This window comes from Bidens hawaiensis, unplaced genomic scaffold (genome assembly GCF_021521415.1).
Source record: "Bidens hawaiensis isolate Kalapana, Puna unplaced genomic scaffold, B.hawaiensis_p1.1 tig00054822_1, whole genome shotgun sequence".
Classification (NCBI taxonomy): Eukaryota; Viridiplantae; Streptophyta; class Magnoliopsida; order Asterales; family Asteraceae; genus Bidens; species Bidens hawaiensis.
The window spans coordinates 4691-76779 of NW_027506304.1; the positions used below are offsets into that span (position 1 = coordinate 4691).

At 34.9% G+C, this 72089-nt stretch overlaps 2 protein-coding genes, 1 non-coding gene and 3 pseudogenes across 5 annotated transcripts; 3 read left to right on the forward strand and 3 right to left on the reverse strand.

The window, feature by feature from the left end:
* Positions 1-16825: 16825 nt before the first annotated feature.
* On the forward strand, positions 16826-21384 carry LOC143617441 (putative nucleoredoxin 2; annotated as a pseudogene). The gene is made up of 3 exons (XR_013150833.1): positions 16826-17131; positions 19765-20260; positions 20444-21384. The product of XR_013150833.1 is annotated as a putative nucleoredoxin 2 (transcript).
* A 2546-nt stretch (positions 21385-23930) lies between these two features.
* LOC143617444 (NEP1-interacting protein 2-like) lies at positions 23931-25484 on the reverse strand. The gene is made up of 5 exons (XM_077090000.1): positions 25357-25484; positions 25064-25248; positions 24879-24950; positions 24611-24715; positions 23931-24092 (listed from the first exon to the last, which is right to left on the reverse strand). The coding sequence occupies exons 1-5, from the start codon at positions 25478-25480 to the stop codon at positions 23970-23972; spliced, it is 609 nt and encodes a 202-aa protein (XP_076946115.1). The 5' UTR covers positions 25481-25484; the 3' UTR covers positions 23931-23969.
* An 825-nt stretch (positions 25485-26309) lies between these two features.
* Positions 26310-26521, forward strand: LOC143617446 (small nucleolar RNA U3). Its single transcript, XR_013150836.1, has one exon. It is a non-coding gene; the product is annotated as a small nucleolar RNA U3 (small nucleolar RNA).
* A 1737-nt stretch (positions 26522-28258) lies between these two features.
* Positions 28259-34431, forward strand: LOC143617439 (calcium-dependent protein kinase 29-like; annotated as a pseudogene). The gene is made up of 8 exons (XR_013150832.1): positions 28259-29204; positions 32463-32606; positions 32837-32989; positions 33177-33292; positions 33493-33663; positions 33864-33991; positions 34072-34171; positions 34287-34431. The product of XR_013150832.1 is annotated as a calcium-dependent protein kinase 29-like (transcript).
* Positions 34432-34465: 34 nt separating this feature from the next.
* LOC143617437 (uncharacterized) lies at positions 34466-42682 on the reverse strand. The gene is made up of 19 exons (XM_077089998.1): positions 42392-42682; positions 40445-40554; positions 40204-40359; positions 40071-40136; positions 39891-39980; positions 39502-39786; positions 39323-39420; positions 38554-38589; positions 38350-38470; positions 38026-38262; positions 37867-37962; positions 37314-37379; positions 37199-37237; positions 36993-37127; positions 36341-36702; positions 36149-36242; positions 35208-35369; positions 35003-35111; positions 34466-34941 (listed from the first exon to the last, which is right to left on the reverse strand). Exons 2-18 carry the CDS (start codon positions 40541-40543, stop codon positions 35013-35015), a joined length of 2241 nt encoding a protein of 746 aa, XP_076946113.1. The 5' UTR covers positions 40544-40554; positions 42392-42682; the 3' UTR covers positions 34466-34941; positions 35003-35012.
* Positions 42683-52386: 9704 nt separating this feature from the next.
* On the reverse strand, positions 52387-55526 carry LOC143617440 (receptor-like protein EIX2; annotated as a pseudogene).
* Positions 55527-72089: the final 16563 nt, after the last annotated feature.

A 72089-nucleotide genomic window follows, 5' to 3' on the forward strand; every position in this document is an offset into this window, starting at 1 on the left:
CAAAATTGATAATAATGAAAAAAAGGAAAATTTGTGCCGGTGTGACTTGTGATCAGGGTGTCCTAGTTTAAATAATGATCATTTTATATTGTGATGGTTTAATTTAAGGGAAAATTTCTAGACCAAAACCACAGTGAAAAAATCAAAATAACAAAAAAAATTTGAAAATTCCATAAATGTCATAGAAAGTTTGGACGGGGCAACACATATGAAAAATATCCGACGGGATTTCGTCCACGAATTAGATTCCGCCACCTGTAAAGTTTCTGACATTTCCAAACAAAAAGTTTTAAATCACGACTTGGCCGGTCATTTTCACCCTTTAAAGTTTCTTTGGGAAAACCGTCTTAGCCAACTGTTTTCCCATGGTTTTTTCCAGCCTAGTCCATATTCCAATAATCATTATCATCAATCTCATGAAGATGAGGAAGAAGAAGAAGGACATGGGGTTGCTAATGATGATTATTGGAATATAGGCATGACCGGAAGAAACCATGGGAAAACAGTCGGCCAAGAAGGTTTTCACCAAGAAACTTTAAGGTGTGAAAATGGCCGGCCAAGACGAAATTTAAAACTTTTTGTTATGAAATGACAGAAACTTTACATGTGGGTGAATCTAACTCGTGGACGAAATGCCATCGGATCTTTTCCATATGTGTCGCCCTCGTCCAAATTTCCTATGACATTTATGGAATTTTCAAAATTTTTGGTCTATTTTGATTTTCTCACTCTAGTTTTGATCCATTTTGAGAATTTCCTTTAATTTAAACTTTTATTACATGTGTAAATACACTTATGACTTTGTGGAAACGTTACATTATGACTTTGTGGAAACGTTACATGACCTGGTTTTAAATTTGTGCGTGTATTGTTATGCGCATATGAGACTAGTTCACTTGATAGAGGCACATGTTTCTCAAATGAGGGGTCTCGGTTTCAAACATGAACAAATGAGTAGTTTATAATTATTGGTGTAAATAAAAGTTGTAAATTTGCTGTTTAAAAATAAAAATTACAAAGGCGTCTATAACTTTACCCTTGTAGCTTCACTAAAGAAACATGTTTTATCTTTAAATTTTGACCATCTTTCAAAACTCCTCACTTCCCATTCTCAAAATTCATCTAAACATATAGAAAACGAATAATGACTATATTTGAGATTTAGAATAACATCTCAAACTTTTTCTCTGTTTTAGATAATAAGATGTAAAACTCCAAGTGGAATTGTAATATACTTACTATACTTTTGCTATAGAAAAAAGTTTTACTCCGTAGTAAACTAGAAACCTTGTAGCATTTATTAGTTAGTTTAGGTTGTCTTTTTTTTTAGTCGTTCAAAAGGTCTACACATGTTGGTTAATTGTATTATGGGAGGCAGTTCGGTTATTTCTACACATGTTGGTCAACTGTATTTTGGGAGGCAATTCGGCAATGCCCGTAGCAAACAAGTTGAAACATCAAAGGTGCCGAGATTGTTTTGACGATAGAGATTGTTCGCATTGAAGAAACAATTAGTAAAACATACAAATTAACAATCAACAACCGGAAACAACAAATGACATAAAAGAAAATGTTTATAGAACTAATAATATCCTCATTTCACATTTTTATTGTAAAAAAGTAATGTCTAAAAATTTAATTCAAAAGATTATTCCCAACCCAATAGCAGTAAACCTTTTTAACTCATGTTTTGTTTCAAAATATACTAACTCGATCTTTCAAATTAACTACAATAATTTATTTAAATCTTTAAAATTTAAAAGTTCTTTTTTAAAGCATATAACCGACCTGACGAGTGTCATTTTATGGACCAAACTCTCGACCGAATCAAATTATAGCTTCTGTTTGACTCGAAGGAGTGTGGCTTTGAGTTTGATTGTTTGAAGATGCTATTCCGGATTGTGGGTCACGTACGGTCCCGTTATGTGGACTACATTATGCCGACCCTTTATTTGTGTAAGTGGCTTTAAGGGCGGCATATTTGTATTCGAGATAGGTATAAGTTCGGTATATAAAAAATAACGATATAGAAAATTACTAAAAATGTACCGGTATCAAAAATGATTTGGTATGGTACCGGTATTAAAGACAAAATTTCAGTAAAATAATAATATCATACTTATCCCAAAACCTCAAAATGTTGCTACTAGATTGAAACCCGGTACTATATGTTCATCCCTGTATCCAGGAAGGATACGTTATGTATCTATCTTATATGTAGTTGTTTATTCATATGCATTTATTAAAAGATTTATAGTGTTAGTTAATCTGTTAATGCTTACTGTGAATTCATCCAACTTGCATATATATACAAATTATACAAGTACTTATTACATATCTAAATTATGTTTTCACGAAACTGAATAATTAAATTTTAATTGTAAATTCAAATTAAAACACTCAACCATATAAGTCCCTCCTACTTTTAGTTTTTCGGTGAGAGATGTTTTAGATCTTTACAAATCCATCAAGCTAGGAGTGGACAAGAAGGAGGCGTTTCATGGAACTGTGATAAATGCTTTTTGGAGAATTTAAAAGACAAGAAACGAAAAAGTGTTTGAAGGTAAAGAGCTCAAGATTGCGGAGATTATAGGAGATATAAAGTTGCTTGGCTTTTTGTGATACACATATAGGTTGAAAAAGAGACAGATAGATTGATCAGGTTATAATTTGGAGTTAATGTAATCTTTCTTTGTATTGGTGGCCTACCTCCGGCCTGTGGAGGTTGTAACAACGTGAAAATTTCGAGTTCAAAGTATCAACTTTCCAAAGTCTAGGGACTAAAATTGTCAAATTCTAAACTTGAAGGTTAAAAATAAAAAATCTGATTTCTTGTCCTATCGTGCTACGCGATGGACAAAAGGAGAAGCCCATCGCGTAACGCGATGGAGCTTCTGACACGTTGTGACACGTCGCACACGGTGGCACTAGGGGCTGCCACATGGAGCGGCGCCTGCCACGTGTCAACGCGTGGCAGGTCTACGCTGTTCGTCAGCAGACCTATATCGCGGTACGCGATAGGTCTGCTCAGGGACCCATTGCGTACCGCGATGGGAACCAAATTTTCGTCTATAAATAGCAGCCATGGGGTGTTCATATTTTCCATCCCAAACACAGCTCTCACTTCTCTCTAGTCTCTCTCTAAAATCCCGACGAAACATATAAACGATTTCCTCGTAAAATGTGCCCCGATCCCTCGTTTGTGTACAACGTATCCTCGAAGTGCGTGCCACCCTCCACCCACATACCAAAACGGTGTTTGTTGTAATGGCGATGAATCTCGATAAGCGTGTCATCGAGTGTTGAAGTTTGGCGTTATCGTTTGGCAACCAAAGAGATCAAGCGGCGTTGTAGTGCTGCTCAAGTCCCTAGAGTTTCGATACGCCACTAAGGTTAGGCGTAATAATGAATACAATATAATTCAATATTATATTCAAGGATTAAGCCTTAAGTCGAGGTTATACTCGATACCTCGATAAAAGAAAAGAAAACATAACAAAGAAATGAATGAAAGAATGAGTATTGAATATTATGGTTGCATATATATATATATATATGTGTGTAAGTATATATGTATATATTCTTTGTTATGAAAATATTATTTAATGAATAAAGAGTATTCTTAAATAATAAAAGAAAAATATTACGTTTCTTAGAAAAGAAGAAACGTCGGGTTTTTATTATAAACTAAACGTTTATAATTTACTTTTAAACTAAAGGTTTTTAAGTAAAAGAAAATGAACTAAAGGTTCATCGAGGATTGAGATAAGACTAAAGGTCTTAAGCCGGATCGTGTATCCGACTAACAAATATTTATACTCGTACTATAGGTGCGAGATAAAGAAAGGGAAAGACCCTTGGACGGTGAGTGAAGCCGATCCTAAAGAGACAAGGTGAATACGCTCCCAAACTTTTAAACTTGTATTCAAATGAGTCAAACTTGTTATATGAAATTGTTTACAAGGAACTATGTGTTCCTAAAACCGTTATAACTATGGGCATAAACCTAGCCCTCAGGCTGTGGTATACATATGTCTGGATCCTTACATAGGTGGTACTATGCGATGTATGGGCATGATCTCACCACCCTTGGTCGTAGGACGCTCTCCTGCAGGGAGTACGACCTTATGTGTATACTTACAAGTACTTAATTAAGTCGAACGTTGCGGTGTTTGCTGAGGTGACCTAGAGTAGGCTCTAGTTTATAATGTGTTATTTGACTTTGCTATTCCTAAGCCACGTTGGGCCGAGGCAGGCGTAGTCTCGAGGGGTAATAAAGTAAAAGAAGTTATTTTGCGTCAACGTGTTCACCAGCATTCGTTGCTGACGTATTTTCTTACATTTTGCAGGTGAACAAGTTTAGAACTTGGAGTGACGAAGTGCTAATATATCCGATGGCTCGGATTTTATTTTGTATAAACATAAATGGTGGTTTGTAAACATAAACAAGTAATCTTTTGTTAACAACTCTAAACGGGTGTTTTATAATCTCGTCTTTGAATGTATATATAAAAGTTATGTTTTGATCATTGAAGTTTTATAAGTTTTCCGCAAACTAACGCAACTCTGATTTATTTACAATATTGGTACCAACTAATGGGTCACGCTCCTAGACCTAAGATTGGGGTGTGACAGGTTGGTATCAGAGCCATCGATCTTAGCGAATTGGGTATCATAAAACAATACCCAAGCTTCGATCCAAGTATAGGAAATAATTGTTTATGTGTTTAGGGATAAGATAGGCTAGTAACCTTTCTTTTCCTCTCTACATTCTAAACCACCCATAATATTAGATGTCATTCAAAGCTCATATCGAAGAATTTGTACGCAAGGCCAAGGAAGCCGGAATTGCCGAACCCTACCCCGAAGACAACATGAGCGAGGGTTATTATGAAGCATACTTCAACCAAGACGTGGAACATGACTTGACCAAACCTGTGTACTATCCCGAAAGCAGGCACTACCCAATAGATGTTCCCGATAGTCCACCGAAACAAGGAATTGAGCCAGCAAGACACTCAAGCTATCATCCATCAGCAATACCGATGTATAATCCCTTCGAAATACCGACGTACCATCCAACAGAGATCCCCACTTACCAACCCTCGGAAATACCACAATATTATCCAACCGGATACCTGCCAAACTCTCAACCATCCTCCGAGTGGATGAAATATCTCTCTGAACAACAAGAATGGCATACCGGAAGCTCCACCTTAAAAGAAGTTAGTTCCCAACCAAACATTGATGAAGGACCGTCCCGTAGACCCAAGATGAGAATAATGATGTATACTGAGACTTTCCAGATGCCACCAATAAACGATGAAACCACACAACCCATGGAGGAAGATGAACCAGAAGAGGAGGAACCGGAAGAGGAAGAGGAACCAGAAGAGGAGAAAGATCCCGAAGAAGAAGAAGAAACTGAGGAAGAGTCTGAAGAAGAACCGGAAGAAGAGCATCCTGAGAATCCCAACGAAATGGCAAGCCCAATGGAAGGATCACTCACTTCCCAAAACGCAAGCTATGGTTCTGTGGATCTGTATGTCCAGCACCTTGAGAAACTGAGGAATCAAGCTTCATCAAGCTTCCCACCATTCCAAGGAGAAATTCCTTTAATTCAAGAGCAAGCCGACGAGATCCGAGAGCAGAATCAAGCTGCCTAGACCTACCTCTAACTTTCATTTGACATGGACTATGTTCCGTATCTAGAGCCAAGAAATCACTACGAGATGGTGACACTGGGTTACTGCGACCCACCTACGCAGTATGGATACCCCAACATAATCCCACAATCGTATAAAGAACATCTGGATCGTGCACTGCACGAAACCGACGATTGGAGGAAGAAGGTAGATGAGGAAGAGAAGAAAAAGAAGAAAGTTGGAGAAACACTCCTTCGTAAGTGCAACAAACTAACGAAGGTTGTGAAGAAGTTCTTGAAGAACTGAAGATGGTGGAATAGGATGTGAGGTTATCTGTCCTGTATGTTATGTGTATAAATAAAGAACGTTTGAAGCGTTCTTATGTAATGAAGGGCGAACTATATATATCGTTGAAACGATATGTATAATTATGTGTAATATGAAATATATATATCCTTGTGATATATATAAATGTGAATAAATAAAAGTGTGTGTTTGATAAAAGAAATGTTGTTAAAATTTCAGACTTAATTGAAAAATAAAAAGAGGAATATGTCTGAACAAAGTAACAACAATTATGCTTGTAGAGAGAAAGAGATAAAAGATAAGAAAAAGGCCCCGTAAATGAGAACGAGCGAGATGAAGAAATTCCTGAAAAATACATTAATAAAATCCAAAAGATGATTAAGCAAGCCATTAGGGAAGAAACCGAGTTTAGATCTCAATCTAGACAAACCAAACATTTCCGAACTGTTAATCATTCCGTTCATCCTTCGAAATCCGTGAAATCCCGTATGAAACCCTCTCATGAGGAAGGTAGTTTTCATGAGTCTAACGCCGATGGTGGAGTTAGACGTGAGTTCAAGAAACTCAAAATAAGTGGTTGTTCGTTAAAGGATTTTAAATACTATGGACCAAAAGAGTTCCATGGTGACAAGGGAGCTATCACAACCGTGAGATGGCTCGAGGAGATAGAGACCATCGTTATCACGAGCAAGTGTTCTGAGGAGGATAAGATTCAATATTCTGCCCTAATGTTCAAGGGGGAAGCACACGAGTAGTTGAATGCGTTGCTGATGAGTAAGGGAAGAGATGTGATGTACGGCCTGACGTGGGAAGAGTTTAAGGCCATGGTGATGGGAAATTTTTGTCCTATGCATGAGACCGATCAGATCCAAACAAAATTCCTCAATCATAAAGTCATAGGGACAAACCTCCGAGAGTACAATACCAAGTTTCTTGAATACTGTCGCCTTGCTCCCCAGCTGGTTAACCTAGAGTCCAGCAAAGTTACAAGATACATATGGGGATTGCCGCGGGAAATCCGCGACATGGTGAGGTCGCACTTGCCTCAAACCACTGACTCTCAATGGAGTTGGCTGGTTACTTGATGGGCGGCATGGTCCGCAACAAAGAAGAGGACAAGAAGGTGACACCAACAGCTACTCAAGGAAAGACTGGAGGAGGTTCTAACTTCAGAAGCAAGGGCGTAAACCAAAGCAACTCTACGCCATGTAAGACTTGTAGGAGGTACCACAAGGGTCGATGTAATTTCGCCCCGTCTCCTAAAGTGTGTGAATCCTGTAATCGTACGGGACATGATGCTGCCAATTGTTGGAAGAAGAAGATGACTTGCTTTAATTGCAAGGAAATGGGCCATTTGAGTTTTTAGTGCCCAAAGAACAAACCCGCTGCTGGTGGTGCGGGTGGAAGTGGCCAAAATAAGAAAGGAAATGCTTGAGTCTTCGTGCTCGAGACAAAAAGGGCCGCTGACATGCCGGAAAGCATAACTGGTACGTTTCTAGTCAACGACACCTATGCTAGAGTTTTGTTTGATTCGGGTGCCAATCTAAGTTTTATAGATTATAGTTTATGTAAAACGAACCATTAATTAAATTAGATAAAACCCTAAGCGTCGAGACTGCTAGTGGCGAAATCGTTAAGATCTCCGAAGCCCTTGAAAACGGAAAAATACTTCTAGCTGGTTATATTCTGCCTATTTGTTTGTTACCCATGAGTCTGGCTGGTTTTGATATTGTACTTGGCATGCATTGGTTATCCAATAACCATGCTCGTATCATCTGCAATAGCAAAACTGTTGAACTTCAAGCCCCCGATAAACGAACAATTCGAATAGAAGGGGACAAAGACGCTGGCCAAGTTAGCATAATTTCTATGATTAGGGCTAACAAATGTTTGAATCAAGGATGCCTCGCATTCATGGACTACGCCACTGAAGAATCAAAGCCAAAAGAAATCAAAGACGTCCCTATTGTTTCTAACTTTTCTGATGTCTTTCCTAATGAACTTCCAGGAATCTCTCCCGATCGTGAAGTAGAATTTAGGATTGATCTTATTCCTGGTACTGCTCCGATCGCCAAAGCTCCGTATCGTTTAGTGCCAACCAAAATGAAGGAGTTGAAGAAACGGCTCGATGAACTTTTGGAGAAAGGTTTCATTCGACCAAGTTCGTCACCTTGGGGACCGCCAATTCTATTTGTCAAAAAGAAGGATGGTTCCATGAGAATGTGTATCGATTATCGTGCATTGAACAAAGTCACAATCAAAAACCGATATCCACTCCCTCGCATCGATGATCTTTTCGACCAACTTGAAGGTGCTAGATATTTTTCTAAAATTAATCTTCGTTCCGGCTATCACCAACTCAAAGTCCAATCCGAAGATATTCCAAAGACCGCGTTTCGAACAAGGTATGGACATTATGAGTTCACGGACATGCCGTTCGGACTTACTAATGCTCCAGCTGCATTCATGGACATGATGAACCGTATATGCAAACCTTACTTGGATAAATTTGTTATCGTATTCATCGACGACATACTTATTCACTCCAAGTCAAAGGCCGATCATGAAATTCATCTTCGAACGTGGGTCGCAGAGGTATCCATACTGCGGAGGTGGGTCGCGGTAACCCAGGGTCACCATCTCGTAGTGATTCCTCGGCTCTGGATACGGAACATAATCCATGTCGGATGAAAGGTGGAGGTAGGTCTTGGCAGCTTGGTTCTGCTCTCGGATCTCGTCGGCTTGCTCTTGAATTGATGGAATTTTTCGTTGAAATGGTGGGAAGCTTGACGAAGCTTAATTCCTAAGTTTCTCAAGATGCTGGACATATGGATCCACATAGCCATAGCTTGCGTTTTGGGAAGTGAGTGATCCATTCATCGAGCTTGATATCTCGTTAGGATTCTCAGGATGCTCTTCTTCCGGTTCTTCCTCAGACTCTTCCTCGGGTTCTTCTTCTTCTTCAGGATCTTCCTCCTCTTCTGGTTCTTCTTCCTCTTCCGGTTCCTCCTCTTCTGGTTCATCTTTTTCCATGGGTTGTGTGGTTTCATCGGTTATTGGGATCATTTGGAAAGTCTTAGAAGGCATCATTATTCTCATCTTGGGTCTACAAGACGGTCTTTCACTGTTGTTTGGTTGGGAACTAACTTCTTTGAAGGTGGAACTTCCGGCATGCCACTCTTGTTGTTCAGAGAGATATTTCATCCACTCGGTGGATGGTTGAGAGTTTGGTAAGTATCCTGTTGGATAATATTGTGGTATCTCCGAGGGTTGGTAAGTGGGGATCTCTGTCGGCATTTCGGAGGGATTATACATCGGTATTGTTGATGGATGGTAGCTTGAGTGTCTTGGTGGCTCAATTCCTTGTTTCGGTGGACTATCGGGAACATCTATTGGGTAGTGCCTGCTTCCGAGGTGGTACACGGGTTTGGTCAAGTCGTGTTCCACATCTTGATTGAAGTACGCTTCATAATACCCATCACTCATGTTGTCTTCGAGGTAAGGTTCGACAATTCCAGCCTCCTTTGCCTTGCGCACAAAGTCTTCGATGTGAGCTTTGGATGACATCTAATATCATGGGTGGTTTAGAATGTAGAGAAGAAAAGAAAGGTTACCAGCCTATCTTATCCCTAAAACAAATAAACAATTATTTCCTATATTTGGATCGAAGCTTGGGTATTGTTTTATGATACCCAATTCGCTAAGATCGATGGCTCTGATACCAACCTGTCACACCTCCGTCTTAGGCCTTGGAGCGTGACCCAACATTTGGTACCAATATTGTAAATAAATCAGAAGGCCTAGAAGCGTGACCCAACTTTTGGACTCAAACAAAAGCTCACCCAAGCACCTACCTTGGCTTTGCCAGAAGGTACTGAGGATTTTGTAGTCTTTAGTGACGCGTCTCACTCGGGTTTGGGATGCGTACTAATGCAACGCAAGAAAGTAATCGCTTACGCCTCTCGAAAACTCAAAGTACACGAAAAGAATTATACGACTCACGATCTAGAGTTAGGCGCCATAATCTTTGCACTTAAGATATGGAGGCACTATCTCTATGGAGTAAGATTTACCGTGTACACTGATCATAAGAGTTTGAAACATATCTTTGATCAAAAGGAGCTCAACATGTGCCAACGGCGATGGATGGAAACGCTTAACGACTATGATTGCGAAATTGTTTATCATGAAGGCAAAGCCAATGTTGTGGCTGATTCCCTAAGTCGTAAAGAGCATGAAAAACCAAAAAGTGTCCGAGCATTACGCCTAGAACTTCAAATTGATCTTTTCGAACAAATCAAATCGGCTCAAACTCAAGCGATCAATGAGAACCAAATCTCCGATGAAAAACGTAACGGCACCATTGACTCGCTAGTCAAAGGTGACGATGGTATCCTTAGACTCGGTAATAGGATTTGGGTTCCAATCATTGGAGGATTGCGTGAGAAAATCTTGAACGAAGCTCATAAGTCGAAATACATGATGCATCCCGGAAGTGATAAGATGTACCATAATCTTAAAGCAAACTATTGGTGGAATGGAATGAAAAGGGATGTCGCTTCGCATGTTGCGAAATGTTTAACTTGCTTGCAAGTCAAGGCTGAACATCAAAAGCCTTCGGGATTGCTTCAGCAACCCGAACTTCCCGTATGGAAGTGGGAGTTAATCACTATGGATTTCATCACCAAACTCCCGAAGACGACTCGACAACACAATGCAATATGGGTAATTGTGGATCGTTTAACGAAGTCCGCACATTTTATACCCATTAATGAGTCTTATCCAATGGATAGACTAGCGCGTATTTATGTGAACAACATTGTTGCTTTACATGGAGTACCGCTGCCTATAATATATGATCGAGACAGTCGTTTTACGTCTCATTTATGGAAAAGCTTCCAACAAGCTCTTGGTACGAAGTTAAACCTTAGCACCGCCTATCATCCGCAAACTGATGGGCAAAGCGAAAGGACGATTCAAACATTGGAAGATATGCTCCACGCTTTTGTGATCGATTTTGGTGGAAGTTGGGATGACCACTTACCCCTAATGGAATTCTCGTACAATAATAGCTATTACACGAGTATTCAAGCCGCACCATTCGAGGCGTTATATGGTCGTAAATGTAGGACGCCCGTGTGTTGGTCTGAAACCGGAGACAACCAGTTATCTGGACCCGAGATAGTCCAAGAAACCACCGATAAAATACTTCAAATCCGAGAACGACTTAAAACGGCGCGTGATCGTCAAAAGAATTACGCTGATGTCCGCCGTAAGCCGTTAGAATTTAATATCGGTGACAAAGTGTTATTGAAAGTTTCGCCTTGGAAAGGCGTTGTTCGCTTCAGTAAGTGTCACACCCCCGTCTTAGGCCTAGGAGCGTGACCCAACAGTTGGTACCAATATTGTAAATAAATCAGAGTTACGTTTATTTGCGGATGACTTATAAAACTTTAAGATCGAAAATGTAACTTATATATATAAAAGACGGGATTATAAAATACCCGTTTAAGTTAACAAAAGTATTACTTGTTTATATTTACAAACCACCATATTAAATTATTACAAAATAAATCCGAGCCATCGGATATCATAGTACATCGTCATTCCAAGCTCTATCATTGTTCACCTGCAAAATGTAATAAAATACGTCAGCAACGAATGCTGGTGAACACGCTGACGCAAAATAACTTCTTTTACTTTATTACCCCTCGAGACTACGCCTGCCTCGGCCCAACGTGGCTTAGGAATAACAAAGTCAAATAACACATAATATTCAATACTCATTCTTTCATTCATTTCTTTGTTATGTTTTCTTTTCTTTTATCGAGGTATCGAGTATAACCTCGACATAAGGCTTAAGCCTTGAATATAATATTGAATTATATTGTATTCATTATTACGCCTAACCTTAGTGGCGTATTGAAACTCTAGTGACTTGAGCAGCACTCCGACGCTGCTTTTCTTTTCTCGACACGCAAATCGAGGTGCAAGAAATCTTCAATACTCGTTGGCACGAACTTCGAGAACAAACACCATCTTGGTTGTATGTGGGTGGAGGGTGGTATGAACTTTGAGGAAACGTTGTACACGAACGAGAGATTCGAGGCACGCTTAACGAGGAAATCGTTTATATATTTTGTCAGGATTTTAGAGAGAGACTAGAGAGATGTGAGAGCAGGTTAGGGATGTGGAAATGAGCAGCCCTTGGCCGCTATTTATAGACAAAAGGTTGGTCCCCATCGCGATACGCGATGGGTCCCTAGGCTGACCTATCGCGTACCGCAATATAGGTCAGCTGAGTCACAGTGTAGACCTGCCACGTGTCGACACGTGGCAGGCGCCGCTCCACGTGGCGGCAGTGTTGCCACGTGGCAGCACATAGTGCCACCGTGTGCCACGTGGCACACGTGTCACACATTGTCAGACACCCCATCGCGATACGCGATGGGTGTCTCTTCTGACTCATCGCGTATCGCCATCGGTCAGGAAAACCAAATTTTCATTTTTAATGCTCAAGTTTGGATTTTGGCAATTTTAGTCCCTAAACTTTGGAAAGTTGATACTTTGAACTCGAAATTTTCACGATGTTACTTCATCCCCACCTTGAAACAAATCTCGTCCTCGAGATTGCTTTACAAGAATAGTTGGGGGTATTTCTTTCGCATTTCCGATTCGAGTTCCCAAAAATATTCGAGCCCTCTACGCGAGTCCCGTTTAACTTTCACAATTTTCAAAGTTCGTCTCTTTAATTTCTTTGTTTTCTAATCTTCAATTTGTATTGGACGTTCTATGAATTTTAAGTTTTCATTAATTTCAACATCTTTTAATGGCATAACCAAAGATTCGTCGGTCAAACACTTACGCAAATTCGAAACATGGAATACATCATGTATCCCTTGCATTTCTCGGGCAGTCGCAAACGGTATGCTACATTGCTGATTCGTTCGAGTACCTCAAAAGGTCCAACAAATCGAGGACTCAATTTTCCTTTCTTACCGAAGCGGATAACGCCTTGCCAAGGCAAAACTTTTAATAACACTTTGTCACCGATATTAAATTCTAACAGCTTACGACGGACGTCAGCATAACTCTTTTGACGATCACGCGTCGTTTTAAGCCGTTCTCGGATTTGGAGTATCTTGTCAGTGGTTTCTTGGACTATCTCGGGTCCAGATAACTGTTTGTCTCCAGTTTCAGACCAACACACGGGCATTCTACACTTACGACCATATAACGCCTCAAATGGTGCGGCTTTAATACTTGTGTGATAACTATTATTGTACGAGAATTCCATTAGGGGTAAGTGGTCATCCCAACTTCCACCTAAATCGATCACACAAGCTCGGGGCATATCTTCCAACGTTTGAATCGTTCTTTCACTTTGCCCTCGGTTTGCGGATGATAGGCAGTGCTCAGGTTCAACTTCGTACCAAGAGCTTGTTGGAAGCTTTTCCAAAAATGAGACGTAAAACGACTGTCTTGATCAGAGATTATAGACAGCGGTACTCCATGCAAAGCAACGATGTTGTTCACATAAATACGCGCTAATCTATCCATTGAGTACGACTCGTTGATGGGTATGAAGTGTGCAGACTTCGTTAAACGATTCACAATTACCCATATTGCATTGTGTTGTCGAGTCGTCTTCGGGAGTTTAGTAATGAAATCCATGGTTATTAACTCCCACTTCCAAAAGGGAAGTTCGGGTTGCTGAAACAATCCCGAAGGCTTTTGGTGTTCAGCCTTAACTTTTAAACATGTCAAACATTTCGCAACATGCGAAGCGACATCTCTTTTCATCCCATTCCACCAATAATTTGCCTTAAGATTGTGTACATCTTATCACTTCCGGGATGCATCGTGTATTCGACTTATGAGTTTCGTTTAAAATTTTCTCACGCAATCCTCCAACGATTGGTACCCAAATCCTATTACCGAGTCTAAGGATACCATCGTCATCATTGTCTAACGAGTCAATGGTGCCATTACACTTTTCGTCGGAGATTTGGTTCTCATTGATAGCTTGAGTTTGAGCTAACTTGATTTGTTCGATGAGATCAATTTGGAGTTCTAGACGTAACGATCGAACTCTTTTGGGTTTCTCGTGCTCCTTACGACTTAAGGCGTTGGAGTGCTGCTCAAGTCCCTAGAGTTTCGATACGCCACTAAGGTTAGGCGTAATAATGAATACAATATAATTCAATATTATATTCAAGGCTTAAGCATTAAGTCGAGGTTATACTCGATACCTTGATAAAAGAAAAGAAAACATAACAAAGAAATGAATGAAAGAATGAGTATTGAATATTATGGTTGCATATATATGTGTGTAAGTATATATGTATATATTCTTTGTTATGAAAATATTATTTAATGAATAAAGAGTATTCTTAAATAATAAAAGAAAATAAAGATTACGTTTCTTAGAAAAGAAGAAACGTCTGGTTTTTATTATAAACTAAAGGTTTATAGTTTACTTTTAAACTAAAGGTTTTTAAGTAAAAGAAAACAAACTAAAGGTTCATCGAGGATTGAGATAAGACTAAAGGTCTTAAGCCGGATCATGTATCCTACTAACAAATATTTATACTCGTACTATAGGTGCGAGATAAAGAAAGGGAAAGACCCTTAGACGGTGAGTGAAGCCGATCTTAAAGAGACAAGGTGAATACGCTCCCAAACTTTTAAACTTGTTTTCAAATGAGTCAAACTTGTTATATGAAATTATTTACAAGGAACTATGTGTTCCTAAAACCGTTATAACTATGGGTATAAACCTAGCCCTCAGGCTGTGGTATACATATGTCTGGATCCTTACATAGGTGGTACTATGCGATGTATGGGCATGATCGCACCACCCTTGGTCGTAGGACGCTCTCCTGCAGGGAGTACGACCTTATGTGTATACTTACAAGTACTTAATTAAGTCGAACGCTGCGGTGTTTGCTGAGGTGACCTAGAGTAGAGGCTCTAGTTTATAATGTGTTATTTGACTTTGCTATTCCTAAGCCACGTTGGGCCGAGGCAGGCGTAGTCTCGAGGGGTAACAAAGTAAAAGAAGTTATTTTGCGTCAGCGTGTTCACCAGCATTCGTTGCTGACGTATTTTCTTACATTTTGCAGGTGAACAAGTTTAACACTTTGAGTGACGAAGTGCTAATATATCCGATGGCTCGGATTTTATTTTGTATAAACATAAATGGTGGTTTGTAAACATAAACAAGTAATCTTTTGTTAACAACTCTAAACGGGTGTTTTATAATCCCGTCTTTGAATATATATATAAAAGTTATGTTTTGATCCTTGAAGTTTTATAAGTCTTCCGCAAACTAACGCAACTTTGATTTATTTACAATATTGGTACCAACTATTGGGTCACGCTCTTAGGCCTAAGATGGGGGTGTGACAAAGATGATCTGGTTGTTGGTCTTGTTTTGTTAATAATTAATATTAACAGTTCAAAAAAATAATTAACACTCAACCAAAGCACGTTTATAGTCCAATGTTCGAAAATTTCAAAATAGTATCCATAAATTTTCTTTTTTGAATCTATTGACGTAGAGTTAAACGTCTCATTTCTCTATTCTAGAGCATTTATATTATGATACGACTTTCATTGATTTTTTCTTAGTCACTAAAGCCGCATGTCTAACGCAAATGTATACTCTTTATCGTTGTTGCCTTGTCAGTTAATTGAGAAGTGTAATTATATTCCTTTGAAATTGCCGATCCAAACATCCACGAAAGCAGTACAACTTTAGATACAAAAAAGAAAGTAAAACTAATACGCCATTTAGTATATCTCCGATTTCAATATATCTATATTAAAAGTTTACACATGTTAATGTGTATTAAATATATTTAAAAAAGCAAAAATATTTAAAAATAATCAAAGTGATAAATGAACTATTACTAAAAATATTCATTGTTTCGGTAATTATAGGCTTGGGTTCTTCAGTGGAGAATGAAGACCTAAGTTTGACCTTACATAAGGTTGTCAGTTTAAATTCGAGCTCCACCCGGGTTTTCGTTTCATTGTGTGTTATTCCAGAGACTCATGTCTTGTGGCGGCATAACGACTGTTAGTGACAATTGATGGTATGGTTTCCCGGGTGAACGTACAAGCCAAACTTTTAAGTCAACGTGGACTCGATTAAAACAACGTAGTGTAGCTAGAGTGGAACATCAGACTCTCTAAATTTGAAAAATACAATAACTTAAATACAAAAAAGTCATCCTTTAAAAAAAAGTAAAATCTGAAAAAATGTAACATTTAAACAAGGGTAGTGAAGGAATTTTAACTTGAGTTCAGAATGATCCTTGAGACCTTGATGGAATCTAACCATAGGAGAGAGAGAGAGAGAGAGAGAGAGAGAGAGAGAGAGAGAACGCTACGTGTAAGGGTGCAATCAATTGCAGGTTTTGTTTTTCTTCTCTTTTAAATCATGGGCCATACTGCCCATATCTTTACACTCTCTAACTATTTACTACTGCTTTTTTCTTCTATTTTTCTTAATAAAAGTATGAAAATGAAAACTAAAACTATACTAAATATTAAATAACATTAATATTTTTTTTATCAACCCTCAATATAAACCTTTTATTCTTTTAAATCTTGTCTAGTTAAATGATAATAATATCACTAGTAGTAGAAGTAATAATAATAATACAAAAATATAAAATAATTCTTTTGTGTGACTCAGATGAATTAATATTTTAAGTTAATAAATAAAGTTATGACTTCTGATATACAAATATAATTAGAACCGGTAAAAAGAAGAAAAAGAAACAAAAAGATCTCACAATATTATAAATAAATAAATAAATGTAGAATTAAAAATATTAATTAAAATCTTATATTATTCTCTACTATAAAAATACTCACAAATTAAATCTATTTCTTTTTCTTGATTAATATTATATGTGAATGATATAACCGTACGGCCACACTAGAATATAACCTAACCTATCTCCACATCTCCTTGGAGTTGTATGTCTGGTTTCCTTAAACTTATTGTTCTAGAGTGAGAAAGTATTCTAAGAGAGATGACTCAACAACTGTCTTCAATGAACACAACGTCGGAGCAGCAGACCACCACCGCCGTCAACCGCCACAAATACTTATCTCTCTTTGCCACCGATCACCGAGACTATCTTCTCTCTCCTACAGGAGCTCAGGTTCTCTTTCTTTCTCTCTCTAGAATTTATGATGCATGACAATAATAATGATAATTAATAAATAATATATATAGATATAGTTCATCTAAATACATATAATACATACACATGCATAAAATATTAATTTAAATTTTCAAGTTCTATTGTTAGATCTAGGCATGGCTTGCAATTCGTGTGTTTAACCTGTTAGAAACGACATCCTTAACACAAGTATATATAAAACATGAGTAAGACTTGTTTTAACTAATTTATATCTTATGAATATAAGACAATTTTAAGTTTCATGTACAAATAAAAAAATACAAAAATCACAACACTATTCTGATTAACAGATCTTATCGTGTTTTAAACATGTACCAAGTTGTTAGCATAGATCAAGGTTTAGATTATATATAAATTTTCTGTGATATATTGAGGAAGGTATATTTGATTATGATTTTGATATTACTGCTGGTTAGTTAATTAAGTTATAGCATATGGTACAAATCTTTAAATTAATTAGTTCGATGATTACATAAGAAACGACATACTATAATTGAGTGTTTTTTGGCGACATCGTATCTAATGTTGTGTTGTAGAAGCAACAATGGTTACAATCTTTTCTCTTGCTGCAACTACTTTTTAAGCCACCTGTCCCTAATTATAAAGTTATTTAATGTTTTTTCTTTTTTGAATGTTTATTTTGTCTTTTAAGGGAGTACTATATTATTTAAAAAAATTGTGTAAACGGGTTTTTATGAATTTTATTACTATTTAAAAAAATTTGTTTCATAACAGATTTAATTTAAGTCATTTTTAATCTGTTCATTTTCTTTATAAAGATACCATAACTTATACCACATAAGGTGATACTTTCTTAGTGTGATTTAAATCAGGATATTTTTTAAAATTGACTATACGAGACTTAATAAAAACGTGCTTGCTATAATTTAGTGTCTTAATAATTTCTCACAGTTGTATTTAGTTATCATAGATATGACTTATAATTTATACATGGGTTGTGTATTTCCCAAAATAGTCCAAAATAGGAGAGAGAAGACCAAATTAGTCCAAAAGTGATTTTAATTACCAAACTAGTCCAACCAAACTAATCGGAAACGTGAGATTGGGAATCGTGACGTGAGATTCGTTAACCACTCACAGTGTGACACGTGTAAAGGTACGTGAAAGTTACTCCCAAATTTATCTGCACCGATAGTTTTCTGGCCAAAATTCCTCCGACGCATTTCAGGTGAATTTCGTCTAATACGAGAAATTTCAAAAATGTTGCAAAAAAAAACGATCATTTTCCAATGAATTTAGTTTTGTTAGATGATTTTCAAGAAAGTTTAAAAAAACGATAATTTCCCAACGAATTTAATCTCCTTAGATGATTTTTATAAAAGTTCTAAAAATATGGCAAGTGTTAAGAATGTGGTGGGTGGTGGTGGTGGATGATGGCGGTGGGTGGTGATGGCGGTGTGTGGTGGTGGTTGATGATGGCGGTGGGCGGTGGTGGTGGTGGTGGATGATGACGGTGGGTGGTGGTGGTTGATGATGGCGGTGGGTGGTGGTGAATGGCGATGGGTGATGGTGGTTGATGATGGCGGTGGACGGTGGGTGGTGGTGGTAGGTGGTGGATATGATTTTCAAAAAAAATTATAAACAACTATTATTTTTATGCAAAAAAAGATAACTTTCATCTAAAAACCATCGAATTTAAATAATTTGTATCAAAATCCATCTTTTCTGACAACTCTTCTTTTTATGCAAAAAAAGATGAAATTCACCTGAAATGCGTCGGAGGAGATGAATTTATGAGAAAATGATTTTTGCCAGAAAACTATCGGTGCAGACAGATTTGGGAGTAACTTTCACGTACCTTTATACGTGTCACACTGTGAGGGGTTAACAAATCTCACGTCACGATTCCCAATCTCACGTTCCCGATTAGTTTGGTTGGACTAGTTTGGTAATTAAAATCACTTTTGGACTAATTTGGTATTCTCTCTCCTATTTTGAACTATTTTGGAAATTTTCCCGTAAAAGTATCATTCTATGTTTTTACACTTGTTGGCTTGTTGCACCTTCTCTTTTTTAAACTTATTTGATGATTTATATTCTTTTTTATATCATAAAACATCCCTTGAGTTGATGTTTTATGGGTATGAATGTATGATGAAAATTTAGGTGTCTTTAGCAACACCATTATTTATACTTATATAAACACTCAAGAATACCATATTGTATCTTTCTAAAACACTATATACCTCCATCAACCTACCATACATATGAGTTGTAAACAACATAATAGTAATCCATAAATGTAAGGTGCCTCTCACTTTCAATCTCCATTTTCTTTCTTCAGAAGTGGGGCTGTCCACCTTTGCATTATTTCACCCTCAAAACCTCATAAAATGTTACACATGGGGCTTCATATATGCAGATATTTTCTTGTTTCTTAGTTAAATTTCCACAACAAGATTACCCCACTCAAAATTGGACCATGATCTATATTCCCCTACATAGTGTACTCAAAAGATTTTATTTGTCGTCGCTAGCCACGACAATATCATTATATAAGCTTAGTTTTTCATTTTGTACAACTTTAATATATTATGTACGTGTGGATTATATTATTTGACCTGTTTCAGATAAAGATTTCGGATCTTGAAGATAAAACCGTGGGTATTTACTTTTCGGCTAATTGGTACCCACAATGTCAAACTTTTACTAAACTCTTAATTCAAGTGTACAACCAAATACAAGCTAAAAAGGAATCAAACTTTGAGATTATCTTTGTATCATCCGATGAAGACTTGAATGCATTCAACAACTTCTATCAGTCGTATATGCCGTGGTTTGCGATTCCATTTTCTGATTTAGAAACTAAAAAGGCATTGACCAAAAGATTTGATGTTGAGGGGATTCCATGCTTGATCATTTTACAACCCCATGGTGATGATGATGTGAGTGTGTTGCATGATGGAGTTGAGTTGATTTATCGTTATGGTGTTGATGTGTATCCGTTTACTAATGCGAGATTGGATGAGTTGTTGAGGCAAGAGAAGGAGAAACACGAACGACAAACTTTGGTGAATTTGCTCACGAATCATGATAGATTTTGTTTTGGCTCCTTCATCAAACAAGGTTAGCGTATAACGAGTTTTATTCAAAAAACCTCATTTTCAGTATCATATAATAAAGTACGTATTTTGTACGTAATTTGGTTTTCAATAAAATTTATATTAATTTATGAATTTGAATATAAATGTACTTTTATTTTTTTATTTTTCAAGTTGATAGAACAATTCATACATAACATTGATACAGGTATCTCTTTCCTCCTTAATGGGCAAGACTATTGGGCTTTACTTTTCGGCCCAATGGTGTCTCCCAAGTCACAAATTCACTCCCAAGTTGATTTCCATTTACCAAAAGATAAAACAAAATATAATCCAAGATTTTAGTGAAGAACAAGAAGACTTTGAAATCATCTACGTCTCGAGTGATCAAAACGAGCTAGAATTTAACACATCATTTAGCGTAATGCCATGGCTAGCCCTCCCGTTTGGTGACCCGACCAATAAAAACCTAACCAAGTACTTTGACATAAGAGGTATTCCCACTTTGATCATTCTAGGACCGGATGGTAAAACCGTTACAAAGAACGGTAGAAGTTTGATCAACTTGTATGAAGAGGAAGCGTACCCTTTTACTGCAGCTCGTGTCAAGCTATTAGAAAAGCAGATGGATGAGGATGCTAAGAATCTCCCGAGCGTGGAGCTACACTCGGGCCACCGCCATGAACTCATGTTGGTGTCTCAAGGGAATGGCGGTGGGCCGTTTATTTGTTGTGATTGTGACGAGCAAGGTTTGGGTTGGGCTTACCAATGCATTGATTGTGGGTATGAAGTGCACACCAAGTGTATTAGGCCAGTGGTTCCGGTCTCTAGTGCTTAGGCTAGAGATTGAGTTTGGTGAGTTTAATCATTAATGATTGCCTTAGAGTGGCATTTGAAAACATTATAATAATTGTTTAATATTTGCTTACCTAAAGGTAGGTTATGGGTTGATTGTAGATTTTGGAATGACTAATTGTGTATAATAATCTTGAATTATTGCCCCCATTTTGTGCTTTCCCACTATATGTTCCAAATACCGATTAGATAAAAGGGCACCATGCTTCTTTTGGTATGTTAATATAAATTCGGCATTACGTGTGCTTTTTCTAAAGGTTTGTGTATTAACAAGTATTGCAACTTATTTTTTAATACTGAATTATACGGTAAATATACAAAATAATAGTAATAATAATAATAATCATAAAAGTTTATATTTTGTTTTCATTCTAGATAGGGTTTTATTTAGTTTATAAAGACTTTAGATGGTTTTCAAGTCAACTTTCTAGATGGTAGGTTAAGCATACGTAGCATGACCTCGTTAATTAGTTGCCCGATATAGAATATCTTTAGGATATTACACAAAATATTATTAAATACTATTTTTTTACTTTATTAAAGATATCTATTTAGTTTATTGTTTTGTCTGTTTTGAGGTATTATTATATCATCAATTATAGTATGAAATAAGATTAAGAATTTAATAAAGTGCCACGTCTCTTTTAAGAAAGTGTAGCAATCAAACATAAGAAAGAAGGAAACCTACGAAATTAAAGAAGATAAGGCACCCAATTCATAAAGCACATATTATATGATGCGTGATATCCTCTATCGCCTCTCCAAGACGCCACGCTAGCAAATGCCACTACAAGCAAATATTAAATAACATGTATAATTCGAGTTTGGGTCTATTTGATTCGAGATAAAAGGTTATAACTTATAACTTGATTTGAAAGCAAAATCAAGTTTGGTTTAACCTCTACACCAACAACTAGAATGATTGATTGATTGGAATTCAATTCGGTTTAAATTTTAATATTTCTAATGTAAATTTGAATATTGGAACACAGTAATTTATTTAAGAGAAAATCTCTAAAATAATCAAGTTGCTAATATTTCTCTTTTATAAAATAGGTATTAACCTTAGAGGATCCACAACAAGCTCCAATTTCCTAAGTTTGAATCTATGTGGCAAAGGAGTTGACTTGAATAACAAACTTCTCTTGTTGTGAAGCAAGTTTGTGAAGGTTGGGTTTATGTATGCAAACTTGCAGCAAACTTACAAGGTGGCATGTTTGTGGGGCCACCCCTTTTTCTCTCTCACATGCATATATACATATATTATATATATATACAATTATAATATATTTTAATAATATTTGTGAAAGTTTGTTGTAAAAAAAGTTGGAGTTTTTGAGAAAAGTTTAAAATTTAATGTGGCTATTATGTGATGGTTTATGGATGTTTGTTGTTATGGATGCTCTTATGTTTTTTTAGAATAATCAAATTCCAAAAAGATCCAATGGGAAGTTGACAACTAACCCCGTTCGGCATAGGAGGGCACCCTTGTAGCCAGGAAAGACTAACATATAGAGGTGCACACAAAACATGTAAACGATCCTACTTGTAAGTTATGAATAAGATATGCATTTTAGTATAAAAAACCGCACCCGGAATCGGACTTGATTTGTACTTGGTAATACCTGAACCGGAACCAGTTGCATACTCAGAACACGATTGTTTCAATACCTGAAACTAGGGTTTTCAAATACCTGAAAATACCCCCAAAATGGTGCAGCCCCTTAAAAAAAATTCAATCTATACCAATACCTGCGGAAAAACCCGATAACAAGGCTTTTTCAATACCCGGAAATAGGGTGTTCAGATACCCGGTTTATAAAATACTCGGTTCAATACCCGACCCGAATCCCGGTGTATATGGTATGGTTTTTAGAGCAATTGCCTGGACCAAAACCTTACCAAGGTATGACCAATACCCAGTCATACCCGAACCTAGTTTCATAACCTAAATCGGGTATTAGAAAAACCGATTTGTGCACCTTTACTAACACATGCAAACTAGCACTTGAGTCCGAACAATATGCAATCAGCATTTACGTGTTTCATCCGGCTACATAATAGCCAACTAACATATATACTCCCTGACAACATAGGAGTCGGCACCGCTACAAGTAGGAGAGAACCAAATTACCGACTTTTCGGTTATGCAAGAGCCGGCCTCGCCACAACTAGGAGAGAGTCAGATTACTATCTTTTCGACTCCACCAGAGTCTGTTCCATTTCGGCTCCTCTTTAGCCAGCTAGGGTGTTTGTCAACTCTCCTATAGTTGAGTTAGTCCAGTGTAAGATGCTAGTTAGATATTGTGTGAACTCAAGTGATCTTTTTTAGTGTGTTACTTTGTGCCAGCTATGACGAACAAGCTTAGTTAACAATTTTCGTAATTTTAAAAATCAAAGTGTCATTTTCTCTTTTGAGAACTTTGAAGATTTTCCCTTCAATTTGATACGATGCTATATTTTTGTAAGAATTTGTTCGGTCACTTTAAATTATTGTTTGGTTTGTGCGAGGTTTTTATGTCATCCCCAAACCTAATATTGGAGATGAGCACAAAAGAGACCGATCGAAAACTCCTTGGGTTTGGATAAATACCAAACATTTGAAAACCATTCACATTTTTAATTAAACAAAATAAAACTTATCAATATCATATGTCAGTAATCACCATTCCGTCACGAAACATCCCATATATACATGTATTTTTTTCACAAAATGTCAAATATATAGTCCAACGACAAACCACATGGCGCACGTGCCCTTTTGTAACGTGCATGAACCATATACACATGTTTAACAAAAATCAATCAAACAAATGCATGCATGTATTAAGAGAAAAAGGTATAAAATGAATTAATTGAATTTTGTGTTTGTTAATTGGTCATATGGTTGTTCTGCATACGGGACATGAATTATGGGTAAGAAGCCACTGGGATATGCATTCTGGATGAAACTTGTGCTCACACTTTGGAAATATTCCAGCTGAATTGCCAACTTCAAAATCCTATTACAAGTTAATATTCAATTTAATACCGGTTTTATAAACATTTTAAACTATTCTTTATGTTTAGTACTATAGCCACACGCATGAAATGCTACCATTTTTATGTAGCAACTAGCTCTTTTAGTAATTTAATGGGTGAACTACTCGATATCATATTGCTAAAAGCTTTAATCAAGTCAAAGCTTAAACAAACTCGATTCCATATTGGAACTCATGATTTACTAAATGAGTTCAAGCACGAAACATATATTGAGCTTGACTAGACTCGCAAATCTCCATAGTGTTTATAATATGTATATTTTCACAGTAATAATTATCAATATATCAAGTCATGATAAAAATAGTAAATTAATAATATATGTTATCAATGTATATAAAAATAAAAATTCAAATAGTTAATGGTTAACATATGATAAACAAGTCAAGTCGAGCCAGCGTATGAACAACTACTAGTGAACCGAACTTCCTAATGATCAACTCGTTTATACCACTACATTTATATAGAATATGTAACGTACCTGAAGGCAAATGGAGCAACAAGTTGCATTTCCAGAAGAATCAAGGACATCATGGTTTGAAATTTCAATCTTTACAAGCTTAACAAGTTTTTCACAACTTGAAACCTGGTCACACCAAATTAAACTTTCAATGGTCAATTATGGAATGTTTGCTTTAAATGCACCAATCAAATGCCTTAATTAAGATATTTTATTCATTTAATGTTTTAATTCAGTATGGTCTTTAAATATATATTTTTTGGACAGCAACTGGTCTTTAAATAATCACCTTGGTAATTAAAAATATATGATCGTGGTCTCGTAGAAGTTTTGACTCCAAATCACCTGCTACGATTTCAATCTGCAACAACATTAATTTCCATAGTCTTTATTAAATTTTGTGTGATTGTACATAAAAATGTATTAAAAATGCATATAAAGAAAATAAAATTAATACATGCATAGTTTAGTTACCAGATGAAGGAAGCAAGCATGCTCATCATCAACATCAGGATGCATGAAATGATCAAAGGTAACCTTAATGATTTTATGTGACAAAATTACCCCCGACGCCGCACCCCTAATTACGTCCCGTAAGAAGTTCAATTTGTTCTTGGACCCAATCAAAGCCCCCCCTATTGCTCCAATGGTGCCTCCAACTACACCCAAAACATATTATATCAACATTGATAAAGAGTAAAAATTAAGAAAGGTAATCACTAATACATATTGTGAAGGCAAAATCCTCCGCGATTACAGATACTGACCTACACCAAAGTGGAAGATGAATATTAGAAGGAGTAGGTGGAAGAACACATGAGAAAGTATGGAGGTGAAAAGGTCTCTTAACCTGTCACCATAATGGTATCTATTTTGTAAAGATGAAATCATTGTATGGTTGTTCTAAAGGGCTAATTATCTTTAAATTGGAATTTGATTTTTCTTTATATATATGGATGGAGAAAGGGATGTATGTCTTGGAAAGTTGAAATTAAGAAGAGAACAAGAAACTTCAAGTTATGAACTTATACATTCTGGTCAAAGTTGAACATTCTAAACATTTTGTGGACTTGGTAGTTATGAAGTTGCATTTACTATTTAGACTTTTGAAATAGAGGGTGACAGGACAAATATAACTTCTTAAAATATATGTAGTCTACAAAAAAAACATATATTATTGTTTGATATATAAGTTGATAAATTTTATTGATAACATGTTTTGATCTAACGGCATGTAGGATATCGTTGTTAATAAGCTAAGCTTATTTAAGAATTAACGTTATTACATTAACATTTATTTTATAAAACTTCAAATAAATAGGATATAGTAGCATTTAGACGTGTTTTCCGTTTGTCTTCTATATCGATTTAAATACTATTTTTTAAATAATCAAACAATTATTTTATAAAAAAGTAACTTTTTTCTACAAGTCGGGTCGGCCTACGTTGGTTTGAATTTGGTTGAATCTGTTAGTGTGAGTAGATTTGTTGATTAATATAATTTCATATATATAAGACATGTTTTGTGTAGCTTAACAAATTCCAATATTTGTAGTGACGGTTTATCAAGACAGATTAATGATACAAAAATGATAAGCAAACAACTTTGTATTTAAATCTTCTAGATGTTTGCGGTCGTCTTGACTTTTTGGTTTTGTCCCACATCGGCTGCTAACACAAATGGAAGCCCTTTTATAAACAAGGTAGAAGACCAATGAAAACAACCTTACTTGAATAGGATCTGTTCTATTGACTCGTATCTCTGTATTCTTGATTCCTAAGAAGATAGAAACCCATGTTTGGTTGGTGAACCAACACTATGGAGCTAGAGCGTGATTAACAGAGCTTATGGGTTATCCCTTGGCTCAGTAGAGGATTGTTGCCAGCCCATCTTATGGGTCCTGGCATGGCTTCATGGTTGTTTGACGGACAATAACCTTTTTTTTCGTTTTCTATTTTGCGCGTATACCTCAATGATTGCCTTCTCGTGAAGATTATTCCTAAGCCAAATTTTCTATTCTACGGTCATGGGCTCATTGATGCAGCTAAAATGATGTTGGAGCGTATTGTTGATGCTTCACAAGAAGAAGAGATGTGAGGTATTTATGATCATGAACAAAAGAATAAAAACAAATTATCTCAAACAAATTCACCATTTGGTTGATTGATGAATATTCCGGGCTATGTATTGAAAATTTCACGGTAAGAGAAGATATACTTTGTTCACGAGTCATGACATTTGTTTATTAAAATTGCAAAAATCATTAATGGAATTATTAAACCAAAATAAACCCAAAAGGATGGTTAATCCACGAACTCAATTGCTTGCTTTTCTTCTTGCGTCCATCCTAAGAGCATGTTTGGGATTGAGTTTGAAAACAACTTATTGGCTTATTAGTTTTTTTCAAAAAGCAATAAGTTAAAAAATTGTTTAACAATCACGAAAATCTTTCTTATTTTAACTTTTTAAAAGAGAAAAATGGATTTTAATAATCCCAACTTTATGTATTTGGCCAATAATAATCCCAACTTTGAAAATAGCTGTCACTGGTCCCAACTTTCACACTATTTGTTTTCATTGGACGTCCGTTCAAATTTTTTTAACACCGTTAAGTTTTTTCCAAATTTCAAATTGATTTTTTAGAGCTTTTGATCGGAATGAGATTATGAATCCATTGATGTAAAACTTAACTTTAAATGACGCTTCAAACAACTCGTATCCTCATTCCGATCAACGACCCTAAAATATCAGTTTGAAATTTGAAAAATTTTTTACGTCGTTAGGTTTTTTTTAACGGAGGTCCAATGAAAACAAATTGTGTGAAAGTTGGGACCAGTGACAGCTATTTTCAAAGTTGGGATTATTATTGATCAAATAAATAAAGTTGAGATTATTAAAATCCAATTCGCCTTTTAAAAGGGTTAAAAAGCTGTTTTTTTTTTCTAAAACCCACAAATCATGACTTTTCAAAATGGTTTTTTAAAAAACTAATAAACTGCTTTTAAATTCAATCCCAAACATGCCCTAAATCCGACAAAAAATCCCAGTTTTAATCCATTTGCCTGGATAAAACCACCTTAGCACCCTTCTCCATAGTGGCGTTCGTGAACACAGTGGCATCGAACATGGGGATAGCACCCCGAATAACCCACCGTAATACACAACCTAAGGATGAAAATAGGAAGAATGCTTGTAGTCTCAATACGATATTGATAAATTGTGTCATAGATAGTCTCGTAACTGTCGGTTATCAGGTATGCCAATGACTTTGTTAATATTTAATTAATATATTAAGACTCTTATTCATAATCCTTACTATTATAGTTCGTTCTATTAAAACTTTTGTAACCAAATAAATAAGAAACATAAATTAGATTTCTATATTACGTAAGAGAAAAAAATTGCTTACGAAAATAGGTTTAGGTAAATTGGTAGTAATGTAGTATGCTTCAAGGTATATCAGTATCATCCGATATCATACCCGTCTCATGTCTATAAAGTCTTTTAAAACTAGTCTAATTTACAAATTAATATTTCAGGTTTTGAGTATGACTCTCGGGTCCTTTGCTGTTCTGACATATAACATTTTGACCATGGTAAGAATCTAAAATCACTAGGCTATTCCAAACTATAAAGTTTAACCAAAAACTTTCATGTTACTATTAATTGAAATAATCGAACGTCTTGAACAAGCAATATGCATGTAGTTGTGTAAATCAAGATTTAATTATTTGCATCGAAATGTACAAACACAAACAACCTTTAACACACAAGATTTAGCGTACACCATACGATCTCCAATTCTCCATAGACATGACACTAGGCTAATCACCTCCGAAAGCAACTTCAAATCAAGAAACCAACAAAGTCGTGTCCAAGCAAAGAGAACAAAAAGTAATAGAAAAACACTACCTTAAGCAAGGAACCTTCAATATCCATCAACCCAATCCACTTCAAAATAAACAAAAACCCTAATCTAACACAAACCCATTTCACATCTCACCTCAATCTCAAATGGGTATATGTTGGTCTTTACTAAAACCTCACCGAAGCAACGAAATCTCGATTTCATCCTCACCTCAAAAACCCTTGAAAACCCATGAAGATAGATCTATTTAGGCAAGGAGTATGTTGACCTAAAGGAAGCTTACCATATTGGGAAAGAATTAGGACGAGGCCAGTTCGGTGTCACGTATCTGTGCACCGAAAAGGCCACCGGATTGAATTATGCATGCAAATCAATATCTAAAAAGAAGCTTGTGACAATAAAGGAAATGAATGATATGAGGAGGGAAATCATATTGATGCCACATTTAACGGGGCAGCCGAATATTGTCTAGTTTAAAGGGGCGTATGAGGACGAAACGAGTGTGCATTTGGTTATGGAGTTGTGTAGTGGTGGGGAGCTATTCGATCGGATAATAAAACGAGGGAGTTATTCGGAGAAAGAAGCTGCGAAGATTGGGAGACAGATTGTGAATGTGGTGCATGCTTGTCATTTTATGGGAGTTATGCATAGAGATTTGAAGCCTGAGAACTTTTTGATGGTTACTCAAGATGAAGATGCTCCTTTGAAGGCTACTGATTTTGGGCTTTCTGTCTTCATTGAAGAAGGTTTGTTTATTTTGCATATTAATTTATCTCTTAATTAATCATATTATTTTCTTGAAAATGTTTTAATGCATAACTTGATTTCTCAAACACACACTCACATATATATAACCTTTAATATCGTTAAGTATCTTTAAATTTTTGTTTTTTATGACCGATGTAGGTATGATATTGATGTAACAAGATTTAAATTGTTGTTCTAGATTGTATGGTAGACGTTTAGCACATCTACAATGAAGGGTTTTTTAAAACATGTTTGAAAGGAAAACTATTTTCCAACAACTAAAGAATATTATTGGTTATTTTGTATTATTTGAGAAAACGACTATGAAGTTTTGATAAGATATCAAACGTTATAAACTCTTTGTCTATCCACCTCAATTCTGAATGCTAAGATTATCATCGTACTCTTACTAAGATGTTTGATTTATTATAAAAATATACTGTTTTTGTGCTATAAAAGAATTTTAACTTTATATAGTTTTTAAGAGGTAAAGTTATAAATATATTCGAAGTACAAATAAAAAAAAGAAGTTTTTGAGGGTTTAATCTACAAATTGTAATGCTCTATATTTATGCCAGATAAACAGTGTCCCACGAACTTATATATCGTGTGCTCATTTAACTATATTGGCAATAGTAAAACCTTCTTTTATGTAGTAAAACAATTTGAAAGTAAAAGAATGAATATTTAAAGACAAATAAAGTTATAACAAAGTTGATTATATATTTTTAACTAATAAGAATGAATATTTAAATTAGACTAATAAGAATTTTCAGTTTTGTAAACATTTGACTAGATTACATAATTTTCACTAAATAATAAATATTAAATTTTGTTAGAAGCTTTATAACAATGTTCACTATATGCGGTATGTGAGGCGGTGTAGAGGGAACATCACAGAAGGGCAGTATAAGGAGGGCGGTATGGAGAAAATGAGCGGTGAAGGGGTAAAGTGATGCTCATCCAATTTTTTACACGCTCTTTCATAAACACGTATACATAAATATGTATACATAATGGGGTGGTAAAGGAACTTTGAATCATAATGAGACAATATATTGAAAGGGTTTTAAAGCTTCCAATGCTCACATGACGGTGATTTAACATTGTTTTGGAGCTTCAAAACCACCTCCACATTAAACGGCCTAAAACACTTCAAATTAAATTGACTGATTAAAAAAAGAAAATAGAGGATATTTAATCACCAATGAAACGACTAGGTAGTAAAAAGTAAAACGTGTTGTGCTCATTTGGTCAACAAGTCAACGGTAAAATGGCAGGTCAAGGAGCTTTGTCTTTTTGCCCTTGAAAGTCTTTGAATAATATTTAATTTGGCCCTATCAATACATAGTGTTGTTGATGTCAAATTGCATGTACACATAAAGCAATCTAGCTAACCATCAGCAGCTTGGTCTAACGATAAAAGTGTATGGTCATTCAATTTAAAAATTATTGGTTCTAGTCTCATTTGAGACATAAATCAAGTAAAATAAAAGGGAAAAAAAAGATATTAGCTGTTCATAAAAAGTAGGGGTGCAAATGAGCCGAGCTGCTCGCGAGCTACTCGAGATCGGCTTGTTAAAAAGCTCGTTCGAGCCGAGCTTTATCGAGCCCGAGCCCGAGCCCGAGCTCAAGCCTAAAAATAAGCTCGTTTAATAAACGAGCCCGAGCCCGAGCTTTATTTATCGAGCTCGAGCCGGCTCGCGAGCCTAAACGAGCCTGCCATTTTTATAATTTTTTTTAAAATATATATTTAATAATTATTAATTAATAAAAATAAAGTTATGAAAAAATTAATAAAAATAACTAAATAATATATATTCTTTCATACATAAAATTATAATAGAAAATAATATATAAAATAATTATAGTTATATAAAAAAATAATTGATAAATAGTAAACGAGCCGAGCTCGAGCTTCAAAATCCATTCACGAGCCGAGCTCGAGCTTTGAAAATAGAGCTCGAAACAAGCCGAGCTCGAGCTCAAGCTCTGTGTAAGTTAAACGAGCCGAGCTCGAGCCTAGTCGGGCTCGGGCTCGGCTCGGCTCGTTTGCACCCCTAATAAAAAGTAATTATTTATAGTACATTAATGATCTGCACCAAAACCGGAAGATCGACAATGTTTCAAATAGAAACTCCATGATCAGCAAATACTATTTGTGTGACATCTATATAAATGTTAAGAAATAAGTCATAAACCATAATGTGCGTACTTTTGTATAAACAATTCTAGGATGAGACAATCTTTTTGGTCCTAGACAAAACTGAGTATGTGAAGCAAGAGGTTTAGAAATTTGAATAGTTAGAATGGCAGACTCTTAGTGAGGTTTGATCAGGACATTGTCCAACATGTATGAAAATACATCAACTTCAAATAATGTTTTATGGACTCTTAACAGTTTGGTAATACATTAATGAAATAAGTGTGTATGTTTCCGATCGTATATATAAGAGAGTTCAATAGAATTGTATTTGGTTATTTCTTTAGAGCTTACATTCGAAAATGTGTTTGGAATTAGGCTCTAGTGAGCAAACATAAGTGGTTGCTTAGCTTTGGGTACAAATAACAGAGACGACGACACTAAAGGGGGTCTATGGCAGGGCCGGCCCATAGGGGTGGTGAGGTGGTCGATGGCCACAGGCCCGACACCCCGTTAGGCTCGAATTTTCTTTTTTTTTTTAATTATTTTTATTTTTATTAAAAGCAATATGTATATTTAATGTTTAAACTTAATTATATAACTGCTAGCTTGGTCTAGTGAAAAAAGGGTATTAGTCAACCAAAAGGTTATTGGTTCAAGTCTCATTTAAGACATGTTTAATCATATTTTTATACAAAAATGTTTTACACAACCCAAATTATAACCATGTAAACCTATATAAAAATTTAATTGTTTAAACCAACAAAATACTCTTTTTTAATTAAGGTCTAAAAAAAATTTCGCCTTCTGCCCAAATTCTTTTTTGCTATCTCGGAGCCGGGCCTGGTCTGTGGGGGTCTTTGACTCTAATCTCTACGTTGCTTAGCTTCGGGTGCCTCTAGTTTGGTTGTAAACATAGTCTAATCATCACATAGATTGAGTAAACCGCACTGTGTTTTTTTGTTCTTTCTTAATTTTGTACTTCAACTTGTCTAACAATTATTTTTGAGTGTTTCTTAGGTTCGATTTAGAAACTATATATGCATTTGTTGTTTATATTCATCATGTGACATTTTAAAAGCATGTGGTATATCTCACATTACTTTTTTTTCAGGGAAAAGTTATAGCGAGATTGTTGGAAGTCCATATTATGTGGCACCAGAGGTGTTACGGAGACGTTATGGGAAGGAGATAGACGTGTGGAGTGCGGGTGTTATATTGTACATTCTTCTCAGCGGAGTCCCTCCTTTCTGGGGAGGTACAAATTATTACAATCTATATATCTTGCGACTTTTATGTTCAATTATATGGTTTTCAAAATCAAAATAACTTTACAATAAACAGAAAAAGTATCATTGTTCAACTAAAGTTGAATAAACACATACACAAATTTAAGTTTTTGTAAGAGTGTTACTAAAAGTTGGATCTTAAAAGCCCAAGTCCATTAAATTGTTTGTCTAAAACCATAAAGTATAATGAATGTTTCAGAAAATGAAAGGAGCATATTTAAGGCAATATTAGAAGGTAGTCTTGATCTTCATAGTCCTCCATGGCCATCTATATCCCCTAGTGCGAAAGATTTAATCTCGAAGATGTTGACAAGAAATCCTAAAAAACGTATCACCGCAGACAAAGCCCTCGGTTAGTATATTCAAAGAATGTTCATATTTATGTTGTTTAGATGATCATTCATCTCCACCGCCGGTGTACCCATATGTCCACGTGTACATTCATGGCATGTGGGTGCCTTTGAGATAGATACAATGATCATCCGAATAAAATAGTTATAAGGTTATGACATTGGACTTGCATTCTTTTGGCATCTTAGAGCACCCATGGCTCAAGGAAGATGGTGAAGCTTCAGAGTCGCCCATGGATAGTGCTGTTTTGATTCAAATGAAGCAATTTAGAGCGATGAACAAGTTAAAAAAGCTTGCTATGAAGGTATGCTTTAAAAAACAGTTTTAGTTTAATTTATTCTGATCAAGAGAAGGAATTTTCACATATTGTAAATGATAGTGTGGCCTTGCTGACATGATCATTACTGAGATTCAAATATTCAATCACATTTAAACGTTTGTGTGTACCAACATAATTTTTCAATATATTGATAAATACCATAACGGGTAGTTTGTTTGTTGAAGGTTATCGCGGAAAACCTAGAATCAGCCGAAGAGATACAAGGCTTGAAACAAATGTTCAACAACATGGACACCGATGGAAGTGGTTCCATAACATATGAAGAACTTAAAGCGGGACTATCAAAGCTTGGATCTAGGCTTGTAGACTCAGAAATACGACAACTATTGGAAGCTGTAAGCTATTAACCGCATGCTTACTTTGACCTGTGAGGTCAAACTATCTATTTTCATATGCAAAACCGTTAATCATCTCCTTTCATGATATTCTTTAGGAAGAATCAAATGCTCCATATGAATTTCAAAGTTAAAAACTAGTCCGTTTTGACCTAAAATGTCAAACAGAGCTAAACTTGCTTGTTTTCATCATGTTACAGGCTGATGTTGATAAGAATGGAACAATTGATTACATTGAGTTCATCACTGCAACAATGTATCGGAACAAACTCGATAGAGAAGAAAATTTGCACAAAGCATTTCAATTCTTCGACAAAGATGATAGCGGGTTTGTTAATACAAATAGCTTTTTTTTGGGTCATTTCGAATATTTATAGAACTTATTGCTTGACATAAGTTCTGTTACAGATTTATTACTAGGGACGAGTTGAAAAATGCCATGACACAATATGGAATGGGTGACGAAGCAACCATTGATGAAGTACTTGATGATGTAGATACTGATAAGGTTAGCAACAATCATAAACTCAATAACAAAATGCTAATAATTCTAGTCAACTTTGGATCTAAAGCTATAGCTTTTCGGTTTATTTGACATTTTAGCTTTGTAATTCGTCGAACAGGATGGGACGATCAATTACGAAGAGTTTGTGGCAATGATGAAGAAGGGCACGGTTGAAACACGAGAACCTGAACATGTCAAAATACAACTTGAATAATAAAGTTATTAGTTACAAATCCCAACGATTTCGGGTCCGAATGTTGTTTAGTAAATTATTATTAGCCAAAGGTGGGAAAAAATGTACCCCTTTGCTCATTGCTTTAATCATTAACATCTACATTCAACTTGTAAGCATCCATTCGGCCCGCGATTATTTGGTACAAAGTTCATGGTTTAGGGCCATATACGTGCCTTGTATAAAATTGAATAAAAGCTCGAAACAAAGATCAATTAGTCATCTTCTAAAGTTTAGATTAGTTACAAAAATATAAGAATCCAATGGGACACTTGAATAAGGTATACAAAACACAAACTTATCTGGTTGCCATTTGTATTATTTGCAAGTATTAAACATAGTTTTTCACCAGATCCTCTTCTGTATTCAACACCTATTTCTTTAAATCTTATAGCCCTTAATATCAAAACTAGCAATCCTTCACGTTCTTCGCGTATAACCATCACCATTCACAAACTAATAATCACCGTCTCCAGTGGATGCTGTGACATACAAAAAGCATCTTGAAACCCCAAAATCCATCACAACAGCATACACTCACCTACAAAAATCAAATTAGAAATATTAAAATTAATAAAATACTACATTATATGAAATGTTACCTCATTAATTTCATCTTCCAGAAGCAATCCGGTAGTTAAGAACAACGTCCTCGGGTTTTTTCCATATATAAGCACGAACCGTAGCTAAGCTCATGTCGGGTGTCAAGACCTAGGTAACAAGAGTATATTAATGTATTTATTTCAAAATGAATCTATTTAAAAAGATTTAAGAATGTGATTAATAACAATCATTATATAAACTTGCCTGATTATTGCATAAGATATCTATAGCCGGCTTAAGTTTTTGCCAAGGTTTAAGTCCGGATCTAAAGGATCCATCTCCTCCTCCTGGAGCAAAAGTTCCATCAATGCTCAAACTATCCATCGGTTTGTCCAAGACCAACTTCTCCATAACATAATTAACGACCTAATAAAACATATTTACACAAGATAATTTACTTGCATTGTTGCATATCATTAACAAGTTAACAAAACATTATTAATCACACCTATTAATAATACAAATAATAATAAAATAATAATAATAACAATAATAATAATTAAAGTTTTCTGGAGCCGCCTCTCTATCTCCTGGGATACAGTCATCCCACCTAGATATGTAAATGAACGTTTGTTTATTTAATAAACAAACGAACATGAACAAAAACATTTGTTCATTTACTTAAACAAACAAACATAAACAAATTTCAATGAAGAATGAAACATGTGTTCATGCTCGTTCGTTGTGAAGTAAATGAACAATTTTTTTTGGTCCTTTACAACTTAGTTCGTTCATTTAAACTTGTTTTATGTTCGTTCGTTAATGTATGTATATATTCATGCAAAATTTTTTGGTCCATTACAACTTAGTCGAGTTTTAATAACTTTAAGGTACACATTGTTCTTCATGTTACTTTTAATTGGTTCTAGCTCAGTTATGTTCATTCATCTATGTACACTTATCTTTGTTCATTTAAACTGTTAACGAATACGAACATGTTCATTTTCTTAACAAACGAACGAGAACAAGAGACCCCTGTTCGTATTCAATTGTTTGTTCGATTATAGTTAAATAATGAACGAACATGATTCGTTTGTGTTCGTTTGGTTCGTTTACAAGCCTAGTCCCACCCTCCCCAGATCCCTACCAAATGAGATTTGACTGGGTACCTTTTCTTAATTAACAAAACACGTTTTAAACAATACCTTGTTTATTCTTAGAATACGTGGTGCACTCAACTTCCCTTGTGTCACAGTTTGGGTAGTTGAACCTTCATAAGGCTGTAAATAAAAGCTACACCTGGATATTAAGCAAATGATATCCCGTTTATTAACTTTTTTTGGGTCAAAATGTAGAAAATCATTAAATAAATGAATACAAAGTAGAAGATTAATTACTTGGTATTCTCTCGTGGGGGCAATCGATTATGCAAAACACATTCCAAAACCCACCATGGTAAGTCTTTGTCATCTTCGGTCCCGTCCATTTCGGTAATTTTCTTTCTCCACGGGCCATTGTGGGACCCCTCGGTGATAATTGAAGGAGGGGAGGTAGTTGAGAACTCAAATGGTGGATAGACTTTAGAGTCGTTTTCAGGTGCACCGTCTACTTCAACTTTTGAAAGTGTAATATTTCTTCCAGAAATATCCCTGCCAGTTGGCACTTCCCCATTCGCCAAAGGTTGGGACCCCGATTTATGCTTTCTCTTAGACAGCCAATGAGCCAGTAGCCCTTTGAGAGTTTCTCGTGCTAAGTTAATCTGTTTGTTTATCATATTAGTTGATAGCTATTATTTCATATGTATGTGAAGAAACTAAAAAACTCTCTACTACATACATGCAGATACTATATATATGCAGTATATCATATACTATACACATACACACAGGAGTATATTATACTACATATATGTAAATATTAATATCATGTGTATAATATATATGTATAATGATATGCTACAGATTTTCGATTTTCTCACAAAGAATGAGTTTTCTCATGATCATGGGTCCCTATGCGTATATATGTATATTTGTATACATACACGCATACCTTGTCATCCTCAGGTTTCTCGGTGATTTGAAGATCATTAGAATACATCTCTGCAGAAAAGCACTGTGGGGTGTCTAAATGCACGGACAAGTTTCCGAGCCGACTATCTACAGTGAACCAAGAGGGAATGCTGACCTGGAACATAATGATAATTATTATTGGAGTTAACGAAAATTGCATAAAATTGTGCACGCTGTCATACATACCATTTCAAACAGTTCTTCTTTCTTCTTTTCAAATGAAACCTGAGAAAACAGTTTAAAACATTACAGTGAATATATGTTGACTTATTTAATAATATGTAATTTTTTTAAAAGTAACCTGTCCATAGTTCTCAATCACAACACCTCTAGTGATCTCCCAAAGCTTCACAGAACCAACATTATCCTGTCAAAAACACATTATATTTAGCAATAATTATGAATAGTGATTTACAGGCCCTCCAAGCACAAGATACAGCTCGTCAAAGCTACTATCATTTTCATATTATAGTTACCTTTGGAAATATTGTGTTTTTCTCTTTTATTTTTAAAATATAGTGTTTTACAGTATTCCAAATATACTGTTCCGACGTGCTTATTTTTTACGTTTTGAAATAACTATATTTCAAACTGCCTGAGTACAAGCTCTACAATACAAGGTACAACTCCTCAAAGAGATTATTATTTTTGTATTATATTTATATTTACCTTTGGACACAATTTTGTTTTTCACTTATAACTTTTAAAATATAATGTTTTATAAAACTTCAAATACAACATTATGGCGTGCTTATTTTTATCTACATTTCGATATGAAGTTTATTAAAAACTGACTGGTCAAATATGAATTTTAAACTATTAAAAAATTAAGAAAACGCAAAATTTAATGTTACCTTAGTCAGAACATGTCGTTTATTGTTCAAAATTTCATACTGAATTATCCCTGGGATTCCATCAATACTGAAAGTTGGTTCTTTATACACCGGAACCTACACGAAAGTGATATTAAAATCAAGAAATGAAATTAGTTTAAATAAACAAAGATGACTCACGGGAGTAGATCCTTCCATTGAAGCCCTAGCTCTTGAAAAGGACAAATTGCCAGCTAGGAAAGAACCGCCTCTTTGAAACACCTTTTGTGGGTCCCGACCTTCAGCGGGCCACCTATGGACCGAAGAGTCGGTGGTTGCAACCCAAATACCATCATCATGGATTGCTAGTTGCTGAATAGGGTGTTCTTTTGTGCAAAGTAATATGCTTTCCCTTGTTGCAAGGTCAGATAAGTACAACTGCAAGTGCAAAATGTACAGCAATATGTTTATAAATTCAACATTGAAGATTCATGAAAGAAACCACAAAAAGTTTAGTCAACTTACAGAAAGATCTCTTCCGCCACTATACACATGGCTAAAAGTTGGAGTGCTGGCAAGTGCCCAGACGGAATCTGTATGAACCGCGTATGAGTGCAAACATCGTTGCTGCCCAAGATCCCATAATCTACAATAATGGAAAAGAGATAAGATCATGGTTGTTCAAGAAAATGAGACAAAACCTGATCATAAACCAAGCTAGATGTTTACCTGATCATAGAATCAGATGATCCTGATAAACAGTACCTGCATCAATGAAATTAAAGAGCCATTAATAACCCATAAACCAGACAGAAAGTTTGTTATTTAATGAACACGTGTCTCCTTTGTTCATTAATGTTCATGAACATTTGTTTACACTCATTCATTTAAATTCGTATGTTCACTCATTTATGTTTGTTCGTTTATGTTCTCGTTAGTTTACATTTATTTTAAGACTAAGCTGATTTATATATTTATATAAATTTCTTGGCCCTACAGCTTAGTATAGTTTTAATAACATTTTAGGCCCATCACATTGTTCTTCACATTACTTTTAAGTTTTAACTAGTTTTAGCTCGGTTATATTCGTTCATGTATTTTCAGTTATGTCCATTCGTTTACGTTTGTTAACTGTTCGTTTATACTATAAACGGACAAACTTAAACGAAGTCACGAACACGAACATGTTCATTTTCTTAAAGAGCAAACATGAACAAGAAAACCCTGTTCGTTTAATTGTCCGTGCTCATTCGGTTAAAGTCAAGCAATCAAACACAAATATGTTCTATTCATGTTCATTCGATTCGTTTCCAAGCCTAACCAAATATGCACAACGGCATATCAACACAAGAAATAAACTATTATAACCTTTTAACAATTCTCAAACAAAAATGAGTATAAATAAAAAAATATTAAAAAAACAAAAATAGGCTCGCATGTTAGGCGTAAACTTTTAATTTCATATTAAAGTAAAGCACAAGTAAGATAAAACACAAACCTCCCTGTAGAGTCGATAAGCAATGCCCTAATATTATCCGTATGGCCTCTAAGCTTCATCATCTTTGAACCAGTTCTAGTGTCCCAAACACGTATTGCCTACAATAAATCAAAGATCATAAGAAATCAACTCTTTACACTATAATAAAAGCTCCGATAACTATTAACTACACAAATTACCTTTTCTGTTCCACCAGAAACCAGAACATTTCCAGTATCATTCATTGCTAATGCATACACAGATTCTTTGTGTCCTTTAGCAGATATAGGAACATATCCTTGAGGTACATTTGTTATGTTGTTACTTGAGCCGATAGTGCGTAGACTAGATATTCCTGACCCGTTGGTGCCACTTGAACGTTCCTCATCAGCAGCCTCACTGGACTTGGTGAGTGGAGCAAGTGCAGCTTCAATATCCCAGATGAACACCTCCCCACCCAACCCACCAGATGCTACAATATTGCCCTAGAATCATAAACAAACAGAAGTAACAACCATGTTTATCTCAGATGTATAACATATTAAAACCTATTTCAAGAATATTATAGTTAAAATTAAAAAACAATTACGTTTTTTTCTGCTGCAGCAAGACAAGTGACATAATCTGTGTGTTGACGAAAAGTGCGTGTGCAAGTTCCGCCAGAATGGCAATCCCACGTCTAATAATACAATGTAAAGTAATATTAGTTGATTTCGTATAAATGCTAATTTACTGTTAAAAAATAATCAATCTTACACTGAAAACAAACCTTGACGGTAGTATCTGAGGAGCAAGATATAAGGGTATTTCCTCCTACAAGGACTGCATCATTGACCTGTAGACTTTAAAGTTTTATTAAAACTGCAATTAAAGTTAAAGTTAGCAGAAATTAAGAAACATACCCAGTCAACATGGGATTCAAAGGTGGCTGAACATGTGGCGTCCTCATTCAATTCCCATCTCTTTAATGTGCCATCACGGCTCCCTGTGAAGAGGTAACTTGAGTTATCTGGTTTTGATGGCTTTAATACAGCCAAACAGTTTACACCTGCACAGTGCTGCAAAAAGATATATTCCTCATTAGTTTTCTAACCTTTAGTATATGATTGGATTCTAGAAGTTAATTAAACAGACCCTAATTACCTTTGTGTCATCAGTATCATTAAGTACATATGTAAATCTCTTCTCTTTACGAGAACGAACCGAATTAGAGGCACTGCCTGCAATACCCACACGATGCATTGCTGAATTTCCTGAACACAATTAAGAAAATCATGATATAAGTCTGAAAATGTATCCTATAATATTATTTTAAACAGATTCTACCCCAATACATTTCGTCTATATGAACATTAGCAAACAAGTAAAGTAGCAGACTGAAACTGTTATGTTTAAATGTTACAATATATTAATCTCAATCTAAAAAGACAACACAAATGGCACTACAATAGCACAAAAAAGCATATGTGAAATTTTAGATTAATGCATACCAATTACCAAGATGATATAAATATTTCAGGATGTGCCCATATCCACCCTGGATTGAATCGGTTCTAGACATTCACACCTATACCCGCAATGCCCCTAATTTTTAACACATGTAGATTGGGGCATGACCCACCTGCCCTCTTGACTTACCTATATGCACTCTCCATACATGACCTTACAATCTATGCATAATTAGACGTTACTGAATCCCACACAATGTCTACATGTCAAAAGTTTTATAATACTAGGGTTACAACTGTGAGAGTGGCATAACCTAAGAAAAATGTCTGCTACTATCAAATCATGAGCCAATGAAAAATGTATACAAATAGATAACATTCCTATACACTGACACTTCAATGTTTATCTGGCAAGACTATACACTGACACTTGAAGAAATAACATTATCTTTGCATTTTTATACATCTAGGGAATATGTGTGTTTCCCTCACCAAACTGTATATAAAAATCCAGAAAAATTAACTAATCTTAAAGTGAAGCAAGTGAAAGGGCAATAATGCCATTCTACCATGTCAGAACAAACACTACCCTCCACACACTGCCGGACTTCATATACTTAAATTCATAAACCGAGTGAATAAAATAGCATAAGCAACAACTTGTCCTCAAATCACTAAACCGTAATCCCTTTTTACATGAAAGAATCATTACAAAAATGCCATTATATTACAGACTCAATGAACAGCTATAAAAGAACAGAGTAACAGAATAAGTTTTCTTTCATACCGAGTAAAGCAAGATCTACTAGCTCTCCCAACAAACTTCACTTACAATAATAGAACCTTGTTATAACTTATATCTACTTTAAATCCCTCCAACATACATACTTTAAATCCCTCCACTATACACCGGCACTTCCAAGAAATAAACCAGAGTGCATTTTTATATACAAACCAGAAAACTACCTACTGTCCGTAATAAGAAGCAAGTGAAAATGAAATTATAGGCTATTCTATCATTTCAAAACAAACACTGTCATCCCTAATCTATTATGTTTCTAGCACCATTTCGAATAATTCAAAAATTAATCCATCACTATATTCATGGTTGCAAAAATCCCGACTATCGCTGATTCATCGCTAGTCCCCACCTCAGTTATTAATTTTGGGCTGATCGGTCAATAGTCAAATCTGGCCAAAATCAATGGTTTCTACTTTCTAGAGAGATTCCAGCCAATTTCTGGCCAAAATGTGTGTGTATGTATATTTATAAATCTGAAAATTACATATAAACATGTGTGTGTGTGTGTAAAACTAAAAATCAAACATTAAATCCGATAAAAACCCATTTAATCACTAAACCCACCCCACCGCCCGACTCCCAATTACTACAACCTTGACTATATTCAATTGCCTCATTACCTTCAAAGTTTCAAACTATAAATATATCAATAACATTTGCTAAATGAAACTCACAATTGGCACCTAATAACCTAATTACCAAACTACGCGAGAAACCCTAAGCAACATTACTACCGAAACCGACTCGCAATAAACCAAAACAAAAACCTAATAATATACCTGAATCGGATTCCGTTCAAATGTAATAATAATAATAATTAATAGAGTTAGTGAAGCTTACCTTAGGACGGATCGATAGTCGATTGGAAAAGAAATAAGAGCGATTGATTGATTGAGAAATATATAGAGTAGTTATTAAGGTAGGTGGAGTGAAGTGAAATTGTCCGTACAAATGACACTCATCTATCTATATATCTGTCTGTATTGAATAATAAATTGGCAGTGGTGGAGCTTGAACAAGTGAAACTGAAGTTGTTGATCTTGGATGAGAATAATAATAATGATAGAGGAATCGAGGGTTCAGGTTGAATTGGTGAATATTGTGTTCGGATTTGATATTATGAGATTGAGGGTTTGAAGAAAACGAGAATGAAATGAAAAGGGGAAACTGTATTTCTTTCAGCCAGCCCCTATGCTTTGACTCACTCGGATTATTCCATTGTTTTGTTTCCCAACAACAATACACTATCAAACTCAAAGGGTATTTTCGGTATTATTATTAGTTAAAGTTTAGGTCTTTTACTATTTTTAATCACTTTTTCGTATTTATTACCACAAGGTAGATAACAAGTGTTTGGGATAAGAAAAAGTTTGGGGTGGTTAGTGTTTTAGATAAGATTGTAAGATTAGAGGTGTGTAAACCGGCTTAGAAGTTAAAACTAGTTCGCTTTGGTCTACGAAGGTCAAAACTAGTTTATGATTGGTGTCGGTTTGGGTTGAAACCGGTTTTTTGACCAGTTTTGGTTCGGGTTTTGACCCGTTTTGGTATGTTTCGGTTCAGCTAACCGGTTTTGATGGAGAAAATTATAAATCGGCTCCAAATCTATGATTTCTATCAGTTTCAAACCAGTTCGGTTTCGACTTGATTTTCTGGTCGCCCACCTATAGATAAGATAAGAGAGGGGTAGTTGACATGATTTGGGTATGTGAAGAGGGAATAAATGATAGCGTCAATTAGAGTCGTGTGGAAATCATCACCGTAGGAGAGAAAGGAAAGTAAAGGCATACATATATTCACTTGGGATTGGTATATTAGACATGATTTGCTAGACATGTATATTTCTGAGAACATGGTTGAGGATAGGGGTTTTGTGGAGTTATAGGATAGGTTAACGACTTTTAAGGGAGAGGCTAGTTTTTGGCTTAAAGCATCCACAACGCTGACGTCCACAAACCGTCATATCAGGTTACAATATTTTCTAAAAAACTCACTTTCATCCACAACACCCAATCTCCACAAACCCCGTTAACATATTATATTTTTATGTATATATAATGTATGCCCTATTAAAATTTTTTAATATATATATATAATATGTATATGTGTATGTGAGAGAGTGGGCCAATGGCACATTTGCGGACTCGTTTGCATCCACAAACTTCACTAAAAAAACATTGTTTTGCAGTGGTGAGGTTTGTTGTGCATGGTTTTAAGAGATGGGCCTAGGGTTTTGAAGACCGTTGTAGATGCTCTTAGATTTTTCTAAGGGGCTTAGCTTTCTTGATATTTTTTTGAAGTAGCACATGTTATTTCTCATAGCCCGTTGTAGATACTCATTTATTGGTAGTTTATTAATTTCATATTTTAGTAATTGTTGTCTTTATGTTGTTTACATTCCTTGATTAGAAATCGATGATTCTACTATACTTGCATGTCTAGATGCAGTTTGGAGCTAGGGGACTTGGAAGCACCATTTATATTCCCTATGATATAGGTATGGTTTTCTTACATATCACCTTCCGATATATTACATACTATTAGTGAGATTTTACTAGGTATGATTGTTGATGTAGAATTACAAATTCCTTGTTAAATTTGTGAGAAATCTTCACTAAGAATCCTTTAAACGCCATCTAGCCTCGTTCCTTGCATTGTCACTTGTCATCCTCTTAAGTTAGATTTCCAAATTTTCACCATATTGAGAATGTAAACTTCAAAATAATTCAAAAGTTGCTCATTTTTGGGCACTTCAATATAAGTATGTAGGCATTATAAGTGTATGTAACATCCTACTTTTGGTTATAATAATAAAATAAATTTCGTCTATTTTATAGTGGGTCGTTATCGGTTTAGATAAATAGAATATGAGTTGGGCTAGTGTTGGTTAAATGGATAAGAGTTATGGACTTGGGTTAAAAGGAAAGGAGGAAAGACCATGGGCTAAAGCCCATGACCCCAAAAATATATAAACCATAATCACTACTTAATTCCTCATTTACACATATTCCATACACCATCTAAAACACACACTTAAGATCTCTCTAGTTCTCTCTCTCTAAGCCGAAATCACCAAGGAAACCGATCCCGATCCAAGGTAATGATAGTATGATATTGTATGATGTTAAACCTGTTAGATCTAGTTGCGAAACGACGAGCCGACACCGTTAAACCGTTTAAATCACGAGATCCGGGTGGAATCGGGTATAAACCAAACCTATGATGAGCTTAGGGGTCACCCTAGCTCAGATCTGGATCAAACGGGACGAAAAACGGTGAAAAAACTCGTTTTTCCGGCGAATCCGCGGTTTTCCGGCGGCAGCGCCGGAAAGACGGCGCCGGAAAAGTTAATATGAGGTATGAATGTCAGGAAATGTTCTGACATTCCCTGACCTAACCCTAGTTCGCTAAGGAGTAACTAACGAATTAGAAGTAATTCGCTAGCTGATTCGTCTAAGGGAATATAACGAACTAGCTTCAGTTCGTTAAGGGAAAAGATAGCGAATTACCCTTGATTCGCTATAGTTAAAAGATAACGAGTTGGAAGGTCCAATTCGTTACATAGACTGGTTCGCTATGGACTGATTCATTAAGGGCCCAGTTCGTTAGAGGGTTCAATTCGTTACAAGAACCAGTTCGTCATGACAAGTCAATTCGTTAAGGATAAGTAACGAACTAGAAGTTTAACAGAATTGCTGAATGGTCCCTGGACTTAAAGAAGAATGATTTAATTACAAAGAAGCCCTTGAACTTTTAAGTAGCAAGTTAATTAACGATTCAAAATTTTAATGGAAAATGTGATAAGACAGTTAATAGAAATAAAATTTTTCCAAGCTGACCTGGCAGCTCGACCACAGCCAGGGGCTCTGCCCCTTGGACCCTGCTAGGGGCTGCCGCCCCTAGACCCTACTGCCAGGGGCGCTGCCCCTGGACCCCCGTCCGTTGAGGGTTATAATTGGACTAGAAATACGATATGGATAGTAATAGTAATTAATACGCGTAATTGTTATACAGTTAGTCGTGCACAGCTAAAGAGGGGAATAGCCGTAAACGGTGAACGCAAGTGAGTTTCTAGCCCCATTCCTTGTTATGTTTTCGGGGCTGTGTGCATACTCGATGTGATTTGTTAATACACTTATCCTAAGAGATAAGTGTATGCCTTATGTGAAAGGTAGGATTGACCGCTTGTCGGTACGTGAACGATCTTCGGATATTGCACGTATTGTCAAGTTAGGATTATGGTATAATGTTATGTATAATGTATGAATGATATGTACGCATGTTATGAATGAATGTAAGAGGTAGCCAGGTACAGAAGAAAGGGACTGAGCCCTAATAATACTCAAGGCAGAAAAGGGACTGGGCCCTAATAATACCCAAGGTAGAAAAGTGATCGAACCCTTTATAATCTCGAGGCAAAAAAGAGACTGAGCCCTAATAATACTCAAGGCAGAAAAAGGGACCGGACCCTAATAATATTCGAGGCAGAATAGGATAATGTAAAGTAGAATTTAGAATAAAGTATGAAGGTAAGAATATATACGATGCACGAAGTATGAGGATATAAAGCATGTGCGAAAGTATGAAGTAATGAACGTATTGTATGTTACCTGATTAAATAGAACTCACTCAGCGTAGCTGACTTTTAGTATGCACACAGGTGAGTAGAATGAGACAACTGGCTTGAGCGAGGGCACATGGCAGAAGAATAAGAGTCTGGCATCTGAAGACTTAAGACGTTTATGTTTAATGTTTTGATATTTTGAAAGACAAGAATGTTTATTTTAAGACAAGTTATGGATTTATATGTAATGTTTATGAAAGTTTCAATGTTCCGCGAATGTTTTAATTAACTCTGATGTTCAAAACTGTGTTTATGAGTAAATCAACGTCCAAAGTGGGGCACCGGCAACGGGGCCTTACAGTGTAGCAACATGGTGGAACTTAGACAAAAATGCAGGGGCTCAAAATTAGAAAACAAGTAAATTTATATTATACATTAAAAAATTCGGACCAAAGTACATAAATTTACCCTACTAAGCAAAACATTGGGGATGGGGGAGGGAGGCTCGGGTCCCTATATAAGCTTCGCTCGCGTGTAGGAATATACATGTAAATGCGTATAGTTATTAAGGCATTTGTTGTAGAGGCAAGATACAAAGTAAGGTTAAAAGAGGATTAGCATAGAGAGTAAGGTTACGAAGAACGACATAGAGAGGGTATGAACTCCAAAGAAATGCATATACTAAGTTTGGTATAGTATTGAAGGGATGCATACTTAGTTTAAGGTAAGGTACTTGGGTTGTGTGTCAAAGACATCGAAGCAAATATTTGACAATAATGATATTTTTGAACAATAGCAACGAGAGTAAACTAATGTGGTGTTTGTTTTTCATTAAAAGCACTTCCACATCTCTTTTGTCTGCGCCGTGCAGACCACGCGCAGACGTTGTGCTCTGTAGTGTGTTTGTTTTTTAGAAGACATTTCATTAAAAAATGTCTGCGCGTCCTCTTCTCCTAGAAGTCTTGCACATGTCACTTATGAACCTCTTCTCCTCTTCTTCTTTATTTTTTTCATTCATCAGAAACACAAGACCTTCTCCTTCTCCTCTCCAACCCTAACCTTCTCCTCCTCCACTCCTCCACCGCCGCCGGCCTCCACTCCTCCACCGCGCCGGCCTCTCTCTCTCTCTCTCTCTCTCTCCAACAACCGTCGGCCTCTCTCTCTGTCCAACGATCATGTAAGATATTAAAATGAAATTCTTATTTTGTTTTTTCATTTAGTCATACAATCAGAAGCTCACTAATTGAAATCGGTGCATTTATGGTGTGGATCGATGGTTGTCTGTGGTTGTGGAGCAAGAAACGGGTGTTCGAGCGGCCGAAAATGGGGGCTGGATGTGACGGATTTTGTGGTGGATGTGATGAATCTGCAACTTTCGGCAACCATACATCTTCCTTAAAGTAGTGGGGCATTAAATATATTATTAAGGGTTTTTGCAACCCAATGACAAGATCTGGTGAACGTTGATAAGAACTCCCCTCAAATTTGTTAGTTGATGAAGCACATGTAAAAGATAAACTTGATTTAAGATCTTTCAAGTTGGTTCTATTTTCCAGACGGGAGATCTTAAAAGAAACCGTGATAATTTTCTCATGTCAAGTGATTGGGATATGAAAATGGTAAATTTTATAACATGTTTATATATATATATATATATATATATATATATATGAGATCTAAATGATGAAATTAAGTTGTTTGTATAAACTGATTTGAATGTTTGTAGAAATTGATTAGTTTGCATAATAGTTCAATTGTTATTAGTGTAATTGTTATCAGCCTGCAGATGTTAAAAAATAAACAATCTTCTTTTTGCATACCGCAGAGGTTTGGTCCACCTCTTCTGTTGCAGATGCCTACAGATGTGGTCCGCAGACTGCATACATTTTACCTCTGAAAAAACAAACAGCATCTAAATGCCACGAAGATCTATCTAGATAGAGATACCATCTAATATGAAAGGATCTTTGTGCATGTTAGTTAACGGAGATGTTGCTCTATTAAGTGCATATGTCAAGTCTGCGTTAAAATGAATATCACAAGGTTGCCAATAAGCAATGATCACTTGGATAAAGAAAAACATGGACTGTTTGCATTCCTCATCTATATATTTATAGTTGTTTTGAGTTACACAAAATCTACTAATTAGGAAAATTGTGGAAAGCTACTCTAGTTTTAGACAAAAACTTTTGAGTATAATCGTAAGAAAATTGTAAGCGTTCGTGCATGGCTTTTCAACCGGCCTAGAGGCCAAAATTCGGCGTGTCTTTATATAATAACCGAATTATCTTTTTATACTATATATATTAACTGTTTCTTCTTGTTACATCTTACTAGAATATGCAATATTGTCCGCAAACGCTAAAACTCATCTTTCTCACATGTAGACCTAGTTAGCATGACACACATAAGTTTTTTACCCATTCATACTTTTACCCTCAACATAACAATACTTGCCCATCCCAGATGAAATCTACTTTTTAATATATATTTGCTTGAAATGTGAGAAGTAAAAAACAATAAAGAAAAAGCCGCACGTAGGATGGAGGCACAAGTGCACGGAGGCATTAACGTTGTACGTCCCGCATGCGAGTTGGGATGGGTTACAAGCAGTGGCGAAACATACTTAGGAAGTTAGGATTGGGGTTGCCCGGCCCTAGTTTTTGCGCAGTAGTGTAATTTTACACGTTTTCGCCCGAAATTTTTTATACGTAGTGTAAATTTAGTCGTTTTCAATTGAAAATTTAAGTTCGGCCCCCCTCGTTTGTGATATTTTTAATACACTTTGAGTCCCCCCACCCAGTATCTTAGTCCAAGCTTCGCCACTGGTTACAAATAGTGTGATGGAGGGAGTCTAATATGAAGTTAGCATAGAACATGAAAAAAAAAGTAGAGGACCAAATTTGGAAACTATTAACAAATCCAGGGACCATCTCTATAATTCACTCAAGAAAGAAATGGAATACCATAAATTCGTTGTTTCAGTTATTTAATCCTCTGTTTTAATCATATTCAATGAAGCTTACCCATATGATAAATGGGCTTATTTTTCAGGAAATAATCAAATGATGTGTATGCTACAGTATTGAAACACACATGCTTTTGTGTATAAGTTATGCATTTGTACAATGTCTCTTAAAATTTTGAAGTTTTGTGTATTCTAAAGTTTGTGAATCTTAAGTTTCTTTGTAAGTATTCGACATGTTGATACTATAATAAAAGCCATTTCCGCTGTTAATTGTGCTCTAGAAATGTATTGTGAATCAAAAGTCGTAGGACGCACACTGAGTGTTTGATGAAATGATATAGACAAATTTGTTGTCATGGTTATGCCAGTATAAGATTTTGCAAGACTCTTTCTAAATCGAGAGACTAAAGAACGAAAAAGAATAAGAGATTGTTGTTGTTCGCATTGCTCGATCCAATTAAGACCAACAAGAAAAAAATGAATATATATTATTTATATGCTTATAATATTAATTAATTGATACATGGCAGCTCTAGCAGGTCAAAAATAAAAATTAAAATAAAATACATGGTAGCTCTCTCTATAGAAGCATGATAAAAATATATAGCACAATAGAAGTATGGAATAGAAAAGCAAAAATAATAATTTATGCAAATAGAGTCATTTTAAGCATCTATTTAGCTTCTCTGCCTCTTCAAATCACTACCACAAAATACCAATGCCTTGCCCATGGTTTCCTCTACAATCATAAAAAACTTCTGTCTCCATTGCTTCTTGAACAACAAGATTCCAATAATACCCCAAAAACCTGTTGCAAATCCACACGTTATGTCAACATAAAACCATAATTTTTTTGGTTCATCAGCATCTTTGTATCTGTTCTTGCTAGGTGTGGCTGGTTGAATTTCATGATTGGAGCAATTATTTGGGAGAGGAGCACCGCAGAAGTGTTTGCAATTGATTTCCTGTTGGAATGTCTTTGTAATAATTTGTTGTGTGACAAATTCATATAGCTCAAATGTTCAAAGCTGCCATGCTAAGAGGGATCATCTTGGTTAATAAATTGGCTGTCTGATAAATCGAAAGAATTTAGCGCCTTCATGTTTTCCAATGCTACGTGCCTCCAAGTTTTATACCGAACTGGAACCAAACCTGAAAATGCCAAAAAGTGGGACCGGAAATGACTCGGTACAGTAAATTCGATATCGGTACCTGTGTGGCACCGGTTCGGTTTCAGTATTTTGTATCATTTGCTCGTCCCTAGTAAAAAGAATCTTTACAGGTTTGACTCCTTAGTTCCTATTATTATTTAAGATTCTCTAAAATTATAAATGGACTTTTTTTCCAAAAGCCCACAAACCGGCCAACTTGCACTTAATATCAGCCTATATGACCAACCCACATGCGAACTGCGTTGCAAGCGCGCAATGTGTAAAATCTTATTACTAAATAAACAATAAAATGCTTAAGAATCAAGAATCTAAAATTTTGATGATATTACTCAAAAACTAGGAAGAAATTTATATATAATTATACAAACTTGATTAATTTCATATACACTCATCCTAAAATATTAGTATATTCTTTCCATATTTTATTATTATTATTATTATTATTATTATTATTATTATACTGTTGAACTTTGATTTTCTTTGTATTGCTTATACATATGTATTTTAGAGTTGAGGGTCTCTCTAAAAGCCACTTCTTTATCCCTTTGGATAGAGGTACGGTGTGCTTATATCCCACCCTCCCCAGACCCTACTTATAGCTTTGTTGTTGGTGAGACTTCACTGAGTATGATTGATTGATTGATTGACTCGTCCTAAAATAAAAATTACGTATATCATTTTCATAATATATAATGTGTAGTGTGACTATTTTAACAGGAAGTTAGAAAACCAATTACCTAAAGAACTAAATTTAGAATATGTGATAATAAATTCAGAGACGATTATATAAATCACTCAAGCAAGAAACTGGTTATCCGCTGCCTACTCTGCTTCGATCAGTAATTGGAACTAAAGCTATGCACACTGTACTTTTCCCCTTTAGTAAATGCCACACCCTTTGTTCATGATCAAGAAATGTAGCCTTCTTGCTGTGAACATAGCTAATGGGAAAGCGGAAAGTGGGGGGGGGGTGAAACTCCTTTTCACCCCCGCTTATTCTTTCACTCGGTGAAACTCCTTTTCAAAGCTGCTTATTCTTTCACTCTCTGTTCGTTGTTCTTCATTTGACACCTACACCAGTTAACAGAGGATGCATATGGTAACAATGGCATCTCACACAAAAGACACATTTTAATAGTTAATTAATATAATACCTGGAGTGGTAACCAACATCTAGAAAGCATATTAGTTAGTCTATGCATTAGTAAATATCATGTTATAATCAATTTTTCAATAAATATTGTTTTCCTTTTACTGATTTATACATTGACTGAATGCAGCATAGATTCTAGATGGTGCAAGAGCAAAGACAACATCACACAAGAGCTGCGATGCGTTGTTTGGTTCTTAAGTCGAACAAAGAATAAAGTCGTTTTGGTTATGTGGCATCGTGGTTATGGGTATTGAACAAGGGTAATTTGATATGAAAAAGGGGAGACATGTAATTATTTTGTTGGCTCGAGGAAATATGTAACTTAATAGTGTTAAGAAGGGGAAACATGTAAAAATCCCTATTATAAATCCCTAGTTTTCGGTTTTGTGATTCGGTGTTTAATCATCTTGATCACACCCATATATAACTTATCCACTGTGTAGCAAAGGTAATTGCTTTCCTTATCGATCTGTTGCATTATTATTCATTGGAAGCTGTCATTAAGTTTTGTGTTATTAAATGTGGTTACTTATCTCAGGGTGACATAATTTAAGTTATGCTCATATTAAGAAGCTTGATGCTCGCTAGTGTTCGATGAAATGCTTGACAGGCGACTTCATCCTTTTATTATTGTATTTACTTAGGTAACTTTCTTTAGGTCTGTATGGAGGCACCTTAAACTTGAAACGATGTTATCCACTTTGATAAACGGACTACAAAAATTAACACACAATGGTAAGAAATGATATTTATTATTTGGTGTAGTTCACATTGTGAATCATTTGTATAAAAGTGATAATTTATGCATTGATACTTATGCCATACAAAACACACATTGATAATACAAACCTAAAGCAGTAGAAGTGTGGAAAAGGTAAAATTATTTACCAGATAGTAATATGAACTGATGCAGAGAAGCTAAATACATACACATGATACAAGCAAAATAATAACCACAACAAATACATGACTCATAAGAATTTATTCGGCTTCTTTGCCCCTTTTAATCTTTGAAACTCTCACTGCAACGGCCACATGTACCTTGTCCATGGTTACCTCTACCATTATAAAAAGCTTGTGCCTCCATTGCTTCTTGAACAACAAGACTCCAATAATACCCCAAAACCCAGTTGCAAATCCACACGCTATGTCCAAGTAAAACCATAAATTCTTTGGCTCATTAGATTCTTTGTAATTGTTCTTGCTTGTATTTGGTGGAGTTTCATGATTGGAGCAATCATTTGGCAGAGGTGCACCACATAGATCTCTGTTACCAGCATATATTGATGGGTCGGTAAGTGTTTGTAGTTGATTTCCAATTGGAATCTGTCCTGAAAAGTTGTTCTGTGACAAATTCAGGCAACTTAAAAAGTTCAAAGTTGCCATGCTTGAAGGGGTCATCCCGGTAAATTGGTTGTCTGAGAAATCGAGAGAATTTAATGCCTTCATGTTCCCAATGCTATTGGGTATACTCCCATTGAGGTGATTGTGAGACAAATTGAGACCTATCAACAAGACAAGTCTAGTTATTTCTGAAGGGATTTGTCCTATAAGTTTGTTGCTTGAAAGATCCATATTAAAAACTAAACCCAAAGTTGTTGTATATTCAAGTTGGATTCCTTTCATGATCTGTGCTAACACAACTTCGTCATAACTATACCCTTCACTATAAATACTATGCTCTCTTACCTCAATCATCCCATTCAACTCTCCAAAACAATGAGGGATGGATCCTGTTAAATTGTTGTGGGCGACATCCAAAATTTGAAGATATGAACATTTGCACAAAGATTGAGGAATTCTTCCTGTGAAGTTGTTTCTATGCAACCTGAAGGCGGTCAAAGATGTAAGATTTTCTCCAATCCATTTTGGTATGTTTCCAAAGAATTCATTATTGCCCAAATCCAAAACCTTTAAGGTTATCATATTCCCTAATTCTCGAGGAAGCTTGCCAATAAATTTATTGTCATTTAGTTTTAACCATTCCAATGATGACATATTTCCTAAGGAAAATGGAAGGACTCCTGACAGCCTATTTGAACTAAGTATAAGTGCCTTCATGCCTGGTAGATTCTCTACACAGTCAGGAATATTTCCAGATAACCTATTTCTGGAAATATCAAGAAGTACCAAGCGTGTTCTTCTACATAGTGACCTTGGAATTGACCCGTTGAAAAGGTTATCTTGTAGAAGCAAAAAATCGCTCACACGTTCAAACTCATTAATAAGATTTCTAAACGGAAGGTTTTCCAAAGATCCACCGAGTTTGTTTTGAGAGAGATCTATGTAAGAAATGATAGGCATCTCCCGCAACCATGTTGGTAGAAGTCCATGTATGCTAGAATTAGATAGCACCAACTCCTCAAGCTTCCTTTGAGTTTTCAACCATTGTGGAAATCCACCTATAATCTTGCAAGAACTAAGTTGAACAAGTCTCAACTGGAATGGAGGTATCCACTCATGTGAGATATTGAAACTCAACTTATGATTATAAGTTGTAATCAAGTACTTCAACATTGAGAGGTTAGCAAAATGGGCTTCCAAAACCACTCATTCTAAAGAATTGTTAGACACATCTAAAACAACTAATTTGGAGAGTTGCCTCATTGAAACTGGAATCGGTCCAGTTAACTGGTTTGATTGCAGACGCAGTTCTGTTAAATCTGTTAATCTTCCCAATGATTTTGGGATAAAACCACAAAGTTGATTCCAAGAAAGGTCAAGTTGGGTGAGTTTTCCAAGGAATGTCGGAATGGTACCTGTTAAACCATTATCAAATAGATTTAACTCTTCTAGTGATCTTAATCTCACTAAAGCTTTAGGTATTAAACCTGTCAAAAGGTTTGACATGAGATCTAGGACTCTTAAATTGGTTAGTCTTCCAATAGATTGAGGAATTGAACCATTTAAATCATTACGGTCCAACTTCAACACCTCTAAAGCATATTGGGAACATTCAGACATGTTGTTTGTTGATGGGCCTATCATTTCTTCTCTAAAATAATTACCTGACATTCTCAATTCCTTAAGATGACATTGTCTCCACATTCCAACAAGCTCGGCGTGCTTAAAGTTATTAAAAGAAACATCGAGCTTTAGAAGGTTAGGCATAATAGGAATCGATGAATTCGAAGTGTTTCCATAAAGGTCAAGGACTCTTAGTGAAGTCATGTTCATTAATTCATACGGAAATCTACCATCAATATAATTCCGACCAAGACCAAGATATTGAATGTTAGAGTGGGCACTGAAATTAAAATACGCTGGTGAAACATAGGTACGGTAAAGATCTAGATATTGTATGCTAGAAGGGATCATGTTTAGCAAGTTTATAGAGTTCCATGCAGCACTAAGATTATAGGATGAAAGATCAAGGAATGTTAAGGATGTCATGTTATGAAAAAAGTACGGGAGTTGACCTTCAAAATTGTTGTAGCTAAGGTCAAGATGTTCGATGTTGGAAAGTATTTTACTTGAATTAAGTGGGAGACCAAGATCATCATTATAAATTCCACAATCGCTTAAACTTAAGTATGTTAATGATAGAAGCATGTACATTACCATATCAACATTTTTTGCTGGAAACAAATCCACATCAGTAAGATCAAGAACCTTTAAATTGGAGAGATTTCCAAGGTGACGGGGAATAATACCACCCAAACCCGTATAAGAGAGATTGAGGTAACTTAACTTTTTAAAAGATCCAATGAATTCAGGAATCTGGCTTTGTAGAAAATCATTCCCACTCAAATCCAGATGTTTCAGATGCCTCAACTCAGCCAAATAAGAGTTCACCTTATCACCTACTAAGTAGTAATCTTCTGGGCGATAGTTGTCATAATAGTCATCTCCCCTATAATTTCCGTTGAGATGAAGGCTGATAACACTTCCTGTGGCACCATCACAACGTACTCCTTTCCATGATCAACAATCAACGCCAACCCATGATGATAGCATTTTGCAGTCATCTTTGTCACTGTTTTTGAACCTGAGTAGTGCTAGCCTCTCTCGCTCATGGCAGCGCACGGTTGAATTTTGAACACCCATACAAGTATATTTGGTTGCAACCAAAAGAACACTAAAGTAAATGAGATGAAGCCCCAAAACCCATTGTTTTCCATCATTTATTTTTAGCAAAGTGAGACGAGATACAAGTTTCTATGATAACCAAACTACATGAATTAATAATTGCATAAAGCTGGAAGACTTTGCAAGTCGTTGCGGATGATCAGTGCACAAATTGCATCCACAAATTGCTTTCTTCTATCCTAGCCGCACCATATAATTCTTTACTTCCCAATGGATAAACTTCAAACCATTTTATGACGTGTATATCCAAGGATTTATTATCAAATTAAACAGTTAAAAAGTATTAGAAACTTGAAGACAATAGTTTTTGAGATTAGAATATTTTTTAGAACAACGACTTTCTATTATGTAGTCTACCGTACTTTTAAAATTTGGAGAGCCTATTGACCCACTCCAACCAGACTATGGCTTTAGAGTTTGACTTGAGCGTTCATTCGGGAAACCATACCGCTGGCTACCACTTAAAAGTCGTTGTATCACAAGAGCATAACTCTCATGCGTAACACACGGTGGATGAAAACCCGGGAGGACTCGGGATTCGAACGGATAATCTCGCGAGGCCTAGCTCAAATCCTCTACTGCCATAATCCACCAAAAGTGACACAATTAAGTGGGGATCAAACTTGGATCTCCACCGGAGAACCTAAGCCTCCTATCACTAGGCCACAAGTAAAGATTGTTTTTGAAATTATAATAACATTTTATTTTAAATATTTTGGGTTGTTATTAATTTATCTTACACGCTTTAGTCTTAACGTATTATCAGTAGGTTTCTTTTGGAGGTAGAAGATGCAGGTATTATATTTGATACTTGATAGTTCACATATTATTATTTGGTTTAGTTATAAAACTATGGTATTGACCCGTGTATGAAACAAATGGAAATATAGAAATCGTCTGACAAACACATATAATTTTAATTTTTAAATGACAAGATAATTTGTAGTATATTATATTTTTTGGGACAACATGATATTTATTACGTGCGTAACTTAAATACACAAATAAATATAATGTAAAATCATAAAAACATAAAAAACCTATAAAAACATATATATATTTCACAAATAAATGTTATACTTCTTCAAACACATAATATTGAATTTAAGGACTTAAAATAAGAAATTATATTGTCAAAAAGATAACTGAAACTTATCATGTCAGTCGTCTTTACAAAGCATCATGCCGAAAAATATGCACATGTTATATAAAATTTATTATGTAATTGGATTTAGGCGAATTGACTAAGTATTTATAATGAACCATAAGATGTTGTCGATTGTACTGAGGAAAGTAAACTAATGCGGTGTTAATATCTGTAGAAAATAATATATTTTTAAAATTTCATAACTTCAATAGGAATATCTAAACAATAAATTTTAAAATTTTAATAGTTATTTTTTCATCACATTCACTTAAAATCTTACTATACTATTAAAGCATACAAGAGCTTCCACATGTTATCATTATAGGGTGTCTACCTAGATGCCATGTCACATATTGTCTTTCCTGTTAATACCAAATCACCATATTCATATTATATAAAGCTCAACCTTACAAACCCTAATAAGCATTTTTTTTTTCTCTCTCTCTTGCAGATTACCCATCTCTGCCGAAGGCTTGTTTGATATTTCTGGTAATGGTCGATTCTTATATATCTTATCTTATTATACTAATAACGCAACACACTTTTTCCACATGTCAGTTAACTAGGTTATCCACATAAGATGCCAAATATACAATTTCTATAAATAAATTATCCACATAATAAACAATTTAATTTTAAACATTAACTTCTAAGTTGAAAAATATTTCTAATTAAATAAATGGTTATACTCATCATTTACTAAGAATTAAAGGTAATTAATTGTCTTAATTGTTATTTTTTAAAAGTTTGAGACTTTGTTATTTTATTTTATTTTTTGGATTTTGGGAGATTATTTATGAACGTTTGGACTAGATATATGAATGTTTGGATTAAAATGGTGGTTTAAGTCACGAAGATTGGATTTTATTGTTACTTTATTAAACGTTCTAATCAAAATTATAATTGTTATATTTGTATCATTCTTTATGTTGTGTACTTATATGTTTTATAATTCCAATAAAAATTGTTTTTATAACACACAACTTATGTTACAACATCTACATGTTTACGCTTCATAGTTTACAATATATGACTTCAGTAGATGATGGAGTTTCAATCAATATGTCTTTTTTTTTGTTTCATGGTATAAGTTAGAAATATGTGGTATAAGTTAGAAATATGTTTTAAATTGTTATGTGTATCTGTTTATCTTGTATGTTGGACTCTTTTAATTAAAACAACAATGTGATATTATATACCTATTCTAATAAAGTAAAATAATTGTGACATGTGTCTGGTTAAACATCACAACTTTTTTTCCTTCCAAAACTAATATCTTAATTAACTCTAATACGTTGTAGCATCCCGTTTTCTCATTTCGGTTAATAAAATAAAATATGAGTTATTAAGAGTCGGGTTAGTGTTGGGTTAAATATATATGGTAATGGACTTGGATTAAAAAGGAAGGAAGAAAAGACCATGGGCTTAAGCCCATGACCCATAGTATAAATACCACACATATCCATTTGTTTATTCATTCTCATTCATTTCATACACCACCCAAAACACACACTTAAGCTCTCTCTCATATTTCTCTCCTTCCCTAACCGAAACCAAGAAGAAGAACCGATCCCGATCCGAGGTAATGATGTTATAATCATATATGAATCCAAACCCGCTAGATCTAGTCGTGAAACGACGAGCCAACACCCTAAACCGTTAAAGTCACGAGGTCCGGATGGAATCGGGTATAAACCGATCAAAAGATGAGCTTAGGGGTCACCCTAGCTCAGATGTGGATCGAACAAGACGAAAAACGGTGTGAAAATACGTTTTTTCGGCCATCGCTCGGTTTTCCGGCACGGCGGCGCCGGAAAGGCGGCGCGAGCATTTAAGGGTGTTAGAGAATGTTTCTGACATTCTCTGACCTAACCCTAATTTGCTAACTGAGGAATAACGAATTGACAGAAATTCGTTATGTCCATTCGTTAAGGAAGAATAACGAATTAACAACAATTCATTAGGTCAATTCATTAATAAAGAATAACTAATGTATATAAAAATATACATCTTTTTAGCATCAAATAATCTCTAAAAACTGCAACTTCTATCGTATAATATAGTTAAAATAACTACTTATCATGTTAAAATGTAATTTCAGGTGAATCCAAGCCTCAAACGAAGAAACAAATGAAAAAACAAAGAAAAACCAAAGAAAACAGCAAAACATGGGGCTGTGCTTTCAGGAAACATGGGGTTGTGCTTTTGGAAACACGGGGCTGTGCTTTTGGGAAACACGGGCTGTGCTTTTGGAAGCACGGGGCCGTGCTTCTGGTCACTTTTCAGAAAAGACAAAAAAATCTACAAGAAAAGACAAAATAATGAACAGCTGGACACAGGGCCGTGCTTTTGGAAGCACGGGGCCGTGCATACCTCTCAGAAACGACAAAAATAAATAGCACATGTCACTAAAAAGCACGGGGGCGTGCCTCAGGAAGCACGGGGCCGTTCTTACCTTTCAGAAATGACAAAAAGAATTAGCACATGTCACTAAAAAGCATGGGTGAATGCCTCAGGAAGCACGGGGCCGTGCCTACCTTCGATAAACGACAAAATAAATCTGACACATGTCATAAAAATGCCCGGGGGCGTGCCCACTAAGCACGGGGCCGTGCTTCACACTCCAGATTGCCTATAAATAGAGGCTCTTGTGCCATTTGAAGAGTGTGCCTTGAAAAGATTTCTATCCGGTTTTCTCTTATAAAAACACACACTAACACTCACATAGAAGATTTAGTGAAGAGTTTGAAGGCTTGGAGGTCATCACCATCAACCATTATCATCATCATCCATCATCATCATCATTAAGAAGGAAGCTTCATCTACATTTGGTTACATTGTTCCAAGTTTAATCATGTATTTGTTATTATCATCCATCTTAATGTTTATCATCATGCTCATTATGAGCTAAGCTTTGTTTTACTTGATAATTATATAAAACATGTGGTTTAGTTTGGTAAAGTACATGGTTATCTTACAATTATCTTTTGATGAGAAATGTTTCACCATCTTAAAATACTAATTCAAAGTTGGTGATTGTCAATTATATTGGCAATCATTCATGATCGATTCATGTTCTTGAAAGATAGAAACACTTTGATATATTATCAAAACATGGATCCTTATATTGTACTTAGAAATGATGAGATATAAGTTATGATGTATTTCTCTAAACCTTGGTAATCCGAAAATGGCTTTGCTTAGGATATCAAATTAGTTAAAGAAGTCATATGTTAATGGAATGTGTAATTATAACCTACATAAATCAACCAAGGGTAGGTTGTGTGAGTTAACTACAACCACCTGAAGTTGTTAGAATTGGTATTTGAGAAATCGAAATTAATTCTAATCATTCTACTTTACCAACTGCTTGTCTACTTAAATTGACATTCTCGGGGTAGCATGCTATTAAGCATAGGATGGACTTGAAAATATGCATGTTATTATTCATTATGTCATAGAATGTGTTCACTCTAAAATGAGGATCATAATTCTATCATATATTATTAGGACAAGTCTATCACATGTTTAACTATTAATCATCAAGGAACAATGGAGTGGATTCTAGATATTAGATGGTAACCTTCGCATAATTGAATAACTCGTTTAGAATCTCTTGTCTTGGTCACCTATATATTATATATAAGTATTTATATTTTATAAAAAGTTCAAAAATTAATCCCAAAATGATTAAAACCTCCGATTAAAGAAAAACAACGATTTATTATTAGAAATATTTATGTCCACGGATCGATACTTGGTTCTTACCAATACTATTCTACATATACGATAGGTACACTTGCCTATTTTGTGTGTGTTTAGTCTTTGTAGAAATCACTTTTATAAATTTAAAACACGATCTTGTGCAAAAGCAAATCATCCCATCCTTTTATATTTTACGCCACACGCGTAGCACACATCAATAACGAACTAGCTTCATTCGTTAAGCAATTCATTATGATCAGTTCATTATATAGGCCAATTCGCTATAAGGGTTAGTTCGTTATAAAGGCTAATTCTTTATGAAAGAACGCATTCGTTAGAAGGAAACGAATGAGCCCCATTCCTTAAGGAACTTATAACGAATTAGAGAAACTGGATAACGAATTAAACTTTGAAAGAATGACAGAAAGGTCTCTGGACTTAGGAAATAATGATTTAATTACATAATAGCCCTTGGACTTTAGTAACTAATTAAATATACCTTAAAGGATTAATGGGTTAACAATAAAATAATAAATTAGAATTCTAATGAAAAATGTGTTAAGACAGTTAATGAAAATAAAATTTTTCCAAGCTGACATGGCAGCTAGACCCCAGCCAGGTTCTGCCCCTTGGACCTGCTTGGGGCTACCGCCCCTAGAACCCTGCTGCCGGGGGCAACGCCGCTTCCCCCGGACCCTGTTCATTGAGGGTTATAATTAGACTAGCAATGCGATATGGGTAGTGATAGTTAATTTATACGTGTAATTGTTATACAGTTAGTCATGCACAACTAAAGAAAGTAATAACCACTAACGATGAACGTAATAGAACGCAAATGAGTTTCTAGCCCCATTTCCTTGTTATGTTTTCGGGGCTGTGTGCATACTTAATGTGAATGTTAATACACTTAACTTAAGTGGTAAGTGTATGCTATATATGATATATGTGATAGAATGTATGAATGTAATAAACGAATGCCTGTCGGTATGTGAACGATCTTCGGATATTGCACGTATCGTCAAGGAGTATGGTTGTTAAATGAATGATGTGAAGAACGCCTAGAGTATTCATATGCTACGATGTAATTATCGTATATGTGAGGTATGTGTAAGCAGTTACATAAATGGTACGTGAGATTTACGTCCGGCATAGTAAGTTAGGATGGCAAATCCCTCTAAACTACTATTGGACCTAGACTCGATATGTGATAGCGTAAATAAGGAATGTGAACCTTATTAGCGTTCCATATACGGATATTATATAATTGAGTATGTGTTCCTTCTATGGACAATATATATTGTTCCTTCCATGGATCAGGTATAGAGCTCCTTCTATGGATAATATGTAGTGGTCCTTCAATGGAAAGTATATATGGTCCTTCTATGGGTAACGTTTAAGGATCCTTCTATGGATAATATCTAGGTATCCTTCTATGGATAGTTTATATAGATCCTTCTATGGATGATACAAGGTGTTACTTCTATGGATAATATAAATTGTTCTTCTAATAGATATTATGCAATGGTCCTCTTACGGATAATTATAAAGTGTCAGAAATGAAGTTCGGTTTAAGTATGAATATGTATCTTCGGATACGTATACGTGAATGTGTGAGAATGTATTGTATGTTTCCTGATTAACTAGAACTCACTCAGCGTAGCTAACTTTTAGTACGCACGCAGGTAAATATGTTTAATGAGCTAGCATTAGGATGACACATGGCATGGATTGAACGTCTGGCATCTGAAGATAGAAGAAAATGACGTTTTTAATATGATGTTTTATGTTACGTTTTAAAAACAAGTTTGAATGTTTTTGTAACGAATGATTGAAGTTAACGTTTTCGCAAAAGGTTTTAATTAACTATGATTTGTAGAACTGTGTTTATGAGTAAATCCAACATCAAAGTAGGGCACCGGGACCGGGGCCTTGCATACATGTCTATATTCACTTTTCTTTAATATTTTATGTATATTATATTTAGGGAAATTAATTTTAAATAATCCCAACTATGCCCTATTGGTAAATATCAGTCCCAACTTTACACTTGCCTGGTGGCGGTCCCAACTATTGGTGCATTTGTTTTTAACGGGCCGCGACTAACGGATGACTAACTCCGTTAGTCTACGCTTACGTGGCACGTCTTGTTGTCAAACACTTGATTGCGTGGCAGCTTAGTTGGCACATTCTCTTCATTTTCTATTTTTAATTTTATTACCCCCCTCCCTCTCTCTCTCATATGCCATTAACCATATTTCTTCATAGAATCCGGCCACCACCACTGGCTACAACCACTATTGTCGTTAATATTTCATCACCATGTCCTCACGATGAAGTTTCATTTCCATTTTAGATCTAGGTTTCCGATGGTGGAGATTTTCATTAGAACCCTAGAAACAGCCAACAATCAGAACCCAAAATTCGTGTTAGTTGATTATAGTTTGCAATTAAAATCTTAGGGCTTTTATTCGGTTGATAAAAACGAGTTAAATGATATATTTATTACCTCAAATGGTGTTCGAATTGGTGGTGATTCGTTTATTCGCCGTAAAAACGTGGATACGGGTAGGGATATTAGGTAGGTGGGAGGGAGGGGCCGGAACATCTGCAAAACATGTTAAAAGAAGTGTCTGAATGGGGACGGCCGGAGGGGGGGGTTTCTAACCGTGATAAACCAGTGCTCGATTCCACCGGGTCGGATAGAGGTTAGGGCAGTGGATTGTTGGAGAAGGTGTTGGTGGCTTGCCGGGGAAATGAGGGGTGGTGGTGATGGCTTGCCGGGGAAATGAGGGGTGGTGGTGGTGGCTTGCTGGGAAATGAGGGGTGGTGGTGGTGGCTCGCCGGAAAAATGAGTGGTGATGGTGGTGGTATTGGACTAAGAGAAAAGGGTGAGATGGGGAGTATAAATGTATAATAATAATAATAATAATAATAATAATAATACACAATCAGCCGCCACATCGCGCTCCACATAATCAAGTTTTTGCCAACTGGGATACGTCAGACAAAGACTAACGGAGTTAACATCCGTTAGTCGCGGCTTGTTAAAAACAAATGCCCCTTTAGTTGGGACCGCCACCAGACAAGTATAAAGTTGGTACTGATATTTACCAATAGGGCATAGTTGGGATTATTTAAAACCAATTTTCCTTATATTTATAATCTTATAAAAATAAATATTAACATATTATTTTACTATATATTCCAAATACTTGGTGAAATCCAAAAATTAACAACAAATCATGTTTGTTTAAGATTGAAAAAAATATTTAATTTCAAATTTTATCATTAACATATTTTACTATGTATATTGTTGAAGATTATAAAGAAAACAAAACTCGAACATGCTTTCATTTTACAAAGTAATTTTTTAAATTATTAAATCATAAATCTATGCTTAAAAGTTGATCCATTTTTTTAAAAACCAATCCATTTATCTATTAGGCTATGTATAGTGGGCAATAAAAATGGGTGACAGGGGGGGGGGGTTGAGAACGCCGCTCCCTGGGCGACAAGGGTAGGGGCGACAATGTGGGTTTTGGGTTTAATAGTTTTATATTAGTATGTGTGTGGGTGATACACACACACACACACACCACACACACATACTAGTTTGAGGCTCGTGTACTACACGTGTAGTTCTTAAAAATACAATATTTTATAAATAATTAGAATATAAGAAGCAATAAACCCGTTAACATTATTAATACAATCATTGTACAATAGTCTTTAAAACAATTTTAAAGTAAAAGATAATTATAAATATCAAATGTTTAAAAATATAGATTGAAAGTATTAAATTAAGAAATTTTGAAGCATAAATTTTAAGAATGATAACTATTATTTTACTATTATAATTTTGTTAAAAATTGTGAGGTTTAATGTAAGAATGACAAGTGGCAAAACTTATAGCCTTTTATTAGAGAGTATAGATATTGGGCTACAATACTGTTACACCCCTAAAACAAAAACCTCACATTTGCTGACCGGACGCCACATGGTACAAATCGCCCATTTTGTAGCCCCTCCACTACACATTGTCTTATTATTATTATTATTATTATAAATTGTCATAGAAATTTATAAATTATAAATATATGCTTTAAATCTATCAATTTATTTTTCGGTTAATTTAGTAAATATATAGCAATCACTTTCATATATAACAAAGTTTATCATATTTAATTTCTTGGTATTCTTTATCAAGGATTGTTTCGGGTTTCATGAAACTTAAATTTAGTTTTTACAGTCAAAAATTGGTAAATAGATTGTTTGTTACAAGTTAACTACATTTGGGTCAATTTGTTATGGGTCAAAAATGAGAAATCTAATTATTTTTAAAAGTTTGAGAATGTAAATAGATTTATCGTCAAATTTGTTACGGATTCAAAGTGTTTACTTGAAATGTCAAACATATGAAAGTAAGAATTTTAAACATGATTTGGGATTCTAATTTATTTTCCAAGGACATTTTTGAAAAAATAATCAAAAGGTTCGGGATTTGGTAAATTGGTTATTTTTCCCTCGACTATTAAAATTTAAAAATAGATAGTGAACATTTACGATATGCCACCTAAGCCTATCAATGCTTCTAACTTGTATCAAATTTGAAACATTTGTGTCAGCATTAACTTTTCCTTCAATGGTGATCAGAGCGTTGTATGGGAAGCATGCCATGCAAAACTATGCTCAAATGAAGCAAAATATTCACAAAATTTGATGGGTTAACATGTTATTTTTGTGTTGTCAAACTTATCAAAATATTTTAATGGTTTAGCTAAGAAAACATAATTCTTAAAGAACATTCCTCGTTATAATTTAATGTTCTCATTTCCTTTGATGGGTTGTAAATTGATAAATACATCAATAAAGGTAACGTTCCTTCACTATTTAGGCTGAGTGGTCACAACTACTATTGTATGACTATTGTATGAGAAGTCTTCTTCGTGAATTCTTCAAGTATACGTATATGAAACCGACAATGAAAGTTTCAATAAAAGGAGCGTTCCCGGGTACGTTTTTGCACGTGCATTTTTTATTAAGTTCATTTAAAAAAAATCATTTTGTGATATAAATAAAATCAATTTATATACACATAGTATAGATACAAGCATAGATGTAATACATTTTTTCATATACGCTATGTAATTATTTTCTTTACTTATAGTTTTATAATTTGGATAGTCTCGTGTGATGCACGGGCTCTAAAACTAGTTATTTATTATTGTCATTGTCATTTTATTTTCTTTGTCGTTTGTTGTTTGTATTGTTTTTAATTGTAATGTGATTTTTGTATAATATATTTATGTTCGATATCATAATCCAAGATTCAATGTACATACCGATCGTCTCTTCCGTATTTCCGGTAATGGTTGATTTTCATAAATCATTCATTAACATGTCCTTGTCATTTCATTTTTTTTGCCGTTTGTTGTTTCTATTGTCTTAATTGTAATACGATTTTCGTATAATATATTTAGGTTTTACATCAAAATCCAAGATTCCATTACATCCATTGGTAATTCTTAATAAACCAAAATATACGCTTTTATTTTTTAATTTAGCCGGAATAATATATTGTGTAAGATTGATTAATTTTTAACCATTTCAGCTTATGGCGGCCCAACTTGGTAGCATAGCTAATTTCCTGGAAGGGTTGATTATATGCTGCACCTTAGAATAGCTTTGTTTTTGTTCTAATATGGATGTTAAGTTACAATTACTTATGTATTTATTTATGTTACACAATATATGTAATTTAAATCATTTTTTTATGATCAATATTTATATTGAATGCTAGCTATATTGAATGTGTGAACTAACAACTTTTTTGTTAAGCTGTGGTTTGAATATGTTGATATTTGTTATGAATGTTATGGTTCTTATTATTTGTAATTAATTTTATTTGCTAATCCTTTTTTTTTATAATTTTTGTTTTATTTATTTTTTTCACTTTCTTATTAGTTGTTTGTATTAAGTGAAGTTCATCGGGTGTTTTAAATATTCATATTATCTATATATTATTTTCTATTAATATTAAATGTATTTTTTTTAATATAATCGTCTATTAAGCATTAGTTTTTATTTGGCTTTTTTCTTCATATGGTAACCAATATTTGTAACATTAATTAGTAGTTTGTCTGTTACGGGCTTGGTTACGATTTTCTAATATTTTGCAAAATCTCATGTGTGGTAGTGTTTTTTTCGTTAATTTAGTAAAAACAATGTGTGAAAGTGTTTTTTCATTCGTTTTATTTAGTAAAAACTAAAAACCATGCGTGAAAGTGTTTTTTGTTTTGTTTTATTTAGTAAAAATTGAGATAAACAAACTAGTAAGCTTATACTAACCAAACGCAATCATTAGTAAATAAGTAATACCGAGGATCGTCGATTTTTTATATCCTGATATATATTTCAAGGATAAACTATCCATAAGACAGTCAAGGATAAAGGATCCTCAGTGTAAAATTCATGGCCTAACATGAGGTTATGAAGAAAATAAATATTGAGGATGTAAACGAGTTGAACCAAGCTTTTGCCTCATTGTTTTTTATAATAATTTGTCAAACTTGAGTTTGGCTTAGATTAGGCACGTTTATTATCTATTAAATATTTATTTATTTTATTCTTATACATATATTATTAAAATTTTATGTGAAGCTCGAGCTAAGTTTATGAATAAAATTAGGCTCGAGCACACTTGAGTTTGTCTCGTTTCAAACTTTTAGCAATTCGATCTAGAGTGGTTCAAATACAACTTAGCTTATTCATACACCAAGTCACCAATATGTTGTATTAATAGTTAACTGAGATTTACAAAAACTTGGGTTTAAACACTTTTAAAATAATGTTAAGTATAGATGCGACCTAGAAGAAGACGAGTAGTATGTTGCAAATTTTCTACAACATTCTTAGTTTCTTACACATGAATCACAACACAATATTACACTAAAATATCAAACGCAAAAATTAATAATAATAATAATAATAATAATAATAATAATAATAATAATAATAATAATAATAATAATAATTCCAAACCCCAGAGGCCATTACATTTGAGTTAACTACAAATCCTCTATTTGTTTTGTAAAAATTACACTTGAGAGTTGAAGGCCATTACATCTATTTAATGACTCATTATTCTCCCCTTAAGTGGGCTCCATACCTTATTACCTAACATGAAAAAAAATATTTTTAGTCATGTCATCCTCTTTCTAGAGGTTCTTAAACCAATCCGCACCTTACATTTGTGGCTTCTAGCTACCACACCTAGCTAAATGTCAAACTTTGGTCTCATTTTCATAATGTAACCTTCATCAACCCAATGATATGAAAATTAAGAGGGCTATATAATTGATTGTTGAGTGTGGGTGATATATCAAAGACAAATGGCTGGGATAGATTTGTGGGGTTTTTGATTTTTGAATTACATAATCTTATCACAATGAAAACTTAAGCCTCAATTTCCATGCCGGACCATGTTTTCACTTATTGATTACCAGTCTCGTTTATCTTCCAATAGCCTACGTTTTCTAAATTGGCCACAAGAACCTACTAGAATATATATAAATAGGGAAGCTATTAGTGGTTTATCGCTATTAGAAAAGAAGTATCATTGACGGAAAATTACAGACACATATTATTCGTCAGTAATTACCGAAAGATCTCTAATAGAAAGCAAACGCCTTTTAAAAAATAAAAATGTGAATTAAACGGACATGCTCTTATCCAGACCATTGTGCCCAAATCACGTTGTTAATATTTAAGTAAGAATTTTCTAATGACTCAATATCTTTCACTTGAACAAAACATAATAATGCGTGATTTAGTTATTGTGTCACTATAGCAATGCATTATTGTTGTTGCACAACACTTTTTCCATTAATATTCCCTCACTTTATTGCCTGGGTGGCTTATTTTAGTACGATGAGAATCAACATGTGACTCCCATACCATTGTAACCCAAACAAAATTCGGTTAGACAACATCCTCTGCTCATAGTTCACTCCTCACCATCCGGAGTGTTGGAAGTAGAGACATGTAGCACCTTTTATACAAGGGCTATACTGCGTCAAATTTAAGTATACATGTGTAGCAGTTATACTTATGATTCGCAAGAGAAGCAAAAGAGTGGTGGTCGTAATCCTGTAAAAGTGGAAGTGATAAGAACAAGAAGTGAAAGTAATTCTTAAGAAAAAATGTTTTTATTGAATTTATGAACGAATAAATCATTACAATAGTGCCTTTATATAGGGACTTCTTATTTTGCCAGTCATGCCCAAATTTCGAAATTATGAAATAACAATATAAAATTTTAATAAAAATAGTAAATGACAACATAAATTATCGGTGACAACTAGAAAACACATCCACTTAATTATGGAAGGTTTTAAATGCTGCAAATTTTGAACGAAAAGTGTTCTTAGATTTTGGGCTGACAGTCGACCAACAGATTCATGACAAATTACGCCCATTTTTAAGTTTGGGCTCTTTTGATCTTGTTTACCCTTACCAAGTTGGTCCATATAAAAGTCTGTTAACTCTTGGATCAACTTCTCATAATAAACTTACTTTTTAAAGGTTGCTAGTTTCTTGCTTGCACCGAAAGAGTGTTAATGAAATCTATTGAATCTTAATTTTGAATTGTATATTATTATACCTAATTTTACTCATATTTTGTCTTTCTTTAATACTTTTAATGTATAAAGTTTTATAAAATTCCGAAACTCCATAAATCACGATAACATTTGTCCGTGTGCAGATATAAATAATTTCTCAAAGGTATAATCAAATTATATAAAACTTTACATATAAAAAGTTACAAAAGAAAAAAACAAATATAGGTTAAATTAATTATAATATTATAAAATTCAAAATTAGACTTGTAAAATATGAACACATGGTTTCAAATGAGTAAGGACGCATAAATTGTCGGTCGTTTTGGTTTTAAATGTGCCCGGACGTGTTGTTTGGTTATCAAACTGCTATTAACGCATAGTTTGGTTAATAAAACTACTCTTTATGACTTATTTAAGAGGTCACATTTTGAGAATTACTCAATTTAAGTGACATAATAGGATTTTAGTTTTTGTTTTAAGTATATTTTTCATTACTAATGCTTCCGAATAAATGAATAAATAATTATTTTAGTGCATGTTATTTGAGTAGTCTGCTACTATATAAAAGTGCAATATAATCAACTGTCCAATAATCACTACTACAGATCGGATAGGAGCGTCTCTAGTTCTAATCAGCTCTGATTTTTGATAAGGTTCTAAAATTTTCAAATCCGAATAATCCGTTGTCTGATCCGAGATCTTAATATGTAAGAATTCTAACTAGGGACACTCAAATGTGGAGAAATCTACTACCCATGAAAGAATTCTATCTATGAATCTTGGATATCTCTAGGCTATTGAAAATATGATGGAACTAAGATCTTAATATATGACACCCTAAGACAACCTAGTAGATCCATGATCATTCTCCATTTGTGACCTAAAAAGGAAACCATAACCGATTAATTACCAAAGACTTGCTAAAGACTGATCAACGAGTTAAACCTTAGACACCAACAATCGCTAACACACGGCACTAGTTATCAAACAGTCTTTGACAGCGTGACTTAATTAAGGGCAATTGTATGCTTTGTTGTATTCAATCTAGTCAAATCAACCCTATGAGCAATTACTATAGCAACTAGCAAACTAATCGTTCTGATCAACGTAAACCTAAACCGATTGAATGCACAACAATACTAAATATCAATACTCATGAATCAATCAACGATAATTACAAATTGTATGTTCTTGGTTACATTAAAAACTGAATAAAATACAAACTTTACATCCCGGGAATGAATCAGAGAGATTAGCTATACGATATATTATATTAATAAGTTTAATATATTATTTAAGTATATCTATTATTTAGTTTTCTTATCATATTATAACTAGGTTTCTTTATTGTTTATATTTTCCTATTTTATGTGTTTTCTTTTCCTATAAATTGTAATCGTTTCAAGAAGAAAAATAATAAGAAAATTTGTCTCAAGTTTGGTATCTCTTCTTCTCTTTTGTTCTTGGAGCCTAACCCACTCAACGGGTATATCGGGAGATTGACCATCTCGAATCGGTCTCTATCATTAGCCGAGCCTCGACATCATGGAATCTTCAGCTATGATGATATGGAACATGAATATGGTCTCGGTATGATATGGAATGATGGAATCACCCTTTTGTAGCTCTGGAAACTGCCTGATATCAGTTGGTGAATGATAGGGTCGACATAAGATGTAAAATATTAAAACGCTAACTTTCCCGTCTTCGTAACCCATCGCGATACGCGATGGGGTATTCTGGGGTCCATCGCGAAAGTCAACGAATTAATAATTAAACCCATCGCGATACGCGATGGGTCTTCAGGCCTGCCCATCGCGTATCGCGATGGGCCTTCGTCATTAGCAATAAATTTATCTGTTATTCGTTTCGCGTGCTGGACATCTAGGGTCTTCATCCCGTGCCTCAACAGGTCCAAATTAGTTGTTTTAACGTATGTGACCTGAAATACAATAGACACGTATGAAGTATCAAAGTTTCCACAATAAATAGTTAAAACTAGAAAATAAACGAACTAAAGTATATACAAATTAACCAACCATCATCGCATTGATGCTATAACCATGACTTGGCTATTCTGCATTGTACTTTTTGCATATTGATATTTGGTGTAGAACATATAACCTTTAGCGTCATACCCTTTGTTTGATTATGTATGAAGCAATATATAATGTCGCGTTTTAGGACATCAAAATGTGCAAGTTGTATAAGATGATAACATGAGATGATTATTTTTCATAGCAACACCTCCAACCCCTTCTAGTCTACCTGAGTGACGAGATTAAGGAACACCTGTACTTTAGACACCGTTCATATAACTTGTGCAAAACTCAATCACCTGACCTGTGAACAACGATTGATGGTTGTGACAGAAGAGGATGATGCTCACGACGGTAGATGATGATCGCGATGGTGTACTTTGACGAGACGGTAGAGGCGGTGGACGACGATCGATCCCGTAGTTGTGATTTTTAGGGTTAGCGTGTTTTTGAAATCAAGGGTTAAGGATGTTGATACGATCCTAGCTGTATATTAATATTAATAAAGTTTAATATATATTAATTAAGTTTAAATTTTAATTGGTTTCCTTATTATACTCTAATTGTGTTTTCTTATCGTTTATCTTTTTCTATTTTATGTGTTTTATTTTTCTATAAATTGTAATCGTTTCAAGAAGAAAAATAATTAGAAAATTGTCTCAAGTTCGGTTCTCTTCTTCTCTCTTGTTCTTAGAGGCTAACCCACTCTACGGATATATCGGGAGATTAACCATCTCGAATCGATCTCTATCAGATGTCGCGTACGTAATGTACGATAACGGATTATTGTATCAGATGTCGCGTACGTATACACACATACCTTTTCTATGTTTATTTTTTTACAAAAAAATGAATAAAAACACTATTTTTATTTATTAAGACAAAGAAATAATGTGTTAAAAATTAATAAATAAATAAATAACAATAAAGGTAAAGAAGAAGCAATTTGTATTTGAGTGGACACAAATAGTGAATGGATTTGAGGAATTAGATTAGAAGCGGTAGGTAGTATTATTAGTATATATATTTTATAGTTTTGAATGATGTGCAGCGGTTTGTACCATTTGGACGTATGGTTTAAAG

Coding starts and splice junctions, on each gene's coding strand:
- LOC143617444 (XM_077090000.1), bottom strand. CDS start 25,480: ATGATTTCATCTTTACAAAATAGATACCATTATGGTGACAGGTTAAGA. Junction 24,716..24,878: donor ATATATTTTTAATTACCAAG/GTGATTATTTAA, acceptor TGGTGTGACCAG/GTTTCAAGTTGTGAAAAACT. Junction 24,093..24,610: donor GTTGCTCCATTTGCCTTCAG/GTACGTTACATA, acceptor AACTTGTAATAG/GATTTTGAAGTTGGCAATTC.
- LOC143617437 (XM_077089998.1), bottom strand. CDS start 40,543: ATGCATCGTGTGGGTATTGCAGGCAGTGCCTCTAATTCGGTTCGTTCT. Junction 39,981..40,070: donor CCTCAGATACTACCGTCAAG/GTTTGTTTTCAG, acceptor TTGTATTATTAG/ACGTGGGATTGCCATTCTGG. Junction 38,590..39,322: donor CTTATCGACTCTACAGGGAG/GTTTGTGTTTTA, acceptor TCATTGATGCAG/GTACTGTTTATCAGGATCAT.